Raw genomic sequence first — 60,948 nt, forward strand, 5'->3', positions numbered from 1 at the left:
CACTGCTGCCCAGGGCCACCTGGCACGGGCTACACCAGCAACACATTGCCCAGCCTGCAGCTCCCCTCAGAAGGAACATTTACACATGAATTGCTGCTCCAAGATGAGCTTTTAACTGGTGCTATTCCTTTGCATTTGATACATTTGCTTATTTTTAACCACCCACAGCAAGAAGTCTTTTTTTCTGCAGGACTTCCAGATTCCTGCTTCTACCTCCGGCTTTTCCCAAATGGTTAGTGTTGGAGCGTGCTGGTTGTTCATTTAACAGTGTGACAGCACCTGAGAAACGGGACAGCAATTTCTGCACCCTTGACACATGGAGCTTTTCCCCCACTCTGCTATGCTAGGATACTAACATAGCATGCAATCTCTCCTACTATTTTTTGCAAGCAATATTTGAAAGCAATGTATGTAGAAACAGCTCCTCGGCTACGAAGTAAATTTAGAGTGAGAAAGTTGCAATATGAATACACAACTTGTTTTCCCACAACGTGCCTCCTTCTTGCTGTGAAATCCCTTTGCAGAATGGCCAGGCTTGCACATAGTTGCTAGAAGAAAAATGTACCATTGCATGCTTGGATTTTCTTTTTTTTTTTTCTTTTCTTTAAAGGAGGGTTTGTATTTACCTTCACAGAAGAGAGAGAACACTGTGGGTCACAAACCCTGTGACCCTGCAGCATCTGGTCTGGGAGGCCAGTGTTACAGTACAGCCAGGATTCCCATCCCCAACTCCATGAATACTTGGACTCCAGCTCACGCCCAGGCACAAATCCTTCAGAGCCAAGGTGTGGGATTATAGGTTTTCTGAAACTGAAACTGAAGCCTTCAGCTACTAAGTTAGTCACCATAAACCTCATAAAGTTTTACAGAAATTTTCTAGATGAAGTATTGATATATGTGGAGGTCTTACATTAAAAAGCAAATTGACTATTTAGACCTCCCTTATTAGTAATGCTTTACTGAAACATTGTTTGGAGATTTTGATAATTAAGGCAAGTCAGATCATGCAGAATATCAGAATGGTATTTGAAAGGTAAACATTCAGTAGTGAGACTATCAGAAACATCTCAGCCAGAACTGACAGTTTTATAGTATCCTAGAAAATATACCTTTACTTTGCTCAGCAGCACTTCAGAGCCTTCATATATCAATCGTCCCAGAAGGAAAATGTGAACATTATTATTTGTCTAAACAAAACAAGTCTATTCCAATAAACTTTCTGTCCAAAAATAATTGGGCTAAAATAACATGACAGAATCAATGTGTCCTTAATATTAGTGTGATGTTCACTTGTCTTTGTTTGTGTCTATACACCGGCAAACATTAATGGAATGTGGAGTCCATTCGAATTTCCATGGGTTTGGAGCCTATAGACAAATTCAGTAACATAAAAATGAGATTTATGACCAGCACTTGAAATAATACTTCAGAAGTATCAGTAAAGATCAAATTCTTATATGTGCCCATTCTGTCTTGTTTTCTATGGAAAATGTCAGTATATGTTGCTGAAGTCCCAGTGTGGTATATGTAGGTCCACTTGTGTCATTGCACAGATCTTTCAAACTTATCACTGAACAAATAATTTTTCTGGAGGCCACTGTGGTTTATGAGGAAGCTATGCCAGTTCCAACCAGCCGATATTAAGCTCAACAGACTGCAAGGCATTTTCTTTTGCATTACATCTAAAATCTCATAACCACTTCTATCCAAAAGAAATGTGAGCTTTTAACAGCTTTGAGGCAAAACCTCATAATAAAAACTTTTTTTATGTAGCATTTTTCATTTCAGGATTGCACAAAGCATTTTGATTCATGGAATTACTTGTGGGCTGAGAGAAATCATGATCTTGGCCTCCTGCAAAATACAGCCCTGTAGCTCTTGTAACTTGGGACCACTGTAGTAACCTTGAGAAACCTCCATCAGACTTATTTTAAAAAGAAGAAAATTATGGTATTCAGTTAAGTGGCTGACTTTCAGAACACACAGCAAGAAGTGTCAGTGCTCAAAATAAATTGAGATTAATCCAGGAGTTACTTGTTTTACCAGCTGTGAAATGCTTAGCTATTTTCAGACATGCATTTCATAGGGGAAAAAAAGCTTTCAGCACAGTCTCTTCTTTAAGTCTCAAAGACTTGTGTAAACAGAACTCACTGTCTCTAACTGAAAGGTTAAAAGCAGTGATAGAAATACACTGTTAATAATTTTGGGGTTTCATTATGGTATTTGGAGTCACAATGTAACATAGAAAAGGTCCAGTTTTTCTTCTTCTTATACCAGTAACAAGCCTAGTGGTGATGCTAACACGTCATAAGAAGTGCTTTAAGGAAATTTTATTACATTTCTTTACTATGAAAAAAAGATGAAATAATGATAAAAAAGAGGTAAAGAAGCAAAAGAAATTGGAGATTTAGCATTATTTCTTTTCCATGCTGGTAAAGGCATTTGCTATTGTTTTCATGATACATTAATGAGTAGAGAGATGTCTGGATAAAGATGGAGCAATTCAAACAGAATAGCAGGTACAAAGGGGATATTCCTTTAAAAATTTTCTAATGAGAATAATTAAATTATAAGGTTGCTTTTTATCTACAGTGGTGACTTTCTGAGATGCAGGGCAAGATATGCTATTCAAAGTTAAGATCAATGTAACACAGTTAACAGATCCAATTTATGGCTAAAGTTACTGGATTGTTCACTTGCTATAGGAAAAAATAATATTTACATCAACTCAAGTTGCATGTACATATTTTAGACTTGGTTTTAGATGCTAGGGCTAATATCTTTATCAAATGTTTAATAAAACCAATTCTGCCAAATTCTTATTTTAAGCCCTTTTATAAGTTTCCATTTAGTCTTTTTTAAAAGAGTTGCATGAATGTTTTTTTAGAGGGGTTTTTTAAATCTACATTCCTTTTTTAAAGTTTATTTTAGATGTTATTACTTCATCAAATTACAGGATTTTAAATACCTGAAGCCAGTGATAAGTCTACAGCTTGTAGGGAACATAATTTCCTATAGAAAAGTCTTCACTCTTTTGGGAGAACTATTATTTCATTAATATGAACAAGATTTATATTTAAAATGATCCAAAATGATCCACTTAATTATGAAAGATAATTTCTTTCTCTCGAAGTGCAATATAGCCTTTTATCTATTTAGAAGTCTGAAAAGTGTTTGTTACGCTCTGAGTCAGGTCCTGGGTATTGACTGAAAGACTCCATCCTGTCAAGGGATGTCTTTCATTGTAGCCCTAAGTAAATGAAAGGGGTGTTCAAACAGGGTCACCTTGTTGTGTAGCTGGTTTCTCATCATTCCAGAAAATTTTTTCCAGCTTTGCTGAAAAAGCCAAGGAAGCAAAATAAAATTACCCATTTCTTCACCTTGCACACTTAGAGCCATTGAGATCAGTGTCCTGTCTTTCATCACAGCAATATATATGGTTGCACACTCCGTCAGAGGAATTTGTTAAGATTTTTTATCTGACTTGAAGAAATAATGAATAGCTTTCTTTTTATATTAATGACATTTCTTTCAAGATGATTCTATGCTGAGTTCAAGCTCAAGTACCCACATCATTGATTTTTAAGCACAAAGACGTTCCTGATTTCCCACAGATTCAATAATGTTAGGCTGCTTGGTAAATGATAGTTTATTATGACTTTTTTCAGAGTTTAGGTGTTCAAATTTTTCTTAGTTAGCACTATATTGATTTTAGCTGCTAAGTGACCTATGATTATGGGCTTATTTTCTAACACTGGAGGGGGGAATGACTTTCTCTGTATCAATTTTCTTTTTTACTCTAATGGGTAGGAAACCATGAAAATTTGAGATAAGCTGTGCAAGTGAGTTTCAGGGACAAAATGCTGGCTTTAAAGTGTTCAGTTTATTTTCAAGTCTGAGATGCAACATAGCAACATGACTTCAAACTACTGAATTCTTTAAAGCATCTACAGTCTACATTCTTTCCTTGTACTCTCAGAAAACAACAAAAGTGCTAAAAAAATGAAGGCTTTCATTTCAGCACTGCAGAAATGTACACTGGAAACTATTTACTCGGGGTAGCATGGTAAATTTTACATTGATCACCTGAAAAAAAGAAAATAATTTGAAGCATGCCTTTGTGGCTTACTTTGTGGCTATAAAATGACAAATTTAGCATATTTGAACATTAGCACAGACCAACCTCTATGCTGAAGAACTATCATTAATGTGGTGCAGAATCCATTAAAATAACATATTGCTTCATGCAGTGTTTTTGATAATTTGACCAGAAAAATGACCTACCACAGACAACAAACCTGAAGAACACAGAGGTATTTGGCATTTTGCACAAAAACACAGGAGAATTGTTCTTATTATCTGGTATGCCCAAGGCATCACTTGGCCTGCAGGATACTGCAAATATTACAGTTGGGGTTTTCATTAAAAACTCTTGTCCAAGCTACTCAGCATCACACAGTGGAGGGCAGGGACATCACCCAGATCTGAACCTTGTATTGCTAAATGTTCCCACCTTTACTTTCCTGCTGCTACTGGCATAATGCTATTTCTGCCTTATAGAATTACATGTCAGTTCTAGAAAATTTACTGATCAGAAACAGGGTGAAAGCAAAACCTTCCTAATCTTTCTCTCCCACTTCTGAAATACTGGATTATCAAATCTAATCCAGAATACCCAGGACTTCTGCTGTAAGGAAACTTGGGCTGCACGTGAGTCACAAAAGCATGGAACAGGCAATATGACTCAGATTTCCTGGTCTGAATTATGACACCTCTGGCTTTGAACCCAAAGTTTTTTACTTCTCATCTGACTATCCAAAGTACAAGGAAAACAGTATTTATGATAGGTCAGTAGTTTTGACTAAAAAAAGTTTTCTGCAACTTGAGAAACCCTTCCTAATGAAAATTGCTGAGCTTGATACCCAAAGTGTTTCATATCAAGTAGCATTATAACTGCAGCTTGCTCTGCAGCTTCATTGTCCCTGCATAAGTCTTGAATAATATGAAGTTGGGGTTTGACAGATATTTTTTTCTGTACTTTTTCTAAGGGGGTTGGGGGAGTGGTTTTGGGTTTTTTTTAGATTCAGCTTTTATTTTATTTTTGGTCTTATTATGCATAGGTACTCTGGAAAAGATAGAAGTATCCCATAAATCTCTGTTTCTTGCACAAATAGACTCTTTCATTCTTGTACAGATGCCCATCATATTGGAGAAACCAGCTGGTTTTTGTTGTCCTTGGACCTCAGCTTTGATCTGTCTTCCAGGGCTCACTGCTGGACTGTTCAGGCCAGTATGGAGAAGGAGTGTAAAGTTTCAGGAATATGTTCCTGGGGAATGCAATGCAACTTTCTGTACTCATTTCATATCTGCATGGGACATCTGAATGCTAAATTATACATCTATAACTGAGACTAACCCACCATCTCCCAGTGACATGTAACCAACTAATTGATCAGAAATGGTAGAAATCTTACATGAGACAAAAATGTCCATAAGGCATGCAATAGAGCTTTTAAAGTTCTTTATATGTCCACACCAGTTCTGGTCACAACACACCCCATAACTGTGTCATGACATGCCAGCACTTGTAAAGAAGTTTCTGTGCATAGAGCTATAAAAAAGATGTAGAAAGATGTGTAACACAGTGGTCAAAGAAGATACTAAATATGGAAATTAGGCAGAGATTAGGAAGCTTAAAATATGAAAGCTTCATTTCATAATTGCCTGCATTACTGAGGAACTAGTCTTCCTTGTATCTCATGGCTGCTGTTCATTGTGGCGTCTAGAAAATCCAGCAATTAATCCATCCAGGCATATCAGATATATGATATTTATAATAAGAATATATTCTCATCACAGAGGAACTAAAAATGTAATAGTTGGACATCCAAGAGATAACAAGAGTATGAGTATAGACAGAGCAGTCCACAGGAATAATTCTGTGTAACCTCTCACTCTTCAAAAGTACCAGCCAATGGGCTTGCAAAAAATCCATATTGCAATTCCTTTTTCTTAGTATCACATCTGGAAAATCAGAATAACAACCTGCTCTAATGTTCTTTCGAAATTGTGTTACAGAAAAAATTTTTCCCTTTCCTTACCTAAACTGTAGCTTCTCTTTCGAGTTATCTGGGAAAGTGCTTTCAGAAAGTCTTTTTCTAACTACTCAAATTGCCTGCTTATGTAAACAGTACAGCTTTGGAAAACAAAAATTTCGTTCTTGGATTAGAGGCAAGTGGATGTTTACTCCAGAGTGTCTTGGCTCATTTTAAATAATCTACAAGATCAGCCAATATATTTTGCAGATTCATATGTCATAAAATCATAGGATTATGGAAAAACAAGATTGGAAGGCATTTTAAAAGGTCATCAACCCTATTCTTCTACTTTTATGGTGGGGTCAGCAAGTGTGTGGCATTTTAAAAGTGGAGCTCTCACACCCTCAGCAGTGAGTTCTTTATTGGTAGGTTATTCCTGAGAATAACCCCCACATTTTCTCCCACAAGAAAAGTTCCTCCAGGTGTTCTGACTGCTCCTGCCTTCATAATATATTCCAGCACACTGTATCAATTTTTAAATTATTTTCTCTTTTAATGCAGTTTTTTTTTTTTTTTTTTTTTTTACTAGTAGGAACACTGATGCAAATAGAAAGTGAGGAGAATGACAATATCCTTTATACTGACTCTTTTTTTAATTAAGGTACAATTGTAAAACAGGGAAAGGAAAAAAGAAATGCAGCACTTATGGTTTCTGCTGGTAATGTAATAGTTCAGATAATTGCAGTACTCTAATTTTATTTTTTAAGTAATCAAGCAGAATTTCAGTTTTTCAAAATAATTGTTCTTGGCGAATATCTTCCCTAAAAACAGTGTATATCCAATATGTACTAACCCAATTAAAATCACACCAAATCACAGAAATTTTTTTGTAGTTTTTGACAACCCCTCAATAAAATTTTTTTCAGAGTGAAGGTTGAAAAACTTAAGGAAACATACTAGTTTAACAGCTAGGGATTTCTATTGGGCAAAATGGCTTTTATATAATACCTAAATATTTTATCTCTGATCCTTTTTCTGAACCCATTGTAAATGCCTCTGCAAGGTTGATTATTCATGCATTCAGTTCAGTGTTAAAAATTAATTTTTATTAAATAAATTGTTAGAAACATGACAATTTAAGGTGGAATACTTAATTGTAGTTGATACTACAGATCTGATGGTAAAGAGTCAATTTACCAAAGTATTTTAAATAGGCACAAAAATGTTTGATTTCAGTGGAAGTTAAGCTGAACTGAATTTTCTTAACACACTTCTAATTTGTTTAATGCCCATTTTGCAGTGAGGAAAATAAAACTTGCCATTTAGCTTGACTCACTCTGTCATGAGCAAAGGTAAATAGTTTGCTTCCTGCATCTGTCTACCATTACTATGCTACTTCTCTAGAATAAGAGGAAAAGCTGCTGAAAGGGAAGAAATCCATGACATCTGAACTGTCAAACGTGTGATATTCAGTACATCTGGAAACTGTAGAGATAAGGAAACAGACAGTGCCATCCTCTTGCCAGTACTGCTAGTGCAGAATGGGCAAACAATTACTTTCCCTGGCCTTAGTCTGACAGGGAAATTGGGGAGACAATTCCAAGGAACTCCTCTGATCAGGCTTCCTACCTGGCCTCAAGTACATCAGTTTTCCAACTGTAAAATAAAGATGAACCTAACTCCCGTTTCTTTCAAGTGTTAGGAAAAGATGCATGCACCAGATGCTCAAGAAAGACTGTATGGGTAATCTGAAAGGTTCCAAAAATGTTCAGTATGATGCCTTTTAGAAGCTTAATATGAGCTGAAAATTTAACCTATCTGAAAACATTCTGAAGACTTATTGCTAGCTGGATCTTTTAGGGAAGGAATATACCAAAAATTGAAAGAACAGTAATTAGATTTTCATTGTAATTTAACCCACTGAAGAACAGTAAATGACTTCATGGCACCAATATAATTTTATCAGAGTGGCCCAAACCACAGATTCTGATCAAGCTTTTAGCAGACTAAACACTTAAATTGCCAGATTTTCAAAGAACACTTTCTGAAACACAATCCTTTCAAAATTGTTTTAAATTGGTGATTCAGAAATAGACAGTTCAAGCCACTAGTTTATCTTGAAAATCTCAGACTTTAGTTAAGAGCAGATCACCATATTTTGATGAATCCATTGAATCTTATAAACTCTCCTTCAGAAGTGTGGGACGTGATAGTTAATGTAAGCAATTTCTACAGGATAAGTCATGGGGATAGGTTTCAGCTTAGACACAAATTCTGGTACAGCTAAAGATCTGAAAAATGAGTACAGAATGGAAGGGCTGGCTCAGTGTTAACCTTGTGCAATTAAATCAATACTGTAATACAGACCCTCGAGCTGAGGCAGCATCACCCTTCCTGTGCAGCCCCACTTACTGTGTGCTGCAGTGCATTGTGTGAATCCTGCCCTTACCATCACAGGAAAGGATTTTAAAATAGAAATGAGATGCAGTGCTTACCTTGGGTCTCACTTTTGGAAAGGGAAGATATTACAGACATCAGAGAAAGATCATTTCCTTCTAAATGCACTGGGTGAGAAAGACATCTTGACTTAGCTATGCCAGCTGTATTTTGACACTGTACTGGCAAAACTCTCATCTTTTGCAATTTTTTGGCAAGTTCAGGAGCCCAAAAGTAGGACCAGACCTGCACACTTGTTGCAGAATGCAAGGCTGCCTTTTGGCTCTGGGATTCCAAATTTTTCCTAGCAGTTTTACAAATAATTCTGTGGTTTAGTTTATTGTGGTTCAGTTACTGATCAAAAAAATTTATTAGGTGGACTCAAAAGACTTTTTTCTAGAAAAAACTAAGAACTTAAAAAAAACCTGAAAAAAACAAACAAAAAAGGCAAAAAACCCCAAAGCCAAAACCATGCATTTTCTGTTACTTATTTTCCATTTTTGAAAGGTGTTTTTCTTTAAAGAGTGTCTGAATTAGCCAATTTATTTCTGTTCAGAAAATGTCAAAAATATTCTGATACTGCAGGAGGTTTTTTATTACCCCTCATTTTTGTTTTTTCCTGAAGTCCTCCTGAATTTTTTTAATCTTATCCAAGTATTTTGAATAAATTGGAGAGGAGATCTCTCTGTCAAAGAGATTTTGCTAAAAAAAATCCCCCATCTTAAAGAAGTGTCTATCTGTATTCAATGGTCTGTTAAAAATGTGTGTGCGTATTTAGTCCAGTCTTTAGAATTATAATCAGCTTAATACTACTATTAAGCAAAAAATTACTGTCAAAACTGATTCCATTGTTGCCAGTCTTGCTGAGCAGCTCGAAGACTGAATGGACTATGGGGCAATTAGGCAGCTGGAATGGGATCATTTCTTATCTGTAAAGCTTTGCTCATAAGAACAAGGCTAGGGAGGATGATGGAAGAAGAGCTTTTTCTTTTGTCACATGAGCCTACCATGTTATTTTCCATCTCATTTCATTAAAACATATAGATGTATTGCATGACAACCTGATAATTTAATTGTCATTATGAAACTATAACAAGATGATCCATGATTTTTGATTTAAATCAGAGTTCATCTCTGATAAGTATGGAAAACATAATACTGATTTCCAATTTGCCCTATCAGAATTATTTTTCTAAAGGTTGCTAAAAACTCAATATAATAGACTTAAATATCATTACAGAAATGTAGTGATCTAATAAAACAGTATCAATAAACATTAAGGAATCATATTTTAAATTGCTGTTATTTGTTATCTCTTTTGTTAGTTTCACCAATAGGCACTTTTAATATGGATTTTAAATTCTAAAATTGTTTCTATTTTTGCCCAGAGATTCTCTCTTCTGTCTTTAATCTGATTTAAAAAAAATTTGCCTGCTATTATAAGAATTAGTTTATTAAAACTCTTCATCTCTCTGCTTACACATTCACTTCTCTGCTTGGACTGCTACGCTCCAGTAAGTTAATGCGGAAGTAAAATCTATTTTTCTTTATAGCTGCCAAAGTGACTGTTTTTTTGTTAGAAACAAATTGCTCATTTGCAATTATATTCTGATTTATTGGAGAGCATTTGTACAACTTTTTTTCTATTTCTTGTAGGGATTAATAGTCTTTGCTTGAGAAATTAATTTCAATAGCTTCTAGGCAAATCTTACCTATTCTAAAAATGCAGCTGAAAGTTCACCAAAATTGTTTAACACTTATGTGGCTTCTTCATAATTTTTTCTCAGTATGCAGCAGAAATAGAAGATATTTAAGAGGATATCAAAAGTGCCAAGTATTTTCTATAAAAACACTTGTCTATCACAAGAATTCAGACGTTTCATAATCATAAGACAAATCTTGGAAAAGAGAAGTTATAAAATGCATTTTGTATGCTTTATACTTACCCTATGGCTTTACTTTAAGATATGCTCTTCAAATATATTTTGCACCCTTTCCTTTGCAACCCTTTGGTTCCTAAAAGAAAATGCAAAGTGAGATTTTCTGAACTATAAGCTTCTAGAATCTGGAGGTTTAATGAATATTTAGACTCTAAGAGTTGATAACTGTGCCTTAGGGTCTCACCAGTGAATATGGAAAGGGATTCTTACTACCAAGATCTGACTGCAACCCTTTAGACTGGAGACTTAACAGGTAAGAGATTTAGGTGGTTATGATGTTTATTAAGTAACACATCACCAAGAAACTACTAGTTCTCTAAACTAGAGTCGCATTTATCAAAAAAAACCCCACAACTAGAAGTGTTAGGTCACCATTGCAGTGAAAACCCTTTCAAATCACACACATATGCTTGTCCTTTCTCCATTTAGTGTTAGGGTACAAGTCTGTCCCTGCTTGCTTTGCCCTGTCATGCCATGGTGTACACTTGATGGGGAGCCCATCGCGTTGTCTAGGGAGTTCTTCCTGGCATTATATGAGACTTGGACAAAGTGCTAAAAGATTTTTAGTCCCTCCCTCCTCCAAACATGTTCATTGTAATTTAGTTAGGATGATCTACTTCTTTGCATGAAAGAAAGAAAGAAAACAAAAATTGACTTGTCCATAAGAAATATATGGCACATGGTTCTTTTTGAAAAAGTCAACATCATGCTGAACTAAGTAGTTGTTACTGGAATTCTAAATTGTTTTAGCCAAATCTGGACCTTGTGCCGTGACTCTGCCCACTCACTACAGAGGTCGGTGATATTTATCTTCTTGATCGTGCATTTCTTGTCATGTGTTTTGAAGGTGAGGGTGATGATCTGCCTGCTACAGGAGCTCTACTTGGCTCATAGGACAAAGCAGATGCTTTCTAGAAAGAGAGGCAAGATAGAGACACACTGAAGGGCTGGTGTTGGGCTGAGCTGCTAATCAGGGAGCACCTAAGAAGAGGTCACTAGAATGTTCAACCAGCACAGGCCATGCAGGTGTAGTTTAAGGTGTCTTAAAAGTTTTACATTAGTCTCTGGGAATAAAATACTAAATATTAAGAGCTTACAGCTCTTTTGTTGCTCAATTAACACTACTAAATGGTGAGTCAGAACTCTAAGAAGTGGAATCTGGCTCGGTCATCTGACTTAGATTACTTGTGGTTTTCATTAAAAGATGAGAAAAAGATACATTTCCAAGAGAGTAGATTTTATTGCAGATATGAACAGTGAAAACTGTAGTGAGGCCACTTGGCTTAGTTAAAACATAAAACAACGTAGTCTCCAGTACTTAGAAAATATCTGGTATGTGTCCAAGCAACTTTATAACCCTATTTAGAATAAACAATATCCAAACAATATGTTGTCCCTTGCTTTCCATTTGAATTAGGCTGGGAAGTCTTACAGGGATCAAATAGCACATGCATCCCTCAGCTGACTGTAATAATGGTATTTTATGATATAAAACTAAACCACAATTTAAAGTCCTTAAATAAGGATATTAAAATTATGCCAAACTAGATATTTCTAAAAATTGCTCTGTATTTGTATGGATTTTTTCTCTCCACAAAGGCATGTGTTTGAAGAGCAAAAGAAGTATTTTTTTCTCTTATTCAGTATTTGGCAAATGCCATAACAGAGAGTGAATTAAACTCCTAAAGATGGTTAGCATCCAAGGTATAAGAAAATGGTGAAAAAGACTCAGTCTGAGGCCCAGGTGTCAAGACCAGAAGTGGAGCCATCATTTTCTTCTCAGTCTCCACAGTGGACCTTGTTTTATCTTTCATGAGAACCATAATCTATATACTTCAGGCAGTTAGGTAAACACTATATTTTTTAATTCCTATTTTAGACATATATAGCTAATTTTACAATATAGATGTAAGAGAAGTGAAAAAGATCCCAGCACTTAAGGTTTATGATCAGTGAATATTTTCAAAAGAAAAGAGCTTATAATCAAACAAATAGTGTTACTGAAAAATAATTAGAGTGCTTTTCCCTTAGGGGCATTGCTTTTAAACCTTATCCAGTTTACCCTGCTCTTGTCATCCTGCTGCTGGCATCAAATCGACTCATTTTATAGGTCGTTACCTAGGTTTTCTCACAGATGTATATGTCCCAGGAGAAGGTAACCATATAAAAGCAGCTTGGCAAAACCATCCAGACATTTACAAAATGTCTCCAAACACGTGATGGCTTTTGCAGTAAAATTCAGATGCCAGTTGCCACAGCTCCCAAAGAGCTTCAGAGCCCGCTTCTCATTTGGATGGTAAAGAGGGTGGCTAGCTCTTTTTTGTCACTGTTGAAAGCACACTTCAAAGCATACTTAAAGCACACTTCCAACAGGACTTAAAAAAGAAATTTTAAAGTTGTGTGTTTATGTATTATGTTTTATAATTGCAGAGGAGACTGGCTGTAAAAGTCAGCATCCCACACTGACACAGTGTGCTCTCTGATGTGATCTGTCTAATCACTGACTCTAGCAGCAGGAATTTGGGGCACACAGCACCTTGGCAGGATGTGACAGCAGGCCATATTTATAAAAGGTGTAGAAGGAGTGATATTTCTAATTTCTTAAGTGTTGTTAAGGACACTGGATTTGCTTTTTTTTTTTTTTTCCCAAATTTTCATCTGTCTTGTATAAATAAGTATAACAGTGTTGTCTACTTTGGATTTACATGAATGTGTGCTTTCATTTGAATTTGACCTTGAATTGCCTTGAATGAATTGAAACATCATGGTGATAAAATAGCAAGAGGACATTCCTTACATAACAGTGCTGGAGCACGCTGGGTCCCTCCAGAGGATCTGTGAAGTGAGAGGTCTACTCCAGCTGCTCAGGCCAGTTAAAGATCTGGCACCACAGCTGTGTGAAAGAAGTAGAAGGTGGTGACCATGTAGAAGGTGGTGACCATGAAAACAATTCATGTTGCAAAAACAGTGAGATGCATGTTTGGATTCCAGTTTTTCTGCAGCAGAAACTCACAGAAGTCAGTGAAGTAGGCAGCTCTGGAAGCCGACCCAGGCAGATGACTGAGCCAGATTGTAATTCCTGATAATTTCTATTGTCAGCTCCGTGAGTTTGGACATGTGAATAATGAGAGCAGGCACACTGATAGTGCTCAAACCAAGGTATTTAGGTCAGTCTGAATTTTCAGCTGACTGCTGTCTATTAAACATCACAGGAGGAGCCAATGCAATAAATGGCTGGTACAGTGGCTAGAGCATATGATTTTCAGTTCTTTATTTCATGTCAGTCACTTTCACTTGTCCTGTGCAGTCAATCATGAATATTAATGTGTGAATTCCTTGTTTGCAAGAGAACTAAATCCATGGTTCCCAAACTGCTGTTGCAGAATCAGATGACTAATGGTATTTAAATAACAGTCATGATCAAAGGGACTGTGGCAGTTATAAATTAGTGGACATCTGTGACCTTTCAGCATAGATGAAAAGCATCTCTGTGACCTTTACAGTTGAATTCTGTGGTTGATTCAAGGAGATCTTGACAACTGCTTTTTCCTCTGACTTTATGCAGTGCTTAGCATAACTGTACTGATTCTGCCTGTTTCTGGATCAGTTACTACAAATAGCACAGTAATAAAATCTTTTAAATACATTGGCCTAAATTATCTCCTGACCTTCAGCTGTGTCCTATCGGCATCAGACTACATTTCTCCACAGGCTTTTTCTATGTTTATATCAATAGCCAAGATGTGTCAGAGGCTGAAATAGGTTTAGCTATAATAGAAGAGTAATGAAACACAAAGACAGTGTTATAGTGTTATATATTGACTTCAAAGTAAACTTAATGTGTCTTGATGTTAATATGGCAGTGAAGTGGGGGAAATTAAAGCAGTATGTAAACAATACAGAACCAAACAAACCAACTAAAAGCCAAAAATAAGAACCCAATGATCATAAAAAAAAAAAGGACAGAATTATGAAGACTGAATTTTAATGCCATTATTTTAAATTCAGGAGGTATTTCATACTTACTTAAAATTTTGAAACTTTCCTATGATCCTCTCCTTCAATAATTAAGCTAATGACAAATAGGAGCACAGGCAAAATAATCCAAGCTAGTATGGTTATGGCATTGTGCTCAGAAGTGATTGCATTTTTTTTGGGGAGAGTACCAGCTACAGGAGAATATTTTCAAGAACTGTATATGAACCAAACAAGGCTAGAAAAAGGAATATATATTTTTCTATTATTACATTCATGCATGGAAACTATGAGGCTTTTCCACTAAATGAAACACAGGAAAGAGAAAAAGCTCCAGAATGACAAAAAATCGCTGTGGTTTTTATTAGTCTGTGACTTGAGACAATGGCTGACATCAGTATTCATTTTGTTTTGTCAAGTTGTTTTGCAAAATTTAGGTGGGCCATAACTAATAATGACATACAGGAACTCTCTAACTAACCTCAGCAATTATTTTTCTGCCTATTACTCTGTACTGTGCTGGCTTCTTCTAAGCATTTGTGTAAGCACTTTTGTGCTCATTATAATCTTAGTCATGTGCTGCCAGCATTTCAATAAGCACCTCCCACAAAAATGTTTCTTTGTACTGTGTACCAAATGCTGCATCCTTGTGCACAGAAAAATAGGGAGACTGGGGAGAGAGACAATTTAGATTTTTAAATGCCTTTTCTAAAAAAAAAGGGAAAAATCCCTGATAATTTGTGGTATAGGCCATTTAATATAGGTAAGTAGAGAGAAAGAGTGTGAGATTTGGCAGGGTAATTTGTCAGCATTTGCAAGATTACAGTCCTAAAATTGTAATGTTTGGTGACATAAAGCCATCAGAATACAGGCCACTGTTGTTATATAAGTATTTTCATAGGACAGTGAAAACTATTATTGCTGCACATAATAAAGCCCTCCAAACCATCTTTTGCTTTTAAACATCTTTTAATGTGTCCCTTCTGCTTTAATTAGAAAAAGAGAGACCTAGCAGCACTATTCTAAGTTAATGGGTATTCCTTAGGATAAAAATAGTTGGATTTGAGGGAAAAAAATTATGCAAAGCCAGTACCTTATTGGAGACTTGTAGGTGGGTCTAGATTCTCATTTAGATTAAGTAGCCTGGGATTATATTTTCTTATAATCAATAATATTTGTTTGAAAGGGGCAGTCTGCTAAATAAAGCTGAAATAATACAGTTACAAGAAAGCTATTCCCTTTGGGAATGGTGAAATATGAAATAATATCTAATTGATAAAAAGTTATCAAAAATCTCACTGCTGCCCTTTCTAGAGATGTGCCTGACATTACGTAGAAAAGACATCTGGATTATTTAAGTATTGTTTCTTCAGATAAACTTCCTGATTTGGTGTTACACAGTTTCTGGTGTTACTTGCAGCTGACTATTACACAGAAACAGGGAGACTCTTCTATGAGTGTCTTTTTCTGCTAAAGATATTTCCCAGCTTTTATTGTTAGTGGCCACATTTACATTGAGAAGGCTGAAATAAAAGTTGTACAGTAGTCAGGGTTTCTACAAAAATGTCCTGACTTAGATGTCCATTAGTATATGAATAAAAGTATCTCTTACATAGCTAATCTTTCAGTTCATCACAGGTTTTGTCCTACAGTTGCAATGCAGGCTAGCTCCTCTCTCCTAAAGCTTCATCCCACATCTGCATGTGGTGAAGTATCAATGATCCCTCCCAGAAGTGACCAGCAGTCAGGTGGAGGATACTTTCTCCAATGCAGTGAGATGCACAGATCTCATGTGCAGAGGATGCCCACAGTTTGGCTAAGAGAAGAATATGGGGCTGTTTGTATGACAAAAACCTGCACACTCTGAATAGCCTGCAAATGCTCCTGGAAGAACCCATGAACCTTGTTGTGCAAAACCACAAGTATTTCTTAATATACAGCTTCATGATAATCCACATAACTATTAAGGTAGCAATGCTTAATGGATAAGGCCTGAGAAAGAGTTTAGAAAGGTCCTGGAGGTATCCTTTTTGTGGCCTTGAAAAAAGGCTTTTCTAGCTTCACTTCTCTTCCTGTGCTTCTTCTCCCTTTTCATTACTGGAGATCACTTCACCATAGATCTTCAGCTTCAAACCAGTCATTGATGTAGTACAAATAGCTAACAATCATAATCATTCGAGTAATAATAACCTCTATTTTTCCTCTCTCTCTTCTTTTACCTTCCTCTCCTCTCCAGACATACCTTAAAATAAGCAATAATAAACTGAAGAGGACTTAATGTGTGGGGCTTGAAGTGTGTTGACAAGCAGTTAATATCTTGTGGTTTTAATTATTGTGTCTATTGTGTCTTTTGTTATATTTTCCTTCTCTGGTGAAGTAACCTGACACAAATTTCTGTAGAAATGCAACAGTCTGTCAACATTGTTCTTAGATTAACATGCTGAGTTTCTGTGTCAGCAGTGCTTACCTTTATGCAACCCAATCTCCAAAGTAAAATCCTACTTGTTAGAAGTCTTTCAAAAGGACAAAAGCTGTCTGAGGTTAAAGTCCTTGCATTAAACAGATACTGGCCTTAACTACAGTGTTTCTCCTAAATATCTTTGCTTAATTAATTTAAAATGTATAAAATAGCAAGAAACCAGAAAGCTGTGAGAAAGTGTCTTTAGGCTAGGGTCAAAATTCATATTTTATCTTTCATTTCTGTCTATTTAAGGACACGACTACCACGTTTCTGTGTTTTCTTTTGATTTTCGTCTGGATATATTCAGCTCTCTTGCCTTCAAAGTCATCTGTGGGCAGATTTTTTGGTTGAGGCAGCCTGTGCTCATGTTCTTCTCAGTCTCATCAGGGGCTGGCTCCTGAAGTCTATTCCTGAGCACAGAGCCAAACAAAGGGCTGTGCTCAGCCATTGTGGCGCTAAGGGAGAGCATCGACTGACCAGAAACGGAGCAACAGGTAACACAGGTTTTGTAACAAACCTGCAAGGACCTGCAGGGCTGGGGTGGGGTGGGCATGGGGCAGGCAAGAGCTGGAGAGCAGCTCACAGAGGTGTGTTACAGGTGGTAGAAGGCTCAGGCAGCTAAGGCTGTTGGAAGTGGTTGTTCAGCTTAGGAGAAGCTTTGGAGAAAGAAGAAAGCACAGAGGACTGGGGTGAGAGGAGATGGGGATCTCATTTCCCAGGACCCAGAGCAGTGGGTGAGGGAGAGCAGCTGAAGCGTGAGGTAGAGTGGGGTCTATAATGATTCACTGCCAGCTTAGATGAGGAGAGGACACCTCTGGGGAGAGGGGCAAGAGAATTTGAGGGGATGAGAAGGCTGTAAAGGTATGCTTGTAGCATGGGACTGATCTGAGCATTTCTGATCTGAACACTTCCGATCTGAACACTTCCAGCCAGGACCTGTGGAGGAAAATTGTACCAGACAATCTCCACATGGATCTGCACTGGTCATTCTCATTCTCCTCATCTCATCTACACCACCACTTCTGCTTTATGGAGCAATATAGAACTTCTATAGGCAGATAAAAATGGAGGAAAGGATAAGGTCCCTTTAGTTTTGCTACAGTAGTTTGTTATGTTTGATACCCTGACATGAAGGGTCAATGGTTTCCCACTGAAGTCATCATGTTGGCTGGAAGTCCCCAGGTGAAAAGACTTTTTTGTGTGTATGAAAATGAAGCTTCTGACCTAAAACCTTTAAAGAATCTTGCAGGCATATGAAACAAATTCAAATTTCTGTTTCTGTGAGATAATCCCCTGATACTAATGACTGAGGTCTATAATTTATTCAGCAAAATGTCCCAACTCCTTCTTCCTGGGGTTTCAGGGCTTTGGGAGTTTTTTGTCTTTTTTATTCTTTTAGATTTGATAATCCTATTTAACCCTCCTGCAAATGGGACCCCAGGGAGAGCTTTTCAGTTACACACAATTAGTTTTATAAGCAGCGTTATTAAATCATCCATTGGCTGTTTGGTATTTTTAAATTCCTTTTTAAATAGCAATAGAGCCTTTTGTATGAAGAACAGAGGGTGGCATTATATGAAATCATTTTAGACTCTAACAATAACTTTTCCTGCTTATAAGTAAAGCTAAGAAATGAGCATTCTTGTCTAAAATTTTGTTCAAAATCCTTTTCTCCACTCATCCTTTCTCCTCTTCATGATTTTCACTCAGATGCATAAAATAAGGCTTCGTTGGATCCTGAGAGAAAAGCAAGTTCATGGAGTAGGGCCAGCCCTGAGGAGTCTTGCTAGGTTGATGTCTCCCTGTCTAAAGTTGAGAACTGTGCTCCCTTATCAGTGACCCCATTGCCAGAGGCAACATGTCAGAGGATCACAGCTCATCCAGCTGCTCTTGGACTCAAGGCCACTCAAGAGCTGGAGAAGGGCCATGGCTGTTGCTAAATAAATTGAGGAGCTGTTGCCTGAACTGGGGCAGAAGAGTGGCAGGTGCTGGAAAGGAGCCTGCTGGGATGTCTGAGGACCATGTGAGCCCCATGGTGTTAGGAGGGTAGTTCCTGAAGGGTGGTTGTAGTGAGGTGGGGGTTGGTCTCTTTCTCCAGGCAGCAACTGACAGAACAAGAGGTCACAGTCTCAAGCTGCATCAAGAGAAATATAGGTTAGATATTAGGAAAAAGTTTTTCATGGAAAGACTGATAAAAGTACTGGAATGGTCTGCCCGGGGTGGTGGTGGAGTCACCATCCCTGGATGTGTTTAAGATTGGATGTGGCACTCTGTACCATGGATTTCCCGTCAGGGAACGGGTTGGGCTTAATGGTCTTTAAGGTCTCTTCCAACTTTGTGATTCTGTGAAGAGTGCAGGAAGGGTGGAGTGAGAGCAGGCATCTTCCCACTCCAGACCCAGTCTCTAGAGGAAATGATGAGAAACAGCATAAGTGGAGGATAGTATTTCTCCCTACTGCTGGATTTTCCTGCATATATCCCTGGATACTGGATTTTCAGTATCCAGGTCTGTATTCTATATGAAGCCGGTGGCTGTAGAAAAACCACCACATCCACTAAGCAATTTTTTTTTCCCTCTGTGAATTTTCCTGGTTTTCTTTTGCACCCGTGTATGATTTTGTCTTCAGCAACATCCCATAACAACACATTCCCCAATTCCTCACTGTATGAAAGAGTAATTTTGTTTATTTTTAAACCCATAGCCTGATAACTTCATTCTTATGAGACAGACTGAGCAGTCATTGCATATTCACTTCCCCCTTGTCACTCTGGATTCCCATTGTTCTCAGGGTATTGTACTTGACAAGGCTGCATTTTAGATCTTGTACTGAATTTAACACAAACATAATGTTTAATCTCTGAAGTTGTGGAGTGGAGCTGAATACTCTTCATCTTTGCCTGCTCTCCTGGGACTATTGTGCTGCCACCCCTATTCCTGCCAGGCCACTTCATTTACATTTTAAAACCTGGGATTTAGAATGGATATGTAAATTGACCTTTCAGTTCATACAGTAACTCCTGATACATAGCTTTACAATTAAGTCTGAAGCATAAATTTAAGATATGGGCTGTGTTCCTGTCCAACTTATGCTGAAAGGATCATAAGAATTTGATTTGAGAAAACTGAAATAAAAATTCAATTAAAAAACTAATCAGCACTTTTATTTCTTTCTATGGAAGGTTCAGAAGCTTGTGTTAGTTTTGACTTTCCTTTTCAAATGAGAATTTATGTTTTTGAATTTACATTCAAGATTCTCCAACAAAAAAAAAAAGAAAAAAATTGAGAGCATATTTTTGTAAGAAGAATATGATTTCCACTGGTTTCCACTGCAACATCCACAGACTGCCCTCTTCTCAAAAGTGAGATAATTCTGTTTCTGGAAGCAATATCAGCAAACTACTTTTGCTTATGAACACAGTAAAAGGAGTGTGCATTCATCTTTTTAACACACAGGATTTATAAATTAAGAGAAATGTGTATAAAGACATTGCTCATTTCCTGGTATTTACTGAACCATTATCTTTTATCTCATGACCTCTTCTTCTGCTCTTCTTAATCTTAAAGAACCAAACAAAAACTTCTCAAGAGATTCAGTGGACAACATAATTTTGTTTATTTTGTTTAAAAATATATACTGTAAACTAAAAAAATAGATTATCTACATATATATACACATTGGCAAGAAATAGAAAATGGCACTTTTTGTACTAAGAATAATCACAAGTTATTTGAATATCCCATAGTGTCTGTAGATATTTATTGGCAACATATCTTTCAAGAACAATGGTTATCACTCACGCTAAACTAACATTTCCTTTACATATCTACAATTTTCTAGGGCCTTGCCAGAGAATTTAACAGTTGGTGTCTCACACTAATGTGAAGAATATAATTTTCTACAGTCTGTTCCTGGGAATGGTGGGAAATACAACCCTTTGCTCTCTATTTTATTCCCATCTTTTCACAGGAAAACTTCAAATCTATGACACAAACACAACAAAACAGCATAGCTTTATATCCCTGCTTGGTACAGCTGACCATAGCTGAACAAGCTGTTGGATGATGAAAAAGCAGGATCCCTGGATTTAGATGGGAATACAGCATTGCCATCTGCAATTCTACATAATTTGTAACTTTGTTATTTCCTAGGTCATTGTCAGCTGGATCCCTTACTGATCCCAGATATACTTTAGGAGTAGGTTTTTAGAGTCAGCTCAACCCAACAAAATTGAGTTGCTCCTTTGGAACTGCTTAGTGTTTGTTTTCCCCACAGTTTAGGTTTACAGAAAGGATTTGTGAAAAACAGTCTTTTTCATGAAAAAATTACCTAATAAACACTTCTCTGCTCCTCCACGTTTTTCTATTCTCAGTAGGAAGAAAGATGGCTGGTGCCTCCTCCCATTTCCCCCCCTAGAAAATTCCACAAAGAACACCCCATAACATGTAGCTTGGTCTTGGCATCCAGCTGGCTGCCTGGAGCCTGGCTTGGGGAGTAGCACTTTACTCACATTTTAAAAGAAACTTCCTTTTCCTTCCCTAAACCTCTGCTTTCCAAAAAAAGCAAGTGAAACCTAAGAAACTGAACCCTTCCCCAAACCCAACTGGAGGGCTGGAACTTCCGGGGGGGAATAATATGCCTTTTCTCTCCAATCTTGACTGTTGGCATGAAGCCTCTGCACTGCAAGATGAAGCCTCTGCACTTCCATCTTCACTGAAAAAAACAGCATTTTTAGTATGAGTGATAGGTTTTCCTTGCCACTGCCCACCGTGGAAGGTGTCTGCCCCACTCAGGTGCTCTCAACCAAGGGAACCATTTTCATGGGTAGGTGGATTCGTAAAACAACAGATGCACTCACAAATTTCATTTGCTCATTTGCTTAAGAAACACCTATTCAGAGGATAGAAGGATGAAGGAAGGTGAGGAGAGGTTTTCTCCCTGCAACTTCAAAGGAAAATGGAACTGGCTGACACAGCTGTTTTCTACACGAAGAAATTAGGAAACCTGGAAACAGAGGGTCATTTAAGGCAAGGACCAGCGGCTGGTATTTTTCCTTGTCTCCTCCCAAGGAGCTGTTAATCTCATCTCACTTTGAAGAAACCCAAGAAAGTATGTGTGCAGGCTCATGGGAAAGCTGTTCTCTCTTGACAGGGTGGGAGGAAAAGAAAAAAGGTCAAGAACAGAGCATGTTTACCTAAGCCATGTGCTCCAAGCTGTGTGTTGCTGTAAAGTGCAGCTGCTTTCACTCTGAGCTGGCATTTTGTGGTTTTGAATAGTAGACCACTAAATAAAATATGTGGTTTTAATACCTTTTTTTTTTAAATATATCCAGTGTGGGCTGCTAAAGTAAACAGCATATAGCACGAGTGCACATTTCATTCATATGAGCAGAAGCTTAAAGCAAAAATGGGAGTGCAATTAGCAACCAGCAGTCAAAGGCCCTGGAATACAGCACAACTACAGGCAGATATAAATTTCCTTTTAAAGAAATATACTTGGAGGACATGTTGCATAATTCTGCAAGCTAAGGAGAACACTGACTCACTGAGTCAATATTTGCTAAATTTGCTGGGCCAAATTCAACTCTTGTTCATGACAGAAAAAGCTTTCAGAGCAAAGAAAGGGCCTGGCCATGAGAGTTACAGGCAACAGCCTCTGGTCCCTGGGCCCTTCTCTTCCTGAGACCATGACCACTGACTCCCTTTTTGGGATGGATTTTCCTTCAGCTTCAATGGCTTTAGACAACTTGTCCTTTATATTTGGTAGACTTGTGTCATTAGGAATTGGTGCTTCTGGTAGCTTTTCCCACTCTTTTGACTAGTATTCATAACAGAAAAATACAGGACTGAACAAAGAAATTAATACATGTCCTTTTGAAAAAGAAAGTAAACACACATTTACTAAAGATAAGAAATTAAGATGTGGAAGAAAAGGATGGAAGCACAGACTCATCTTCAGAAACAGATGCAAGCTGAGTTGCTTAACTGTTGCAGCCAGGTTAACAAAAGAGGGGAAAAAGTGAAAGGAAAAGAGTTTTAAAATATGACTTAACAGGGCTTTAAGCAAGGGAGCATGGCCTGCTGGGATGCATGAAAAGCAGATAGTAAGACAACCTAGTGAAGCTGAAAGATTTGCTTTGTGATCTCCTTTGGTATTTCAGCTCTGAGGGAGCAAAAAATATATTTCCCTGAAGTTTTAAGTCGATCTGGCGTGTGGCCTCTTGCACCACTACAAAATCCTGTTCAGGTTTCACAGTCTGCTAAGAGCAGGGTATATGGTAGAAGCAGAAGCAGTCTAGGAAACCTAAAAAAAATTCTCAGCGAGTTTGTATTAATTCTTAATATTTTATATTCTAATATTTGTGTGTGTTTTTTTACATTTAAAGACGTCTATTAATATATTTTATACCTTTTCCTTACCTAGCAGCACAAAAGAGTAGGACAACATACTTTCTCATTTTTCAGGGGCTTCACTACCTGCAGAAGGAAGGACAAGCTGGCTCTGCACTGAAGTGCAGATCACAAGAGAAATTTATATGTTCTCTGCAGCTCTTCTTAAAACTGTGTGGGCAAAGATATAAAATTGGTGCTGGCACCTGAAACAGGGAGCTTTGATAATCTGACTACTTTTTCTCCACCTTTCCCTGATCAGCAATAGCAGATTGTGCTCTGTGGACTGAATTCCTCATTGTCTTGCGAATCAAGGGCAAGTCCTCTGAAGGCAGATAACTTGCACGCATGCTAATTCAGAAAATTCCCTGATAACAGAGGACCTTCTGGTGAATGAATTTACCTGTTATCCAGAAAAGTACTCCTTCCTCAGCCTCCTTCCTGAGCTATGGGTACATTGGAAAATCTTAATGAAGTTAGAAAAGAAAAAGGTTAGAGGAAAGGAGAGGGGAAGAAAAATGTCTAAATGTAGTTTTATTTTAGAATGGCAAAACCTCCCTTAGCAGAAATGAACTAAGACAACAGAGGAAGCGCAGTTTCTGGACTGAAGTACTGTTTTTTGCTACTCCTGAAAGAATTTGGCTTTGTCTTGTCAACCACAAGTGATGGCAGAATGCCAATTTTCTTTTCAACTGGTTGTCTTGAGTATTTGCTGATGTTTCTGAATGAATGTTGATCAAAGGAGCTCAAAAATGGATTTAACCTTTTAAATCTACCACTTAACTAAAAATATATTTAATACATTAAAAATGGTATTAAAAAATTTGGTCAGCCTGTAATTATTATTCAGCCTGTATTTTCTGTACTTATAATAAGCTACTCAGTTATTGGAAGATTTTTACTGATAGCATCTAAGCAGGGTTCTTTTTAGAACATATGACTAGTTATAATTAATTGTTCCATAAATAAATTAATCTTAAAAACACTCCACTTCAAAAGCACTGTTAACTTTTTTTGAGAAAATAATAGTCATCTTCCATATCCAGTGAGGTAGAAGAAAACAATCAACAGATGCAGGGTTGAATCGTTTCCAGTCCTTGTACCTACTAAGTCTTCTTCCCCTATGTACTTACCTAAAAGCAACAGGGAAGGACTAGAAAAATGATCAGAGGGATCAGTGTGCATAAAGAAGTCTTCTGGAATTTTCTGGAATTTCCATTCAGCAGAATGTAGAAAAAAAATGCAGAAATATAAACTAACAAAAATACAAAAAAAGACAAAACCCTGTTGAGTTACGTCAATAAATAAATCAAAACTAAACACTTTTGAGATTTTAACTTCCATCTCCCTTGAGTCTTTAAAATAGATACCAGAAGCTGTTTTGGAAAAGTGCAGCACACACCTATTCTTTGAGAATGTGCAGCACACACCTATTTTTCCAGGAACTGTTGAATTCCTGCGTGGTAAGACAATTAGATTAGTTTTGTCCCAGATGAGGATGAAAGAATCTTAAAGGTTTTTTTGCAGGCTAACCTGCACCCAATAAATTAGAGTTGAGGGGTTTGAGCACCAAATATTAAAAGATTAAATATTTAGATTTTAATACTTCACTGAAAACAATGTAAACCTAGGCTCCACATCCTGAACTCATCCATGAATAGTTCTGTTTTTAAAACTGATCTTTGCCTAGAAGTCAGTGCAATCAGAAATAGCTCCTTTTAGAAAATACCCCATAGAATGCAAGTCATTTTTGTTGACCTCATTAGTTTAATTCCCCATTATTTTCTTATTCACTCAGAAGCCACTAGCATGCTCTTGCAATCTGTAGTTGAGAACCATAGGGCTAGACCCGACATCAGCTCAGTTAAAATAAACTTCATTCTGTTATAGTCTACAAGTATCTCTGAAACATAAATACACAAATAAACTCTACACAGAGGTATAGTTTCCAAAAACATATTTTGTCCATTAGTCTTCCTCCATTTTGGAAAAGGCACTTGCTCTTAACACCTCCATGCAATTCACAAGAATCAGAGCTCCAGTTAACTCTCGCCACTGTTTTGTTACTGGGTTTTTCATTTTATCCAAGGCTGATTGCAGGTCTTGTAAGACATCCCTGTAACCATCTCCATAATGGGCAGCCCAAGTGTAGAGAAAGTCATATGCAGGTTTCCACATCATCTGAAAATAAAAGGGAAAAAGTAGTGGCAGAAATTTAATTATTGAGAAAAAAAATAGCTAAATAGTTGAAAAATCGCAAAAAAGAAAAGAAAAAATAGGTGTTCAATCTCTAGGCATATTGAAATACTTTATAAAAAGAGGTATGTTGATATGAAAACTCCAGTAATCTTATTTATGGTATTTCTATGAAACTCAAATTCTCAGAGAGGTAAATAATAGATAAATTCTGCATTTAGATGATTAACACCAAGTCAAACTATATCCTTGTCTGAAACTAAAAGTCAAAGAACAAGAGTGGAAGGAAAATACTTTTCATCTTTTGCAATGCATACATCCATGTCTTAGGCTGGGTGTGTGTAATCTATTTGCCATCTGTTAGAGGTGGGGCAGTTATCTTCTGTTAATTGGGCAGTTTTCTTTATCTCTTCCACAACCAATCCTCCTTCTCTGGAGATGGCTTCTATTAGCGGGCCATTGAGTTTCACTGCATGACTGATAAAATTACATCATCCCATTGTGAGAAGCTCCGCCCAGGGAGAGGAGCCAAGCATTCCTACCCGGGTATAGTCAGAAATTTGGAACACCAGAGACAGCTTTTTCTCCACTGGATTCCCAGAGGAGGACCAGGCCCATCTACAACACTATTGAACCCTCAGAGGACAACTACACCCTTCTGCAGGATCACTGCTCCAACAGAACCACATCTGTCACTGCAGGAGGACTGCAACCACCATTTAATGGGACTGCTACCAACATCCAGACCAACAGGGTGTCAGGTCGTATTCTGACTCTGTCCGTGGTTTGTTTTCTTTTTTTATACTATTGTATTAGTATTTTTAATTTTCCTGGTAAAGAACTGTTCTTCCTATTCCCATGTCTTTGCCTGAGAGCCTCTTAATTTCAAAATTATAATAATTTGGAGGGAAGGGGTTTATGTTTTCCATTTCAAGGAAGGCTCCTGCCTTCCTTAGCAGACAGCTGTCTTTTCAAACCAAGACAACCCAGCGCCAGTTTCCCTATTTGGTTGTGCTTTTGATGGTTACTACCCATTAATCAACATCCTACGGTCCTTCTACTCAGCCTGGAAATTTTAAACATGCTTTTTACCTTTCAGAAATGTTTTCTGACAACAGCAGCAGAAACTTAATCTACCATAAAAGACAATAAAAGATGCTTCTAAAAACACGTCAGCATCTTCAGGCTAAGGAGAATCTCCAACCTTTATTAGATATAGGGGGCAACACTGTGGCAAAGGATGAGGGAAAGGTTGAGGTACTTAATGCCTTCCTTGCCTCAGGTTTAAATACCCAGATCAGCTGCTTTCTGGGTATCCATTCTGCTGAGCTGGAAAACAAGGATGGGGAGCAAAATGAAGTCCCCTTAATTAATTTAGATTGGATATTAGAAAAAAATTCTTCACTGAAAGGTCGGTCAGGCCTTGGAACAGGCTGCCCAGGGAAGTGGTTGAGTCGCCATCCCTGGAGGTATTTAAATCACACATAGGCAATAGGGACATGGTTTAGTGGTGGGCTTGGCAGTGCTGGGTTATCTTGATCATCTGACTAGCTGATCTTAGAGGTCTTTTGCAGCCTCAATGATTCTGCGATTCTAACATGATTTATCTGTAAAATCTATTTTTTAAAAGGGTGGAAAAGCACCCAAACACTGTAAAACAGGCAAGTCAAAAGTTTTTATAAATTTTAATCAAGACATAAAATTTAAAATTTTTGATGCAAGAAACAAAAGAAATTAAAAGATTACCAGTGCTTTTTTGTTTTTCAAACTACTATTTATTTGGTTTATGCCAAACAAATGAAGCAAATCCTTACAGGTGTAATTTGTCATTGGTCTAACGGCATTAATTAAATTTTAGCAGCATGATTCAGATACCAAGTGGACTTTTATCTTTCAAAGTGCTGAATGAACTTGCTCAATTAACAAACAAAATAATTATTTTCCCAGCTACTGCTTTTCCAAATGTTACTTGGGCAATCAAAATTCTGTTTTCCCTCTCCTTATTGGCAATAAAAGTTTTGCAAACAGCAATTGAATTAACAACTGCAGGGATGATGCGCAAACCCGCAAAGAAACCTATGACTCTCCAAAAAGGTTCTGTCATTCACTCTTTTAACAGGAACATACCTATGCATAGTAATAAATGTATCTGGACTGATGGCTGCACATTTTTATTTATATATATATCTACACACACACAAAAGTGATCAGGAAGTTGAGAGGTTTTTAGCATCTTTTCCTTTTTTATCAAAAAACCCACAGTTTTTATGGTTGTGAAGGATAACTCTGAAGGAAATTGGTTATTTCCTCAATATTAACTTATTAATTTACAAACAGTACACAACATAAAGCTTACTTCCTTAATTTAAGCTTTATTTACTTGATCCCTGGAGGAACTGAGTAGGAGGAGATTTTCTTTGCTCATAGTTCGGAACTTTTCTCCATATTTTTGGGCTATCTTTCAGCTTACACAAGACTGATTCTGTCATTATTTCTGTAAACATTTCCGTCAAATTCTGCTGCCATACTCAAATGGAAGAAAAACCCCTTAGACTTACAGCCCCACCGTCTCATTAGTCTAGTCTAGTCTAAACTTACTGTCTCACAGTCTGATTAGTCTAGTTTCTACCTTGAGTTTAATAAAAAAGTGCCTGATCTCTCAGTGAATTTTCTCATTTTAGGTCAACAGGAGAGAAAGGTGTAATCATTTTCCCAAATGAATGGTGTCTAATATTTCTTTTAAGCAAGTCTATCTTAAGTCATAACCATAAGGTTACAGAAGGAGAAAAGTACATTAGTGGCAGGTGGGAAGAAGGAGATTGATGAATTCTTTTGGGTTTTTTTGGAAAGACTAAGTTGAAAATAGGGGTTTTTTTAATGTACTACTGCAAATATTATATATTATAACATATTTTAATGAACTAAAGAAGATCACTATGTTGGGACCAGAAAATTTCTGTATTCTTATTTTTAGCTTGATAGCCAAAGCACCCAACAAGAGAAGCTGATATTCTCTACAAGAGAAGCTGGTATCTCCTGAAATTCTGTTACTGGCTATGATATTTTTGGGTCTCTTTACTCATTTTCTTACATTCCTGTTAAACCAGGATATTTAAAGAATGAGGGTAAGTCTTCTGTCTTCACTAGAATGTGAAAAAGCAACAAATAGGAAAAGATGTTATGCTTTAACTTATGGTGAAGATCAATCTGACTTTGTAATAAGACAACCAGCTGAAATATCCTTAAATACAAACCTTGGTTTCCTCTAATCATGCACAACTGATTTTTTTTTAATCTAAGACAAAATAAAAGAAAGAAAGAAGAAAAAGGAGAATGTACGGATCAAAAGCTTTATGTAAACTGGTCACCATTTATGAATAATTAACTCAGCAGTAATCTACACACTCATCACATTAAACTAGTACTGCAAACACAGCAGTGGTTCTAAGGCAGATCCTTCTCCACATCCACATACTCTAATGCAATGGGTGAACTGAATTGCATTCAAAATTCCTGAATTGTGTCAAAGCAGAATCTCAGGCAAAACATTAAATCACTGCAGCATCCTGGTCAAGTCTCATCTCAGCTGTGCGCATGAGTTTTCCCTCTTTCCCACTCTCTCTGCTGAGTATGCAATAATGACATCTATATCCACTGCAAAGTGATTTGGAATTTACTGATGAAAAATGCTTCATAATCTATGCACCAATTGTAGGCACCTCAAGTTGCCTCTGTCATCATCTGCAAGAAAATTTCTCCCACCAAGAAAAATATGAAGTTTAAAAGCAGAAGTCTTTTTTAACCAATCAATCCTCCTGATGATGGGACAATCCTTGGTGGGGAATGAACTAGTTAATATTTTCATATAATCCTCAATAACTAGTCAAAACTTACTAACCTCCCCCAGCTTTGCTGGGTTTCAGGTTTTAAGGCCAAAAGCTACTATCAATCAAAAAGTCAGAGGTCAGAAGAAAGCACTGATATCCACTAGAAAGTATTGAAATTTAGGTTAGATTCAGAGGACATTGAGGGTACTGAGTGTTCACATGAGACACCAGTGCTAGAAACCTTGTGCTTTGAATTCACACCCATATGGACAAGCACAATTAAAAAGTTCACCCAAAACCAATAAATCCTCCATAGGCCAAATATAAACTTTGAGAAATAACACAGACATACAGCAAAACTCTGATGTTTGATTGCTTGTTGAATGTTCTCTGAAAAAAATAGAGAGTAATGTATTATAAGGTTTTAATTATGATGAATTTGAGCGCACTGTTTTGTCAGCAGACATTGCCACTGAAAGGCAGAGAATTTTCTGGATGGTTTGCCATAAAAATAATACAAAAACTCTTGAAAACAAATGAGTAGAGTGTATGAGGTAGAAGATAGGCTTCATGGAAAATCAGAACCCATTCAAAGCAAAATAAGTATTTATTTAAAATTTTTCTTAGTATCAAAATAAATAGGCATGATGCTGGAAAAACAGTTATAACGTTGTTTTATTTATACTGTCTATCAGCAAAGGGGAGACATTCCCAAATAACATGGAGACCAGAAGAGTTGTATATTGTTCATGTCAATAATTCCTTCTTGTAGAAAGCTGGAGGTTTGTTAGCCAAACACAGAAAGCTTAGTAACTAGAACAAAAGTGTAGGAAATCAGACAAGCCACAACCTAACAGTAAAAAAGAAAAAACCAAGAGAGTAGACATGGGATTGGAAAGGCTGATAATTTTATGAGAAAAAATTGGAGGAAGGTGCATCCTGACTGAAGTACCCAGAAAAGAAAAAAAACTACACAAAATAGCTCAAAGAGAAAAACTGGATCTGAGAAGGAGGCCGTGATTACAAACAACAATTATGGAGATAATTTTGTTGAAAAGTGCAGAAGCACATGAGCAAACACGTAGAATTTTGATCCAATATTGATTGGGGAGGGAGGGCAGAGCATTCAAAAGGAATAAGTGGTAGTAGTTCATGATTAGAGCAGAAATATCTTGATAGTCATCACCAAACAAATGAAAACAAGATGACAGATGCACTGGATTCAGACAGTGGAAAGGAGTGGAAAGGAAAGGTTTGGCAGGGAATAAGTAGAACCAGCTACAGGGAAATAGAAAAAGGAAGAAAAAATTATCTTGAGTAGTTGTGAACCTGTGAACGGGGAAATAGCAATTCCTTTGGAACTAAGAGATGAGGGAGAGGGAATGCAGTCTGGATCATGTACAAAACCTGCAATAATCAGGAGATGATGGTCTAGGCAGAGGCAGAGTCAAGCCTGAATGTAAGCTCTCAAGTCAGAACAATCATTCAGCAATGCTCATAAAAAAGGGATTTTCAGAGTAAAAACCAGTCTGGAACCTAGAAGTCATTGGCACATAACTCTGTGGGAAAGAATGGAGCTACTGCATGCTTTGGTGTTAGAGAAGACAAGGGCAGAAAGTAACCTGGTTTCCCAGGCAGAGGTATGCCAGGAGCAGAGTCTGACCCTCAGCTCAGAAACATGGACAAGGCTCCACCCCAAGTCTTGTGGCACATCTGACATTGCAAGGATGCCACGGGTATCTCTGGTCACCTCAAATGGCACTAGACATTTAATTAGGCACCTAAATTTCTCCTTAGGTCTGTATGCACTAAAATACATCTGAGAGGATAAATTGGCTTTTATACAAAACTCAAACTTCTGTACAAGAAAAATGCTTTACAAAGGAAAAAAAAATTATCTACCTGACAAACTATAAACTTAAAGCATAGATTTGCCACATTCATACATCAGAAGTAAAATTGGTGCCAGAGCTTCCAACCTCTTCTCATGCTACTTAAGCTAAATGATAAAAAGTGTTACACTGGCACAGAAAAGTATTAGTGATAGAAGTCAGCTTCCTTTTTGTGGAAATAGCAAAAGCTGTACAGAGTGTGATTAGATGTGGCTCCTGCAAGGACAGGCTGGTCCTCCTCACTGTGTCTGAAATGACAGCAGAGGTGTGAATGAGGTTAACAAGTGGACAGGACAGTAAAAAAGGATTGAACCCAGCCCTGAAGCTCAAGACAGGAACTGAGACCTTCACTGGACAATGCAAAAAGAAAGAAGCCTACAAAACCAGGAAGAAGGAAGATCCCTGGCTGTGTTTGTGCAGAGGAGGAAATGTGCATGCACTGTTACACCAGCCCCTTACCTCCAGAGCTACTGCTCCATTTTTCCCATGGTGGGGCACTTCGTAAGCCTCGATTTGCTGCTTTGTGAGGCGGGCTAGCTTCTCCGCAAGCTCCCGCCAGCTCTTGCCAAGCTTGACAGCTGAAGTCAAGATGATGGTGTCCTGGGTAAGACGTGCCACCAATCCCTGGCAATCTATTTTCAATAGTGCCTGCAACAATGATTTTCATTAGTGATCCTTCACCAGTAATTACAAACAGAGCATTTTAATTTAATTTTATAGCACTATTCTGCATTTCTACATAAACAGGAAGACTTTTTTTACTTTTGTGTTCTTAAAAATATGTGGGTTTTTTTCCTACAAAATGGTGTTGCCAACACTTTCAGAGGAAAAATGCCCATGAGCTTAAGAAAAAAAAAATCAAGCTGGCATTCAGCTGCTTCAGCATTCCAGTGTCAAGTGGGTCCTGCCAAGCTTAAAGATCCTGAAAGAAATCATACTTCTCCAACAAAAATATTTGGCAACAAAAAATTTTAGCTTCTTAGAAGTATGACATGAGTCTTCAAAATTTAGTTAGAGCACTATTATACTAAGGTGTGGTCCTTAATCTAGGGCTTTATTTGGAAAATTACACATTGTCCAGCATCTTTGGATTTACTCTTCCCACAGAACTAATAATTTTTTTGACCATTAAGGAGAAATGCAAACATGAAACCATTCCCTCCTCTTTGCCAAAAGAGCATTTAAAGACACTCAAATTGAAATGGTTGAAGGAGTATAACCTTGAAATGCAGATACATTGCATTCTTCTTTCTTTATTTGTTTGGATAAGAGCTAGTAGGAAAAATAAATGTTGGGTTTTTTTCTTCTCCTCAATTCACACCAAAATATTCCACTGAAACTGTTTAGGTTTCAGGGAAAGATCAAGATCAAAACAGAGAAATTTTCCTTGTTTTTTAGATACTGATTTTTACTGAAGTATCAAGGTTTTCTGCAGAAATCAGACATATGTGTGATTTAATTTTAAAGTATTAACCAATAAAGTCCTCCCAGCAAACAATAGAACTTGGCAGACAGAGAAGTGAGAAACTGACTACAGTGTATTGCACAAAATTCCCCTAAACTAGAGACAAAGTTGTTCAGTTTGTGTCTGCTCTGATAAGCAAGAACCCTATAAAACACAAAAAATGGAGATTTTTTAAAAGAAGTAACTGAAAATTCCACCCAAAATTTACATGGATGACATCTAGATTTATATCTAACTCTACAAGGACAGGATTGACCTGTCCTTGTAGAGTTAGATATATAGATGTATTGGCCCTTCCTAGCAAAAATACATGAATCTCACAAAGCAGGACATTGAGCAACCTGGTCGAGTGAAAGGTGTCCTGCCTGTGACAGGGTGGTTGGAATGAGATGATCTTTAGGGTCCCTTCCAACCCAAGCTGTTCTATGATTCTATAAGCTTAATCTAATTATGCCCCACTTTTTGCCTGTTTTGTAATGAACTCTGTTTTACTGTATTCAGTTAAAAGTGTGGAAAATTTTCACATTTAGGTCCCCCTCTCCTTTTTGTAAAGAGACATGACAGGCTTTGCTATACTTCATATTGGCTCAGTTTTATTCCACAAAGTTTGATGTGCTCTTAAGAATTGCAAGTGGCCACTGCTACCAAAACTCTCTGAATCCTGCTGAAATTTCTGTCAACACTTCAAAGGGGATAAACTAGTTTTGAGAAGTAAATTCAGTTGAGGTTTACAGTTCAGGATAGTCAAAAGGCTTTAGATGAATAGCTGCAATGTGAGTTTTTAAAAATCCATTTTTGTAATACTTTATTTGTATATCAGAAATTTAATTATCTTCTGTCCCTTAATATGTTGGTCAGCTTTTCTGTCAGAGCCAAGGAGAGTATTAAGTGACCATGAATTTCAAACTAATTTGCACACAGATCAGTAAGTAAATTAGGATTGTTAATAGTGCCACTTATTACCTGGAAGTAATTAGAATAAACTTTTGATTCACATTTGGCAGTATTTAATCACATAGAAGTTGTCCAATGGCTTACAAATGAGGTCCATGAAAATACATACTGAAATACTTGCAAAATCCTTCTTAGGCCACTACAGCTTTGACTATGAAGTTGTAAGGTGTAGATAGAAAAATCTTGCCCTCAACATTTGGATCGAGGTGTCCCTTTTAATAATATGAAGCTAAGCTAGACATAAGCTAGACATGCAACTTACCATGGACAAATATCTATGTATATATATATACACAGATATAGACATATAGATATAGATAGCTATATAGACAGATAGATGATATCTATCTATACCTATGTATGTATAGTGGAATTCCCACAGTATAGTAATGTTACTTAATATTTCACAACAGGAATGTGAATTTCTCAGGAAAGCAATTTACCAAGACAAATGACAAAACAATTTCAATCATGGCTATTTAAAAACAAGAAAAGACATCTTAGTCAACCTACTAAATGAACACAGTTCATGCAGCATTAACAGAAGACTGATCAGAATGAATTGATCAAAGTATTATTCTTCATGAGAGTTTGGATGTATTTTCCACCTATTGGTGACTACAACTTTTAGATATATATTCAGGTTTATAAAGATCCTGCAAGGATACAGAATCATGTTTTCTTGTTCCTAGATTACTAATGAGTAGTTTCTTGAGAATACATTCCCAACAAGCCAGTTAGCTCATGCAATACTTACAACAATGAGTTCATAAAGAAAGAGTCTTTTTTTTTTGTTAGCATGGCAGTCTTGCTTCATCTTTTTCACAACATGTGAAACTCTTTCTGATTCTTTATCAATATGTGCCTCATTAAAGTCATCCAAAGACATATGTGAGTATCCCAACACCTCAGCTAAAGCTCTCCAGTCATAAACACTCTCTGATACTGTAGACAGAACTACCGAGTAGATATAAGTCAGTTTTTTGAATGGCAATGCAATTTGTTCCACAAGATTCCTGGTTGTTAGCTCACTATCAGCAGTGTCCATAGCTTGTTCCTTAGGAATCACTTTAATGTTTTTGCAATGTACAAGACCAATCTTTCTTCTGAGAACTCCCACATACCACTCTTTCGTTTTAGTTTGTCCAATGGCTTTAACTTTGTCTTCACCAAGAAGTGCTATTGTGTCTCCTTTGAAATATTCCAGCAAATAGTCAATCTTATTCTGACGTAACACAGTTTTCAAAGCCACTCCGTAAGTGTTGACACTCAATGTTTTGTCTTGGAACTTTGGATATTTTATTGTTGGTATCAAAAGCCATGGTGCAGACTTGATTTCCTTGCGGTTTTGTAGGCGCTTTGGCCTATTAATAATTCCACTTAATTTTGGAGCTGGATCAGGAGTCGTAACATGGAACTGTGTTACTTGGCTACTTTTCAAGATTTTAATCTGAACAAGGAAAACAAAGAAATGCATCTCCCTGCATCCAAGCATGGAAAACAGGAATTGTTGGCGGACCATTTCACCAGTTTTCAACTCCTCCTTTTTAATATTTTTGCTTTGATCTTCCATTTTTACTTGAAAGTCTGGATCACAGGATATCAAAGAAATGTTTAGGTCTTGTGGTTTTTCAAGCAGAAATGTATGCTTTCCCCACAGCTGAAACACCACAGGAGGCATACTTTTCCCCCCCTTTTTTATATCACAAATTGTGAGTTTTCCTGGAATGTAGTTGTGACCAAAGACTGTAAAAACTGCTGTAAAAGATGGATGAATGTATTTGGGACCATAAATTCCAACTGAGACTGTTCTATGGACATAGTCCCACACATTAGTTGCTGGAGGCTGGATTCTGCTTGCTTGTATGGCAATCACTGCATACATCATATGACTTAGATCTGTTAGCTTTACTTGTATGGTATCTTGATAAATATAGCAATTCTCTAGCTTCTTAAAAGGTCCTTCTTTGTTGAGACTAAAAAAACACACAATATCACTCATAACTTGGCTGAGTGGATCACTCTTCACTTTAGCTGCAACTTTCACTTCTAGGAAAATGGCTTCACTTGTGTTGAGGTTGCTGAGTGTAACTTCTATCAGAGGACTTACTGTGCTGGACAGCTCATTGTTGCATGACAATGGAGGGTTAAGGATAGCCTTTAAACCAACTTCTTGGAATTCTCCTGGTAATACATGACCCACAGGGACATGAATGTTGATATCTGAGTCAGGTAGCTGTACTGAGCCCCCTTCATGATTCAGTTTACAAACTACATGAATGTCTGTAGCTTGTGTTTGTGCCCACCCAGGGCTGTGGCTCATGGCTTCTAAATCCAGGCAGGACCGGGTGAGCTGTCGGTGGCTCAGCCAAGCCATCTTGTAGGCTTCACGGTCATTCTGAAGCCATGTCATATCAGAAACTGTAGTTTTTTGAGGTGCTGTCTTGTGAGGATTAAATCTTTGGTTATCAACTATATCCAGGAAGTCAGAGACACTCTTGGATCGTCCAGATCTTCTTGTTGAAGTCTTTCTTAGGAGACAGTCAATATCTAGCTCATCACCTGAGGAATCCAAAGAGTCCCTATTGCTTGAAATTTTAGAGAACGAATAAGGTTTTTCCTTTAAGATAGAAAGACGCTTATTATTTTCATTTCTATTGGAAGCAGCTATGTCATGTACAAAAGGGTTGGATCCTGACAGTTCATTCCAGAAAGGATTAGTCTTGGAAACAGATTGTGCATGTTTGAATACACCAGGCCAGTCAATATCCAAATCCAGTTTACGTTCATTGGCATCTGTTTAAAAGAAAAAAAGAAGCATTTCCTGAAGCACGGAGACTTGAGATGTTCCATTCATGTCGAACTGATAGTTTGTTAAACTAAGAAGTGACTAAATTTTCCTCCTCAAATACACATAGATAATTTCAGTATTTCTCCTTCAGGTTTTTACACAGTATCAAAGTTGATTTAATTAAGAATCTTACTTAATAGAAAGACTGCTAACAAATTAGTGCTGAATAGCAAATGGGTGTTGAAGGATGTAAAGACACTTCTTTGTGGTGTTGATCATTATCAACTCATATGATTATTAATTAGCATTGAGTATGATAAAGCTCCATAAGGTTCAAACCATTATATTCCATTAATCTTTGGCCTCTTACAAAATGCTGTGGACTTCTTTCCTTTGTGTCTGTCTCTTTACAAAGATTAAACAACTAGTTTCATTTTTCAAACACTGCGGACTGTACAGATAAATGCATTATTCAAGATTCCTTTTTATGCTAGTACATGTGCATTTAATTGATAGCAGCACTCTAACAATTTGTCTCCATGTGTGTGGAATTGGTTATACTAGCTTTCCATTAGAAAACAATCATTGGTATAAATTATGAGACCTTGTACAACTTGACGTTTGGAGAGAAATGTTTGTATGACTACCAATTTTCTGAGATTGCATTTAAATAGACAAATCCAGGTGCATAAGAGATATTTATATATGTTTTCTAATAAAAATCTCAGTTTTAGCAGTAATAATTATTTTTTCTGAAGAAGAGACATCCTTACATTTTATATTAACAATTGTTCAGAGAAGCTGGTTTACAGTTGATTGCAACTCACCCTTCTTGCAATGGAATATCTGCAACTTTTTATGCTAAGGGTTTCTACTACTTAATTTTGCCCTTTTTTTCCTATATATAGAGGTTATACCATCTCTTCTTTATATATTCTTGCAAAGAGTTTAAATTTTAGAGGGAAAAGGCATTATTTCTATTTTTAGCTTACATTATTACACCTTCCATAGTACTTTCCATTTCCAAGGTAATTCTATACTGCTCAAATGCAAGCATGACAATGCATACAGCCACGAAAAGAAAAAATAAATTAAATGTTAGTACTTCTCTTTTTGTTTCCTTTTTCAAATTGTAATAAAGAGCCAAAAGTGTGACGCCTTTCCATGGTTCTGGAAAATTCTCAGTTTGGAAGAACCAAGGTGGAATTGACCTGTTTGCCAGCTGCCTATCTACAAAGCTCTAACACTGTCTTGACAAGAGCCTTCCAGGTGAGCTGCCAGGGGGATTGAGCCCAGGGGCAGCCTCCTTTTCCTCGAGCACTTTGTCTTAACCAGGGTCACCAGAGGGGGACATGCTGTTCAAGCACCACTGAAAAGTTCTTTTGTCTCTGCCCATTGGCCAAAATCTTTCCTTGTGCTGCGATATTATTACAGTCAGATCAGTATGGCATATTAAAAATATAGATTAATTAAGCCCAAAATAAACATAAGGGTTTTGTTTGTTTGTTTGTTTTTTCCCCCATCCTAAAGGGCATGTTTCTACAGGAAAAATATAAGCAGAAAACTCTGTCAGAGCCTGAGTCACTAGGACAGACGCTTTCTCATGCCAAGAGCGTGAGAAAGCACAACAGCACAATTACTGGGGTGCAGCATGTCAGCAAAGAAATAATTCCTGCTCCACAACTTACAAAGCAAGTGTCAGGCTTGCTGTTATATATGCTACTGGACAAGAAGCTAAGAGAATGCCTATCTTGTAGAGGGCAAAATTTGCTCAGTTTTGGGGTTAAAATAGTATGGACTTTGCCAAGACTTCAGTTTTTAAATTCATCTAACCTCAAAATTAACCTGCCTTTATGCTCTTAAAACCCTAAATTAATCTAGTTTGGCTAAGAACTTCCTCCTCTCTTCCCCACCTTGACCCTCAGTAAACTTACTCTAAGTAGTATTTGTTAATGTAACATTAAGGATTTCAACTCTTCCTCCCAGCCTGCCTGACCCCGAGTTTTGCAGAAATAAAGACTTTAGCTGGAGAGCCTTAGTACAGAAAATATCAGAAGAGCCATACTGTAGCTGTCTGAAGGTGCCCGGTCATCCACATCAATCAAAGTCCCCTCTGACTGACTTCGTGGAATCTCTCCACTGCTTAGGGAATCAGTTCCACTACTGGAAGAATTTTCCTCCTAGAAGACAGTCAAGCATATAAAACATCAGCAAGTATGCAATTTGGAAAAGGGGAAACTGTTGAAGAATAATTGAGTTTGTTCCTGTAGAATGACATGAAAAAAAGTGAAGGTTATACGATGAGTAAATTTATGAACTCTGCCCAATAGTGTCACAATCATGAGTCTTGTGAATCTATGTGCATCAAACCCAGAAGATGCTACAGCTCCAGTACAATGTGATACCCCAGCCCTTAGTGGAGTCCAATAACTCACAAATTTAAGTGTCTTGCAATTGGAACTGAGCCAATTATGCAATAACTTCCACTCGGGTCTTGAATAAAATATTTTTTTTAAATAAAATAGACATCCTACCTCTTGTTTTCAGGTAAGTTCGAGTAGAATCATTAAGGGGGAAGATCTATATCTGTTACTTTCCATGCCAATTAATAGAAAGTATTTTCAACCATTTCTGCTTTATTATTCTTCTTATATTCCTCTCAGAAAGAAGATCAGGTCAGATTTCCTTCTAGTCAGCTCAAGAATTATTTAAAGTATCATTCCTTAGAGACCACACCATCATAGCAGCAGCCTAAGAGAGGATATTCAGGTCTCTTTTCTTCCCTGTTCTGGCTACAAGAAGTTCTGTTTCATTTTGGTGCAGTCCCTTTGAGGCAGGCAATAGAAGGATGAGCCTCTCAAGGTACATTGCCTAATGCCGGAGAAAGCAGGAATTGTTGTGTCTCCTATAGAAAGAGGAGTTACAGAAATTTCAAGTGAGCATGTAGTATCCTACATGCTGAAATTACTGTATCCCAGAAACAGAAGTTAGAGGAAATAAAAGATGAGAGATCTTTTGTGCAGAAAAGCTCTTCAAGCTAGTGCTAAAAAGCAAGACATCATCTAGTGACATTCCCAAATCCTCAGATACATCCTATATGTAATGAGCTATAAATGCTAACAACCAATAGATACATTAAGATATCTGGGGGGAAAAATGAGACAAACAAAGAAACAAGGAAGGGGAAGGAAGACAGAAGGAAAAAATCCAGACTTTTTTGGGGTCCATACATGGGATACAATAGCTTTGTTTGGGAGCCTGAAATATTGCAGCCTTGTCACTTCTGCAGCAAACATTGCAGTCTAAGTAGATCTCTTTTTATCACTTTTAAAATAAAGGAAAAAAGGATTGGGCCTGTATTTGCTGCAGCTGTAAGAAAAAGGAATTTTCAGTTCCAGTAAGTGAGTTATGGGAAAAGGAAGCATACCTTATATCCAAGAATTACTGCAGAAAGCTGAAGCCAGCTGTTTGTTTTCATTGCCCAATGCCATGATTTAAGATATCTATTTTTCCTCTTGCAAGTGTAAATTGGTACTTTTTGCTCTTACCACAAGAGGTACCTTCAGCTAATGGCAGTCTGTTCAGGTGCTGTTTTGTACACAAGCAGCATGCAAGGCTGAGGTCAGGCAAAGCTCAACAGTCACCCAGCACCTTGAGGGCTGTATAGATTTTCAGGTTCCTTTGTTACCAGAAACCTCTTTTATTTGGCCTTTGGAGTCCTGATTTTAGCTAGTAGGTAAAGCTAGCCTCCAATGCCGATACATTCTGGCTTCTGCTACTACTACCCCACCAGAACAAAACTGGAAACTAAAATGCCTCCTTAGTCCCAACACCATTAATTCCAAGATCTGGTATTTCACATCTGTATAGAGATATCACTGTTTCTTCTGTCTCTGATAAGTGAGGATATTTGATAACATATAGAGACTCCTTCAAAGGAAATCACTTTTGCTTTGCTGCTGCTTCTCAAAATGCTGAAAAACTGAACACATTGTATAAACATGCAAGATAATCATCTCTGGCTTCTACATACACACTATGGAGGTTTAATCATTCAAGCATAAGGTATCCATAGTCTAAAATCTCAAAAAATGTACAAAAAGTTAGCCTTCATTTTACAGTACCAGTGTACTTGTTGCCAGCACTAATCTCTGACAGACAATTTGCTGAAAATTCACAAGTGAATTTAAGAATAGTTCTTGAAATAGTTAAAACACCTACAATTATTTCAGTAGCTGCATAAAGTGAGAGGGAGTAAATAAGGATGACAAGAGGACATAAGAGTGCAAATTAACAGGGGCTAAATTAGGAAACTCATGGAGACGGGAGAAGAGAGTAAAAGGGAAAGAAAAACAATCTCTTTACACAGGGGGATTATATTGAAAGAGACATGACAACAAGACTGCATGTGGAAGTTTTTTAAACATAATAAGGACTTCTGCAAATAGAATAAACCATTTCCTTAAAGTTCCCTCTGGGAATTTCTCAAAATGTTCATCACTAGCCTGGCATAGAGTTAGAAAAGGCAGATACTGAAAAGGAAAACCACTTTCAAAAATAATCCTCCACCCCCATGAAAGCATTTCTTGGTATGACAGGATGATGAGGGATCCCTTGTGGTTGAGGCACATCTTCAGGCCAGCCAGGGAGAGGATGAGAGAAGGGGGGATATATAAACATTCCTGGGCAAAAGATGACCACATCTGGCCAGCATGTCAAGGGATGTGGGAAATGCTGGGGACAAGCTGTACACACACCCCTGGGTACTGGGCAATGTGCCTCCTGCACAGGGTTACATCAGCTGACACCAGGTTGGGTCCCACCTCTTCTCTGTTCCAGCCTGAGTGCTGGGAATGACTAAAGCCCCAGTTTCTTTCTATGAGACTAAGAAAATAAGAAAAGCAAATGCTTACCCTTTTCCATGGATACATTCCGTGATAAAATATCATCTCAAATTAAACTTTTGATAGCAGAAACCTATTAACCAGGGACTTAAAAGAACAAATTCTGAAGAACAATCACTCACAAGAGAAGTGAGGTGGATGCATACGGGATAAACAGGCATACTGATCAACGCTGAAAGGGAAAGGTATAAAAAGTTTTCTCTGCAAACAGAGGGAACTATGTATAGGAAGAACCAAAGACCAAGCTTTTCATTTGCTGTAGCAACTGAATAAGAAAGATGTAAACTGACAAGTGCTTAATGGTGCAAGGAATTATTTGACTGATGGCACGTCAGTTCACAGTGGGAAGTCAGGAGGGAGTGAAGAAGTGAAGAGGTTGGAAAGAGATCAGCTGTGGAGGTGACCAGTGAGTGAACCTGAGTGACTGCTGAGAGATGTGGCACTTGTATGAGGGCAAGCAACAGTTTGCCAGGTGCCTTCTGCTGAGATTTGCTTGACCCATAAGAGCATGTAACTCAAGACTCAGAGCACTGCTGGCAGCACTGTTACAAAGGAAGAAAAATGCACTAGATGCCCTAGAGGAAGAAGAAAGTCTTGGGTAGAAAGTTCAGTTTCACAGAAGTCAGGAGACAGATTTGCTGCAGACAGCATTTTTTGCTGCATAAAATGCCTCCAGAAATTTCTTCCAGGTTTTTCAAAATTCAAATGCACCTTTTTTTTTTCCCAGTCTCACTACCAAAAGAAACATATCCTGATGTGTCTAAAACAGTGGTAATGAAGAAAATAAGAAAAGCCCAAAGGCAAAGACATTACCACTGCCTTTGCTTTCAAAAATAAGAAAGAACACATTCCATTGTGTTTTTTAAGTATCAACATCCCAGACCAAAACACTAGCAATTTATATTCCATTCTACCTTAATACTTCTTCAAAAGCAGGTTTTGTTAAGAACAGAGCTCTGCTGTGGCCATGTCTCCCCATGGATTTCGGCATGTTCCCCACACAGACAATGCTACCCTTATTCAAAAAGATTCATGGCCTTTGTGTCAAGGATGAAGTTCATGCATTAGCAGTGACAGAGCAAGAAATAGACACAGGTGTTGGTGACGTGTTTCATTCCTAAGGCTCACTTTTGGGTTACATGGGGGAAAATGACTTCCTACTTATGTGGGTTGGGTTGTTAGACTTTCAAGTTTCTTTCTGAAAAAGGAGAAATGTAAATGCATCATAATGTTAAATAAAATGGTCCTCATCTAACCAAATACTGAGTATAATGAATTATTTAAATTCTGTTATATAGAGAGAAGAAAATGAATTCTAAAGAGACAGCAATACACAGAAGAGGGAGTGCGTCAGAAGGACATCACCAACAAATGTAAACCACTGCCCTTTCTCGGCAGACTAATATATTTTTGAGCAAACATTAGCTACTGTAATAAGCCATATTTTAACTGTCCCTTGGCTCTTGAGGCCTAGAACAGCTTTATGCAGCTCAGAGTTTAATGAAAGGCTCTTGGACCCAAGTTACAAATCTTTGATGACAGAGCTGTACTGTAGGCAGTGGCAGAACAGCAGAGCAAATGGAACATTCAGCTGAAGTGAGGAAGCCTTTGACTTATTTTAGCCTGCTGCATGTGAGGCAATCAAGGAAATGTGTCTGTATCTCACTTATAACTGAGATAAAATTGGCTTTTAATGTTCAACAGAAACATTAATTTAGTATGACCCAATATCTTGACATTTTGGCTGTAATTATAGAAAGGAATTTTCAATAGATATATCTACTAGTTTACTCTGTTGTTAAACAATTGCCAAGTTTGGCACCTACTTTTTCGATGTTCTGAAAATTTATCAGCCTGTGGGAACAGGAGAGCCATTCACACTGAATCCAGGGCTGAGACTTTCTGCAGACCCAACATTTGCCTGCATGGCCGCTTGGAACTGACACAATCACTCTTATAATTCTTCACCTGAGCTGGAGCTATAGGGTGGTACTCTCAGCACAACAAAAGTGGGAATTGAAGTGGGTCATCCTCTCAGTACATTTCCACTATTTTACAGGCAGGTTTTTATAGGCTCTGCTCAGGTCTGCTCAACCCAGAATTGACTGCTTTTCAGCCTGTTTGGGGAACACTATGCAAACAAAAATAGCTATACTCTACACACATCCTCCACAAGGCAAGTATCCTTCCTTCCCTTCCACACATCTACACTTCTAAAACTGCTTGTTATAAGCATAAGTGGTAGAGTGTTTATTTTCAGTTATAAACCACACATTTGGGAATATTGCTTTCCAAAAGCCTCAGGAATGTGTAGTTAAGTTTTGATGCTATCTTTTAGATTTTAGTTACCACTCTGAAATACTCCATGTTTCGCTCAGGCATCAAGAAAAAAGAAACTTGTTGCCTTCTACTTACTTCTTAATAACTTCTTCAAGAACAGGGAATGGAAAATAAAGATATCACTAACAAATTACTTAAAGGATCCAACTTTGCACTATGAAACTGCAATATTTTTTTCTTTTTCATGAAGAGAGAAAACATTGCAAGTTTATTAGCCTAATTCTTCTATGGATGTCCTTACACCTATAAAAACAATAGTTAAAAATCACACTGAATTCTCACTTAGTGTGTATACTTGTACATGCTTTGGAAGCACAGTGAGTTTCTTCACTTTTGGAGGTTCTGTGAAACAACTTTTGGTTCACAGAGATTACAATACTACAAGTATTGTAGTATTGTACTACTGACTGAAGCCAACAGCTGTTCCTTCAAAGTGGATATTGAAAGTACTCTGTAAGGAACACCTTTAATTTAGAAGTTTCATTACAAAATAAAATTTCCATTTCTAGGTGCCACAAATGTTTCAGTGTCACCATAACTCATGCATTAAACATTGCAGAGCAAGGCAAAGTCTGTCTCTACCACATTCTGCCTGTGAACCAGAGCCCTGCTGCTTTTCCTTAAGTACTTTTAATGTTTGCTAGGATGACACAGAAACCTCAGCTATCAAAAATTTTAATCAACCTAGAGAAGTGGGAGCTACCAGGATTCTTAAAATCTCTGTTAGCTATTTATATCCCTGTGAACTATAGCTGTGATCACAGGTTTTTAAGTACATGATACCTCCAAAGTACTCTATATTTCATTACCCTGATTTCTTCTTCTCTTTCCACTCAGCTTGACTTTTTCTCACATTCAGGCTGCTTGCAGGAATCATGCTGGGTCTTTAACTGAGCAGCTTGCCTGTCAGTGGCAAGTGGAGACATCTGCCCACTAGCTTGGCTTAGAGAGCACTCCCAGCCCTGCACAGTATTCATTATGTCCTGCCCTGGGAAAGGCTCATGTCTGAGTCTGTTGATGCCACAAGTCAGCTTTGGGCAGGATAGATATGAGCTGAGGTCTTTGAGGGCAGGAAGCAGTGGTGGGGGACAGAAGTAGTGGTAGCATAAGATGAAATCCTTTTCATGCCTCAGAGTCACTAGGGCATGACCAAAAAGGAAAAAAATCATCCTTTCTCTGTCCCAAAGACTTGATTCTGGCAACACTCTTCCAGATTTTTCCAGTTATATATGAGAAATAGGACATCTACTATCCAGCCAGAAAGCAAGCAAAGGATCCACTTTCCAGACAATCAAACCCAGGTCAGGTAGTGAAGTAGTTCTTCAGTTCTTCCATAGAAATTGTCAATCAGGCACTTCTGAGTTACATGTTTCATAGAAATAATTACTTTTAAATCTAAGGACTGAGCACAGGCAGGGAAGAATTCCCTCTTGATTTTCAATATTTAATATTTCATCTGACCCAGTGATGTGATAAAAAAATCCTGCAAAAGCTGTGCTCTCTTCACAGCATCAGGGTAAAGCAGAATGCATCAAGGAAACCACCCACAGAGAAAGACCAGTGTTTTAGTTGCTCATAGCTCTTAAAGCTCTTGAAATTATTATTGTAATTAATATTAACAGCAGACTTAAGCACCCAAATCATCTGTATATGTTGCAAATATGTAGGATGGTTTTTCTGCTATTTCAGTCTAGGAATGATATGACAAAGTGATGTGGATGACACTGTGTCAGGATCCAGTCTTGAACATCCAACTGTGGAACTAAATTGCCTGTCAGTGTGCTGCCTGGATAGTGACACTTTATTTTGGACAGGTGTAGATTAAAGATGCATGAGCAAAATATGCAATAAGAGCCTTGCAGGAAATTGAACCTGATATCCAGGCATATAAAAGGTGCCTTTAGGCTTCTGGTGTCCTAGTTTCAGCAAATTGAGGTGAGTGCCCAGATAAGGATACAGGGGGACACCACAATGTGCTGTGCTTTTGATGAGATAAAGTACTAGAAAAGCTTCTTTCCATGAGCGTGACAGAATTCTGCCTCAACACACAGGAGAAACATGTCAGAAAGTCTGTACTGTCAGCTGAACCTTTTCACATGGAACCACTTTGGTTTGATATTGGTTAACTCGGAGTGAGGACAGAAAAACCCCAACAAGCACACCAACCAAAAAAGTAATTAACAGACTAACACATGAAGAATTTTCTTTGCAAGGTTTACACTGTCTCAGGCAAGCTTTCAAAATGTATAAACTAGCAAAACAATACCCCAGTTGTGTAGGGCAAGAATAGCATGGTGAAGAGGGGGGATACATGTCAATCAGTTGTTCCATTTCTCTTGGGAAATATAAAGGAAAATAAATACTGAGATGGCAGAAACAATGGAAAATGTGTGACATGATCAGCTCAACATGGAAAAAATTAATAAAACAGGCAACTACCTGTTTGGGAAAAATAATTATATTAAATATAGTAGAAGAAAGTAAATCCATTTGACAAGGATTCCTCTGGTTATAATTAGAGGTTAGTTCAGAGAGTTAATAACTGCAAGCATAATCATTCTTCAATGCATCCACAAACTACATTTTGCTCTACTTGACTGACCACATAACAGGCACGGGGAACATGTACTAGCACTAATAGCATGTTTGATAGATCACAGTAATGTCGACAAGGAAAGACTGTAACCTTTTTTTTGTGTATTGATCTGTTTTGACTGAAGAACTTGTTTAATAATCCTTGACACTTTAGGAAGAACATGGCAAAAAGAGCATCAGAAAGGGAGTCTTAATCACAGAGACATCTTCCAAGATAAACTGCAGAAAGTGAACTTTTCCTTTGTTGCTTTTTATGGCAATTACAGTTCCCTAAGTTTGGTTGGATCTTTTCTCCAGAAGTAGAGACATCATTGCATTTAAACCATTTGTGCCTGTGTTGTTATTAATAGTCTGAGCTGTCCATTAAGTTACAGCTGCCAATATTTTAAAGTTATTTTTGACAACGTAATTTTGAAGGGAAGAAGGGAGGGGAGTTCATAAAAATGCATTTTGTTCTCTAAAAGCCAAAAACAGCACCTCTCATTGTACTGCAGACTCTCCCTTTACATAACAATCACACATGCTCTTGACAAGAAAAGGCCCAATTATTTCTATCAAATAGGATACATGTTTAAATGGACAGTTTCTCTACTAATGAAGGACATTTGAACCTCTGTATTGAATACTTCCACAGAAATAATATGACTGCCAGATCAACTGTAAAATGGTAAAGATCCAGCAACAAAAAGGAAGTCAGACAAAGATAAACTGCCATGTAATATCAGGTCCCATTTAATGATCCATCTCTAATTACAGAAGACTGCACATATCAGGGGGAAAAGGAAGAAGTCCTAACTAAGAAAATTAGGAACTGCTACTTCCAGTACTACTGGTAGTTTTAGAACCAAAATGACAATGACTCTATTAAAAAAAAAAAAAAAAAACAAAACAAAAAAACCCAAAATCATAACAAAACAAAACAAACCCACAAAATAAACCCAAAAAACCCAAACATTAAATACAGCATTCATTGTCACTGGGGAGGGGATCTTCTGAAGGAGCAATCAAGTTTGGAAGATTTTAGGCAACAAGTTTCCAAAAAATTGCATGCCTTTATGCGTGCAAATTTAGTTTTAAAATCTAGCTGCTTTACAGGCTCATTCATTGAACTGTCTCTTCCTACCTGTTTAGAGGGGGGCATTTATACTTTTGGTCATTAATGTCTAGTACAATAAGCAGAATAACATGTTCAATCTGATCCACTTTTATGCAGCAGTTATGGTCACCCTTCTTTACAGAAGTGAAAGCAAGTGTAAGAGATAATTGTTCCAGGTCTCTTCTTCCTCCCATCCCTATATTCTTTAACCACTTCATTCTCTTCACTGCACCACAGTATCCAACTGTGTTTTCAGCAGCAGTTCTCCTTCTGGTGATGCACACCATTAGCCTAGATGCAGTGCCTCAGTGGAAAGCCAGTTTTCCCATCCAGGAAAACCACACTATTATATTGAAATTGATAGTATTATCCACTGGAAACATCTTAAGGCTGTGTATTCTCTTGTCCTGTCTCCCTGAACAACTCAGACACAGAAGCCATTCCCGAGGTTCTCACCAGACAGTTGGCTGATATCCAAAATTAAACAGTGAAATGTTTGTACAACAAATTGGACACCACGTTAACCAAGGCATTCCTGTGCTGACTTTTATCTCACATTGTCTCTAGTCCCCCCAAAAGCAACAGTAGAGCTCCAGCTTGCTTTTCCTGACATCCCTGTCCATTAGCAGACAGGCACCCCAGTTTCCCACTGGTTCCTGCTCTTCCTTTTGAGCCAACATCACTGAGGGCAAAATCTGATGAAGCAGCTGAGAGAGTTGTAATTGCTCAGGAATAGTCTGACCTGGCACTCTACACTGATGGGTGCCTAATGATGCAAGAAATATATCCCACACAGCTCTAGAACATTTTTCCATACCATTTGTCATGAAGAAAGCTTAATGTTAGTAATAACTTAAAGTTATTCCTTCTCTGCATTTAATATGGCAGTGGGGCACAGAGAAAGAAGTCATAAAGATGTTGCTTTCTTCTTTCTTATTTCCTTCCCTATCTCAACACAGGTTCACTTGCTATGACACTGTGTTAGAGATTTTGAGAGAATGAGCATAGGACAGAAAATGAGGTTGTCAGTGGCTCAAGCTCTATAATAGAAAAGACTCTCCACTCCAGTCACATGTCAAAGGGAAAAAAAAACCAAACATAAATTATCATAAATTTCATCCTTTTACACACAAAAAATATTCAGTTTAGTTGCAGAAAAATTTTCATTTGTCCTAAAAAATCTGGCTGGCATCCTGAAATAAAAGCAGTGGCTGAAGAGACGTAGTCACAAATTGCTTAGAAAGTTGGACTGAAAGCAAACATATTAAATTCCCAAAGAGAGTCTCTCAGATACCCCTGCAGAAAATCTCCAGGACAATGATTCAGAAATGCAGTTGATTATACTCCATCAGTTCAAAATATCTGCCCAGACTTTTATTTCAATTTTTCTGTCTCAGCAAGCTTTACCATTTTTCACCACAAGTGAAGTTATTGCCTTTCCAGTGGAAGTGAAAGGCTGTAGATCAGTAACTCTTAGATAGAACCACAGCATTTATACCATATATTATGTCCAGCTTCTCCCTTGGTCTGCCCCTGTCTCCATCCCCCCTTCCAATTAATTAAAAATAAACAAAACAAAACAACAAAAACCCCAAAAAAAACCAAACAAAAAAACCAAACCAAAAACACCAAACCAAAACAAAACAAAACCCCAAACCAAAACAAAAACAAATCCACAACTCCATTCTTGCCTTTTTCCAAGAACTCTTACAAGCAGAAAATTAATTTTCACCAAGAAAAGTGGTGAAAGAACTGGCAACTCCTAAACCTTGTGACAGTCCTAGTTTCAATCCTTTGTTTTCCATCACCATTCACAGACACTAAGCATGCTTGCCTTTCAATTTTATAAAGACTAAGCATGTTCAATATTTTATACTATAAAGTCTTTGAAAAAGCTGAAGCTCCATGTTTTCACTGGCTTCCTGAAAAAAAAAAAAAACAAAAAAAAACAAAAACAAAAAAAAAAAAAAAAAAAACCAAAAAAAAAACCAAACAAAAAAAAAAAAAAAAAAAAAAACAAAAAACAAAAAACCCACAAAAACCAACCAAACAAAAAAATTAACCCTGGGTGGCATTTGTCATCTAAACCCACCTCAGTAGCCATGTGATGTTCCAATCACAAGAAAGAATAGAAAGAATAAACATCTGGCATACAAAGTGAAACTGCTCTATAGGCTATTGTCAGACTACAGAAATTACAAAAAATTGATTTGTGACCACTAGGATATTTAAATATCCTGCAAAACCACATTAATTTCACAACTACCATTTGGAAATGAAATTTTCATGCAATGTCTACAGTTGTTTTTTCTGATAGCCTGGTTTGCAGGAAGGGAGGATAATCCCTTCCTTCTGGAGGAAACTACCAACAGTGTCCCATACATTGGCTACAGCAGGTTGAAAAGAACAGACATCCATCTCAAATACCACTAAACAGCCCAGGGCACAAAGTCCCTACAGGTACCAGCACAGGCCCTTTCTTTTTGGGATCTATGTTTCTAGGCAGCTAGAGTTTTTCTAGCTGGCCTGCTTCAGACTGATCAGTAACAGCAGAGCAGCCTTTGCTTTAGACAGAAGGGGATCAGATACAAGGTTACAAGTCAAATAAACTAAAATCCAGACCTCACTTACAGTAGCTTTTTTGTGCTTTGATTTTCCTCATTAGGAACCTGAAGGCACCTGCCATGTGTTAGGTCAGAGAATTCAGCCTATTCAGGAACACCTTCCAAATGCCAGCCCTAAAGAAAAACTTTTTCTGGTGTCACCTTCATAAGTTTACTGCCCTTGCTCCATTTGTACCACAACGTGGGAGGAAGAATTCACAGCCCTTCCATAAGGTCACTGACTTTGATGATCAAAACATTCCCTTACCCATCTCACCTCCTTGGCATCAAGTCTTGAGTTTTACACCTTTAACTAGCTCCTACACCTCAAGATAATAAGGCTCAAAATGTGTGTTTTGTTATGTGAAATACTGCAGAACCTTATATGCAAAATTCCACTGTTCAGTTTTTCCTAATCAAATTTGTTATTTTGTGTTGGATTTGTTTTTCTATAGAGATCAGCATACACAATACATTTACAGTGCAGTTGAAAGACTGTTCAGGTCAATCAGCTCACTCCTACCACTGCACATATATCCTTGCCATCACTGCCAGTGGTTCCTTGATTGAGGTATACAAGTGTCATGATGTCCTAAATATCATAAACGTCCTTTTAACATTTAGCTTACAAATAGCAAGTCAAGCACACACCTTGATGTGCACTTTGATGCATGACACCAAGTAACTTTGCTTAAGGCATTTTTCCTTCACTATAATGAGACAGGAGACTCCTGTTATTTGTTTTATCTCTATCCTACAGACACATGTAATCCTGATTGTGCAATTTATTGAACGTGTTTTTCAACCTCCCTTTTATGGCAATTATTCATCTATATTTCAGGTCACTGATGGTGACAAGCAGATATTTGCAGAAAATAAGATTTTCCAACAAAGAGTTGTCTAATACAGAAAGGGAAAGAAAAGCATGAAGTATGTCAATCGATACTCAAATTAAATATATTCTGCTTCCAAAACTTCATCTAAACTTTAATTTTTCAAATATTCTTGGAGGTGCATGGTCCAAATGTTGGCCAGCATGAAGTTAGTTCAGGTCAGCTTCTGACAGATCACGACCCAGGGTTGTATTTGTACAGGTTCCTTCATGTGTAAATATTAGAAATTTTGCTCACAACTTTGTTCAAAACTTGAATCATTATGATCTAAACACCCTCTATAATGTGGTGGTTTTTTGTTAACTATTATACAACTATCTCACATCCACCAGAAGTGACAAGTATCACAGAGAATGTCATCAGTGAGAACATAAAAAGATATTTGTCTAAGATGGTGCAAGTTCTTATCTTTAGAACTTCAGGATATTTTACTCCACAAAAGAAGAAATGATGTCACGCCCCTACAGTCTTGATAAATGTAACTAAACAGTTTGCTCTGCTGTGAAAACTGGTTCAGATCATTTTATTTTACAGTGCAGATTCATCTCAAATTGCTGATTTTAGCAATATTTAAAATGGTAAGTCACTGTCTATCATCATTATTCAGTATGTTGAATCACTAGCATCCACACAAGTAACTTCATTTTAGAGTTCTTTAGAGATCAGCATTTAAAAAAACTGAGGCTTAACTCATAATCCATAAGTCAACCTCCTGCCTACAGGGAAACAGAGTGAGCTTTTGCTGCACTTTCTCCATATTAGGAGAGACGTGATGTGCCACCTAGGAAACATGTAGGTTTTTCTATTAGCCTCATAGACCTATCTGTGACAAGACACAGCTTTTGGCACCACAGGCATAGAAATCTGGAAAATCCTATGATTATGATAATTTCAGAATCACTAAATTTGATTTATTCATAGATTTCAGAGCAAAAAAGAAACAACAAAACAATCATCTTTCCTCTCTTATGAAGAATCAAGGCCATAGAATTTTACCTAGCTGTTATTGTGGACAAATTATGTGACTGTAAAACTCTTTATTGAACTGAAAATGTTATAAAAGAAAAATCCAATTCTGAGCCTGAGAGCTTGTGTTTATATTGTGTTTGGGCTCCAATCAGGGCTTTCTTTTACTTTTACATTGGCATTCTGATAGAACTAGCTGTAATAGCATCCCTCTGCTAAGCTTTGTACAAATAAATAAAAACAGAGCCTCATACCAACAGATTGTTTAATGCACAAGATAAGGAAGGATAGGGATGGGGGGAAATGGAGATAAACAAGTTTACATATCATAAAATCATAGAATAGTTTGGGTTGGAAGGTTACCTTTGAAGGTAACCTTTGAAGGTTAAGTAGTCCAAACTCCAAACCAAGAGGGGAAGACTAAACTACAAAGAAACTGATAATTGTATTCCAATGTCTTCTACCCCTACTGTAAGAATTGTGTAAACAAGTGCTAACTCCTTAAAAATCCATCTCCAAACAGCTTGTCCCAGACCACTCAGAAAATCTGTGAATGGGAAAAGGACTTGAAAGTGCCGCGGGAAGAGAACTGTCACTAAGACCAAAGGGATGAAAATAATTGCATAAATATCACAAGAGTCCTTCTCTCAAGTGCCTACACCCTGAAAAGGCAATTAACTGGTGCAAGGCAGGTATTCATAACCCCTCCTGGCAGCCTTTGACACTGCTATGTTTGTCTTCCCTTTCCAGCTGTGAGCAGAAATCCGATACAAGTGTAGCTATGTATAACACATAGCAGGAAAATATAGACACAGACACACACACCTTACAGTTTTTCTCTCTCCCACGTCTTCATTTATCTGGTAAAACAATATACTAGTAGCCAAACTTAGAAGTCTCATACAAATTATTATTGAAAAATATTTGCAGTGGTGGAAAATGCAACTTTCATCAAGTTCAGACTTTCAAAATTTTGTCCTGTTTCTGCTACTATTTATTTCATGAGATGAGGAAAAGTCTAGGGAAGTTCTTACTTATCTGGGGAGCACGTGAGTGGTGCACACAATACCTTTTGCTGTGTGTTTTGTGACTACAGTACAATCATTACTGGTTAAAATACACCCGGGAATTCCAAGGTGCAAAGGGCTCTCCTACACGTTTTCCTGATTAGTAGCACTTTTCTGCTCTGCCACTGCTCAAAGCAAGCCAGAAAAGAGGGAGAAGAGAAGAGAAGAGAAGAGAAGAGAAGAGAAGAGAAGAGAAGAGAAGAGAAGAGAAGAGAAGAGAAGAGAAGAGAAGAGAAGAGGAAACAAGAAAAGAAAAGAAAAGAAAAGAAAAGAAAAGAAAAGAAAAGAAAAGAAAAGAAAAGAAAAGAAAAGAAAAGAAAAGAAAAGAAAAGAAAAGAAAAGAAAAGAAAAGAAAAGAAAAGAAAAGAAAAGAAAAGAAAAGAAAAGAAAAGAAAAATAAAAGGAGTCCCTGAGCAGAACAATCTGTCATTACTCGTGTTTGAGATACTATAATTTCACACAGAGCAACAGGTAACAATTAGTGTTACAGGAATTAGAGCGGTGCTATGAATAAATTGATATTTCTTGTCTCCCTGTGCACCACCCCTCCCACCTTTACAGAGATGCTGCTAAAGCTAGTGGATCAGAATGAACCCAAGAAGGTTATCATCACGTCACAGCCTTTTCTCCAGGGCTCAGAGGTCTTGTGTGAGATCATGTATGACTATAAACCAACCACTTCAAAGTTTCGTCAGTTGTCCCTCCCCCAAGTTATTTCAGACAATGTCATTTCTTTTTAATTACACAGCTTAGTGAATGTAGAAAAACAGTTTGTTCTAAATGTAAATACACGTCCAAACTTTGGTCCCATTAGGATAATAGGACAGAAATGAGGCTTTAGGATTTTCTACAGATGGGTCACGAGCTTTGCATTGACTTGTGAAACTTTTGGAATTTTTTACAGACATAGGCTCAGGTGAGAGCTTGAACAACTCCTTGTCAAGTTGTTACATGAATGTTTTGTGATACAGCTTATTCAGCCAGGGGAAAGGAGCTGCTTCCTTTGGCATGATCACAGGATGACTGGCACAATGGACTAGCAACTGCTGTTGGCAGTTATTAGTAGGTACAGATGAAACCTGAAATAATATCATTATATCTAACTAGAGGTCAGTGAAGATTAAAGTATAAACCAATATGATTTAGAATCATTTAAATCAGTTTAAATACTTGTGAGCCCCTATTTAATGCAGGGAAATATTATATGCCTCCATGGAGAGAGAGAGAGAGAGAGATTAAAGAATTAGTTCAGAGCAAGCCTGGAGTAGAAGAAGGGTCGAGTCTCCCAAGTCTTCAAAGTGTTAGAAAAGAAATGAGATCATGTGGCATGATCTTGTGCTTGAGGCTAGGCCTGGTCTTGGGGATGCCATCTGACTGGTGGCTGACTGTCTGGCTGCTCCAGAAAACAGCAGTCCTGCGTCTCCTTTGCATCAACACTGGTGCTTATCTGATCTCACCCAGAGCTGGTCCAGGCACAATGACTCAGTGTCCTCCTGTGCTGGCCTGCAGGAAGCAATGGCTGGGCATGAGGAAGGGGACTAGCCCATTCTGCAGCACCCAGCCATTACTGAGCTTAAATGGAGTTCAAGGAGTTACCCAAAGTGAAGTGGCAGCTTTCCATCTCACAGTTGTGCAGCAGAGAAGAACACAAAGATTTGTAAGTACTTTGAGTCTCCAGTGAAAGCAGACTTTCTCTAATAATTCAAAAAGGTCCTTTCCCCATTGAGAGAGTTGAAGAAAATGGCAACATAGGCCACTCTTTACATTTTGGACTCAAATAATTGTCATCTAAACTCTTTTGTAAGTACATATCCCAGACATAAGGCCTCAATTATTCTCTTCTGGGCTGTGGGATTTCAGAGCATTTCAACCTGCAGAGTCACTCACACAGCAAGGGAGAGGCAGCATATAATATAGTTTTCAGCTAAATAGTCATCCACCTTCTCCTTGATTAGGCTGGCTTACAAGGTGAAGTTCAACTGCACAAGAAAAGGACTCCTACTCTTACAGTAAATAATCACTATATGCCTTCTATAAAATTTCATGTACCTCCAAACCTAAAAACTTTTGCTCATCACCAAAAGGACACCAAACCAGAGCCCAAAGCCTTCTTTGCCACAAGCTACACAATTGTTTCAGTTTTCTGGTGCTTTCAGTGTTTCAAAGCTTGATTCAGCTTCACCACTGCTCCTTGGTAGGGATGTACTGCAGTGACCCCACAAATTGAAGTACACAATAGGCTCTTTGAGGAAATTCTGGAGGCTGGAAAGGGAAAGTCAGTAGAGAATGCTTTGACTCTGTTTGCTCACAAACCAAAATTACTGAGATTATTAACACTAGAGCAGACTATGAAGAACTACAGGAAAGCCTAACAAATCAGTGTGAGATTAAGTTTGTTGTAGATAAGGAAATGTGGTCTCAAAGGAACAATTTAAAATTACTCATAAACATTGATTTCTAATCTAGTTGAAATTTCTTAGGAAAAGCTTAAGCATGACCTTCAGCAGTTTAAAAAGGATGTGCAGAAATGTAAATGGGATACTCATCTGTACTGAGAAGCAGATGAAAAGATGGTAAAATATTGCAGGGCTAATTGAAGTACATGTTTTCCATTAGTATATGATATCACTTTACTCTGAAATTCAGTTTCTGAAAAAACCTACCAATTTTCTCCTGAAATTGCAGACTTGGAGGAGATGAACTGAAAATAATTGCAGAAAGAGGGCAAGAGATGAGAAGAGAAGGCTTCCATAGAAGTTAAAAAGATCTAAGGTAAAACTTGACTAAACATTTGGGGATAGAAGCAGTATATGGGACATCAGGAGAGGAATGATATTCAAGTAGCTTTTTTTATCTTTCCAAATCATGTTTTATTTTCAATTGTGGGATCTGTGAGGTAAATTTCAATTCTATGCAGTAGAAGTGATAGAAGAGCCTATAGTTCCAGGCAGAAATATGCTAATTGTTTACCAAATTTTGTTACAAGTATGCACCATGTCTGTGGTGATATGCACCATGTCATGATGAACTACAGCTGCCACTACTTCAGAGCTCAGCTTTTCAGACAGGAGGACATCCTCTGGAGATCATCAGATTAGGCTGACTAATTGGCTGTCCAAAAAAAGCCAGTCTTTTGACTTTTACAGCAGTGTGATTTATACTTCTGCACTGTGTTGGTTTTTGGTGTTTGTTCCACATATTTTTGTATCCTTATTTCAAAGGTGGACTTCCCTGCTGAGACTTGTGCCAAAGTTTACAGTGGCATGAACACATGTAGTTTCTCAAGGATCTTGAGTTTATCTATCTTGAAAAATAGAGAGGAATGGCATCCAAATTCAGATTTAGTGAGCATCAAAGATTTTTTTTCCCTTGGATACCATTCATAGAAACCTCTCACAGATAGTCCACCAAACAAAAATATTCCTGGGCCAAAGGGGGAAATCACTATGATAAAGAGTTACAAAAACATTAAATAACAAAGAAGTGTGCAATTGAACCCAATTAGCCATTCTCATAACAAGAGGAGAAAGACAAGGAAGCAAGACAGCACAAGAACTTACACCAAATATTTAAATGCTAAATAAACCTGCTATAACAACATATTATGGCAAGTCCAAAGAAGGGTAAAAAAAGTTCATGAAAGGAGACACAAGTATTTTGGGGAACAGCTGAGGGAGCTGTGGTTGTTTAGGCTGGAAAAAAGGAGGCTCAAGGGGGACATTATTACTCTCTACAGCTACCTGAAAAGGAGGCTGTAGTGAGGTGGGGGTCAGCCTCTTATCCCAGCTAGCAAGCAATAAGGCAAAAGGAAATGGTCTCAAGTTGTGCCAGGTAAGATTTAGGCTGGATATTACAAAAAAATTCTTCACCAAAAGGGTTGTCAAGCTTTGGAATAAGCTGTTAAGAGAAGTGGTGGAGTCACCATCCCTGGAGGTATTTAAAAGATGTATAGGTGTGGCTCTCAGGGACATGGTTTAGTGGCAGACGTGGCAGTGCTGGTGTAATGGTTGGACTTTATGTTCTTAGGGGTCTTTTCCAACCTAAGCAATTCTTTGATTCTATGACTCTATGTAATTAGCCTGATGAACATACTCCCACAGGATATTGTTGTAGTAGTGAATACAAATGTAGGTATTCCTGGCTGTTAATGTACCCAAGGCAAACACCAAACTGGATTCTAACAAGTCAATAGCCAGCTTGAACTTGTGCTGTTAATCCCTTTGTGTATGTCCCACCCAACACAGACACTCTGCAGCTGTTTTCGGAGTATAAATTCAGTGTCAGAGCCTTTTCTATTAACTGCTGTCAAATACATGATTTTGGGCGAGGGAAAGTGCTGCCAGTGTGGCAATTTGAGCTCCCAAGATCTACCCAGTAGCAATAATTCCTTCACTTCTCCTCTCCCTGTATCAGTTACTCAGGAGGACACCTATTTCCCTTTCATAATAATGCCAGTCAAAAACTATTTTCAAGCTGTTAACATTTTGATCTTTCTTCTTAAAAAAAAGACCTCCATATGAAAAAAAAAATGGTATTAGCTGAGTGGTAATAAGAGGTAGGAAAAGAACAAGAGCTGTTTCTTTTTTTGTCTTTTACTTAAATCTTTCTACAAGCAGCCAACTCTGCTTGTTATTTTTTAGCCATAGAGGGAGTTGGTTCAAGGTATGTCAGCATGATAGGTCTTGCCTCCACTTAGGCTGAAGGTATTACCTTTCAAGGATTCTTTTAATAGAGAATGAAAATTTTAGTGTCCAGATATATATTCACTCTTTAAACTCTCTTTCTCTGACTTCTACTGGCTGCCTTGTTCTCAGGGAGGATTGTTAGGGGCTGTTCACCATTCTGATCTCAAAAGCTGGAGGCCAACCCAACAGCTGCAAGCATGGACTGTTTTAGTTCATATAGTGCTTCAATAAAACCAAACCAACCAATCAACCAGCAAAAAAACCCACAAAGCCCACAGAGGTGCATGCGCACACATTCACCCTGCTCTACAGCAGCTCATTTCACAGAAGTAAAAAGACAGAGAAGGCAAGCTTAAAACTGATTAAAAATTTGAGGAGGGTCACTATTACTTATGTTCTCAGCAAAGGTAATCACCAGCAGTTAGCAGGTGCCTTTTTCCACACATCCCAAATCACCCTGGGGTACGATATCATGCAATTCAGAATGTCCATAAGTTCTGCACCTTCTCCAGTAGCACCTGGAACTAGCAATTGCCAAAAGATAGTATTGGACTGATGCAATAGTGCTAGGCAAAAAACCACTCTGGTATTTCAGATCCTCCAATGTATTTTAAATGTAACCAGCAAAAGATACTTGAAAGAAAAAAAAGCAAACTCACCATTCTGGAAACTAAGAGCTTTTCCCTAGATCCAAATTATGTTTTTGTTCAAGACATCAGTACAGTTGAAGGAGCACTTATTCCTGCTCTGGCTTTGAAACACTCTGGCGTGCTCACAGTTCAGGTGGTGCTGGAGCACACCTGGCGAGCCTCCCTCTTGGGAGTGCTGAGCAATGCCTGCTGGAATGTGCAGTCTAGCAGGAACCTGGCACCCGTGGTTCAAACAGACAGGCATGAGCCATGGGACTACATTACCCATAATTGCCTTGAGCTGGTTTATGATTACACCTGAAACCAGGGGAGGTGGTGTGGAAGTTTCACCTTAGGGGGGAGAGAGATAAGCAGAGGAGAAGGAGGAAACATGTGCTCCTTGTGTGCCACTGGAACAGACTGAGGATTTTCTATTTTCACATGCTATGCTGTAGATATACTGAATTGCTGGGAGGGGTTCAAAGAGTGGCCTTCTGATTAAGGTCAAGTTAGAAATAATTAGATTTACTGGCAGTGAATACTGTGACTGAAATTGCTTGAACCTGTATGACCGGTTTAGGCATCTCTGTGTATGTGAGAGAATCAGACAACTGGATATAAGGAAGCAAGTGAAGAAGGGGTGGCAGTGGCCTAACATAACATATCTACAGAGGAGGGAATACAAAACATTTGGCAGGGGGAGGAGGAAAACATTCCTTTTTAGCCCCATGTTCTTTAGGAAATAGTAAATTTTCCCATATGTTATATTGCAGGTGGTTTTTTTCAGTGACTTAAGAATTTCATAGAATAAAGTTTAGAAGGAGAAAGGTTACAGGAACAGACAGGTAAGAAAAATGTGCCAGGAAGGTAACAGGGACTTGGAGAAGGGATGATTTGCCTATCCTGTTTTTATTTGCTACCTGTGGGTTTATGACTCTAAGGACTCACAGGAGAAACCCCCTTTCATGGAAAGAGGTTTTACAGGCTTCCTAAACCTGCATTGAAAAAGTTGAAGTATAAGTCAGAGAGGATAAAAATAAAATGGAGAAAGGCAGAATCCTGGATATTTATGAATACTGTTCAATGGTGGGAAATTTCCAACAAATAAGCAACCTGACAAAATAAGTGGTTATGTTTGATCTGACAGCAAAGTGGAGTGAAACTCAGTAAACAGTTTCATCCTGAAAAAAATGAAGTTTTTGGCCAACTATTTTAATGAAATGATCAATCCATTACAGCACCATTCAGAGAACTGAACACTTTTTCTCCCACCCAATCCAGCAAATAGCCTTTCATACCTCACCATACATGACAAAGATGAAGAAAGAGATGCCCCATCTCCAAATTATTTAAGCTACAGATAGATTTTTGAGAGAGCTTTATCCTGCTATCAGAAGCAGGATGTTAGAGTAATATAGCATAGTTATTCACTCTGTGCTAAAACGGCTAGTTACAGAAAAATTGGATGATTTCTACTACCACTGCTTCTTTAAAGGCATAGTTGGGAAAATTAAGATCTGGAAATAGAAAATGTAGGACAGATAAGCCCTGTCAGACACCAGGAAGAGAAGGGGAAAATTTCCAGTGGCATTTAGTGGCTTGCCCAGAGCTATTAAGAAAGCAAGCATTTAATTTGCATTACATGTTTCATTTTCTGGGATTTTTGAGCTTTCTTGATGTAGATAATGTCTTTCATGTGTGTCTAATACTAATGACAATGACAACCCAAACCAGTTGAAACTCACTGTCATACTAATAAAATCTAATAATAAATTAAGATTTTGGTGATCTAAACTCTAAATTTCAATCCCTTTTCTGTTATGTCAGACTACTTTTTAAAATTTCTCTTTAGGTAAGGTACCTTTCCTAGGCTTCATTTCTCTGAAATGGAACATTACCTCAGAAAAGTAATGTTGGTTAAAAGTAGAAGTATTTTCAGAGCCAGATGTTTTTATCAATCCATTCTTCTGAATAAAGAATAATTTAAAAAATATTAGTGGTATTTTACCTTAAACAGAAAGACTTTAAGTTTAGGCTGATGATTTTTAACATCTCTGTTTGTAGGGATTAATCAAAATTCAATTAAAATAGTATCCCTCCCAGCTGTTTCTCAGGTAGAAAATTAGTTTAGCACCCATAAAGCTGCAGTTGGGACCCTGGTGACTCACATAAAACATCTACAAGATTTGAGCTGATCTCTGGGTCTCATAAAGCTATAGAATCATAAAATTATTTGGGCTGGACAACTTGCACTAGATCAGGTTGCTCAAAGTCCCATCCAACCTGTCCTTGAACACTTCCAGGGATGGGGCATCCACAGCTTCTCTGGGTAACTTGTTCCAGTGCCTCACCACCCTCTCAGTGTGGAATTTCTTCCTAATATCACATCTAAACTTACTCTCTTTCAATCTAAATCCTTTTTCTCTTATCCTATCCCTACATGCTTCTTTAAAAAGTCCCTCTTCAGCTTTCTTGTAGCATCCCTTTAGGCACTGGAAAACTAACTACAAAAGGGCCCAAGTATTAATAACCTAGTCTGAGTTTTCCCTGCAATGGTGACCATCTATTAGTTCCCACATATTTATTAAAGTCTGCCACTTGTGTCTTGTTGCATAATAAACTTTACCTTGAAGGCATCTAAACCAGATATTTAAAAGATAGCACTGCATAGTCTGCTACCACTCCAGAAACAGTTCTGACCGGTCAGCTTTTCATTTCCAGACTCCTCAGAAACCCAGGCACTGCAACATCAGTTTTTTGAACATCATCTAATGAGACACTGCAGTTTTCTGCAGTTTGACTCGTTT

General features: G+C 37.7%; 1 protein-coding gene across 1 annotated transcript; it reads right to left on the reverse strand.

Moving 5' to 3' along the window:
• Positions 1 to 25,206: 25,206 nt before the first annotated feature.
• MACC1 (MET transcriptional regulator MACC1) lies at positions 25,207 to 39,841 on the reverse strand. The gene is made up of 5 exons (XM_066545109.1): positions 39,791 to 39,841; positions 38,429 to 38,543; positions 34,330 to 36,368; positions 31,613 to 31,801; positions 25,207 to 25,419 (listed from the first exon to the last, which is right to left on the reverse strand). Exons 1-5 carry the CDS (start codon positions 39,839 to 39,841, stop codon positions 25,207 to 25,209), a joined length of 2,607 nt encoding a protein of 868 aa, XP_066401206.1.
• Between the last annotated feature and the right edge of the window lie 21,107 nt (positions 39,842 to 60,948).

This window comes from Molothrus aeneus, chromosome 1 (genome assembly GCF_037042795.1).
Source record: "Molothrus aeneus isolate 106 chromosome 1, BPBGC_Maene_1.0, whole genome shotgun sequence".
Taxonomy (NCBI): Eukaryota; Metazoa; Chordata; class Aves; order Passeriformes; family Icteridae; genus Molothrus; species Molothrus aeneus.

What these genes read in the sequence shown, in the direction of transcription:
- MACC1 (XM_066545109.1), bottom strand. Translation starts at nt 39,841, where the DNA reads ATGAAAACAAACAGCTGGCTTCAGCTTTCTGCAGTAATTCTTGGATAT. An exon ending in CAGTAATTCTTGGATATAAG is followed by an intron (nt 38,544 to 39,790) that starts GTATGCTTCCTT and finishes ACTGTCTTCTAG; the next exon opens with GAGGAAAATTCTTCCAGTAG. An exon ending in TTCTTTATGAACTCATTGTT is followed by an intron (nt 31,802 to 34,329) that starts GTAAGTATTGCA and finishes TCATTGTTGCAG; the next exon opens with GCACTATTGAAAATAGATTG.